Source organism: Silene latifolia, chromosome 9 (assembly GCF_048544455.1).
Source record: "Silene latifolia isolate original U9 population chromosome 9, ASM4854445v1, whole genome shotgun sequence".
NCBI lineage: Eukaryota > Viridiplantae > Streptophyta > Magnoliopsida > Caryophyllales > Caryophyllaceae > Silene > Silene latifolia.
Window position 1 is genome coordinate 169,231,183 of NC_133534.1, and position 72,089 is coordinate 169,303,271.

Sequence of the window (72,089 nt, forward strand, 5' to 3'; positions counted from 1 at the left end):
AAGAATTATTTTATCTTTCTAAAATAATTTTTGAATGATATAATGAATAAAATAAATCACACACACATGCATGTAGTGAATGATCAATTTTTAAGCAAAAGACTCTTTGTTCTTTTCAAGGGGAAACCGGGTAGGAGGGTGGAGGAAGGCCAATGCATGAGCTTGGTGCTCTTCCACAAGAGACACTAGGTATGCATGCCTAGTTGTAGAAAAATAATTATATCTTCCACTAACTTAATTAACATTATATGAATTTGTTAATCACACCCAATATTTCGGTCCATTTGAGGATAAAATGGATTCCATTTTATCTTTGTCAATTTGTCAATTTGTCACATGTCACATGTCATGTAAAATTGTTATATATTTTTAACATATTAAAAATCAACGTATTAATAAAAATACGTCACATACAAAATCGACTTGGTAATTCACAATTACTTGTACCAAAATAATTTACCAATTATAAATTACAACATCTTGTATTTATAATAAATTATTCATTCAATTTCAATTGTTTCCTTAAACAATAATTTCATCCAAGTAATAAAACAATTCGATTACTTAGACCGTATCTTATTTAATCAGATTATAATGAGATACGTAAATTTACTTCCAAAATTGTCCGTCAATTATTTTTAATTAACTCGTAACGTTATACGATTAATTAAATGATCAATTAAGAGTATTATCCTTTAGGTATGACCTAGGGGATCAACTGATCACCACCGTCGCACGACGGTAATGTCAAACTCTAGTCAGCCAATTATTACCGATATATGTTGACCAGTTGACGGTAAAAATACTTCCCAATTGTATTCTTTAAAATGAGACTTAAACATGTGATCATCATGATCAACAGTTGTGATCGCATTATTGTCGGAGGACACATATTCCAACAGACCGTAACTGGAGGCTAAGCAGATTTTCACTGGGTCATTTCATATTGTGCTTATATCTGCAGGATTCGAGTTGAAGAAAATATCCAACCTTTATCAGGTTTAGTTATTTCTCAGGGCCACTCGAGGAGTTGTAACTGAAATGCATGACCATGCTCGATTGATGATTCTTTTATCAGTTAAGTTACTCTCTAGTCGGGAAAACCACTCTTGATATTGATCACTTGTAAAATACGACCTTTGTGAATACGGATTTTGCAAATTGTTTTACATTGAGCGGGAGAAATTTTAGGATATGAGAATCGGTTATCGCACATACATTTGTGAGGACAAGTGGGAAATTGTTGGAGTTTGTGTCCTCCACAGTTAGTGTGATAACGTATATAAATCTCTTATAGGTTCTCAAGGGTATACTTAGTATTTTATCAGTTGATTAACGTTTACTTAATAACGGTTAGCTTGCTAAAAGTTTGACGTTATTATCATACTTATGGCGGTGATCAACTGGTCCCTAAAAGTCAAACCTAAATGATGTGTTTGAGAGATGTGATTGTATGAAAATATAATCACATTGATGCCTTATATGACTAAAAGGTTAGTCCATGTATTTGACTAAACAGTTAGTCAATGTGATGATGAGACGATTATTTAATACAATTAAATAATACCAGTTGAGACGAATTAATTGTTAAATTCGTAAATTGAATATAAACTGTTATATTTAATTAATGTATATAATGTTAGCTTAAAAGAATTAAGATGTTAATTCGTAATTAAACGTAACCAGTTATATTTAATTAGCGAATTATAAATATGTTATATTTATAGTTAATGTATATATTATGCGAAATTGTCATAATAAAATATTGACAAACCGGTATTAATAAATCGACTACAAACTGTTGTGTATGGACTTATTAATACATGTCGATATAAATTGACAATTAAGATAATTAATACACATTTATACATTTAGAAAACAAATCTAAAATAAGAAGATATTTTTCTCCTTATTTTTGGTGGTTGGTGGAAAAAACGGAAATAAGAGAAAAAGGGAAGAATAATATCTTCCCCTAATCATCTCATTTACACGGTTTTAAGTAGGGTAAGAGGGAGATTATTTTCTCTCATTCTTTTGACCTAATTCTATCATCACAAAACTAAAAACCCTAAAAATAAATCATCAATTTTTGGGGATCTCATTCTAGCAAATTGAGGGGCATTTCTCATAGTATCTTGGGTGCAACAATTAGGAGAATATCAATTCGATATTTGTTCTTGGGCCATATTTGCTAGAACTAAAGGTTAATTCTAAATCTCTATTCTTTTTGTTTATGCAATTTCATTTATGACTCGTATTTTCATAATTATAATTTCGTTATACTCCAAAAATTTCTAGAGGAAGTATACCGATATTTCCCACAATCTCCATGATACCTCAGAACCAACAAATCTATATATACTCATCAACAAATCTCTATTTAATTGCCCCTTTACAATCACTACATTCCTCAATCTATCAACTCTCAAGATCATAAACTCTCACGACCATAACCTCTCAATTTCTTCCACTCTCAAGAACTCCATCTAATCACATTTAATGAATCAATCCATCCCAAACTATATACCTCAAAAGATGAACACCACGATTCATTATAATCATCGTCAACATGGTCGTTCACTAAGTCAACTCTAGAGAACTTTAACATTAACGTCTTACAAGTCCAGAAATTACTGTTTGTCTATCTCAAACAATCCTTTAAAACATATGATCAGTAACTAACTCCTCAACGGATAAATCATAAATCTTTCATAACTCACTAAAAGTCACTAACAAATCTTACTCCTCAATTATGGTATTCCAATTAAAGACAAGCATAGTTTCCAAAATTCTCAACGTGCTCAATCATAACTCCACGATAACTCTCAATTCATTTTCATTATTCTTCTCTCGATACATAAATAACTCACATAACTTTTCCAATAACACAAGGCAAGGATCCAATAATTCTAACCATTAAGAGCATAAGCCACGATATTCCCAAATAAAACCATATGATAAATCTACTCATTGTGTCTCTCACTTCTTGCGAAACCATGAAACCACAATCATACATTTTATTCCACAAATCATCACCCTCTATTATCAATAAGGATTTTGTCAAGGACATAAAAGAACATAACGCCTATAATCCCAAAGGAAACATCATCATAACAACTTCTATTCCCAAAGTAACCTTCATCACAACAACCTCTAATCCCAAAGTAAACTCCTTCCTTACTAAACCCATAATAATAAACACTCTTTTCTTTCATACTTAAACATCTCAACCTGCAAAATTAATCTTAACTTGTTGCCCCAAAATCCAAACGACAAGGAAATCAACCTCGAAATCACCTCAAACAAAGATAACATCACCAAATAATCCAAAAGGATGAAAGTACGATAAGAGTAAATCTCGGGTTATCAAGGGTTAAAAGTTTTGACCGACATATAACCAAAATGCACGCCACGTAACATCCAAAGGACATTTTTAAAACCGACCAACTTTAAAATCAATAAAGCATGCTCGACAAAGTCATATATGAACAACACATTTAATACAGCTAATGACAAAACAAAACATCAAGTCATAAATAACACAATACATAAACTATACATTTTATATAATTAATAACGATAAACATTAAGACATAAAAAAACAAATACATGAACAAAACATTTAATACAATTAATAACAATACGAAATATTAAAGCACAAACAAGTAACTACATGAACAACACATGTAAGACAATTAATAACGATGCGAAACATTAAGGCATAAATAAACAAGTCTTTAATTGTTTCTACCCCATTTACTCTCACTCATTTACTAAGTCATTCTATTTTAGTCATTAATTACGCGAGAGTTGGGAGCGTGTTCGCTCTGATACCAACTGTAACAACCCGGATTATAAAACAAAGGAAAAACGTACTATAAAGTAAATATCAGAGTATAATACTGATAAAAGGGTCAAGGTGGCGGAAACACCTGACCAATCCGGTTCGCTACTAAATCCAAAAACAAACTAATACATTATTCAAAGGGTTCTTAAAAACTGAAAACAAACTCCTAAACAATTTATTAAGCTCGCTCCACACTTTCCCCAAGCAAGCATTAACCAGAACAGCAAATCATCTGAACAACCTGAGAAGGGGGTCGACAATCAGTCGGGAGTAACTAGATGCTCTCCCAGTCATGTTTACAACAATTGAATATAATCAACAATCAATAACAATTAAAATGTAAAACAATTAAACATGTGAGACCATCTATACTCATGAAAACCCAATACAGCTTACCATGACTTATCAATCATAGACGGATGCAAACATACAAACCTAGACCATATGTAACCACTAGACCATGGATACTTACAGCCAAAGTAACACACGACCCATAATAACTTAAGGCACAATGCTAGCATTAAAGCATAGCGAACATGGAAACACACAATCCACAGTAACAGAAGGCACAAAGCTAGCAATCAAGGGTAGCGAATAGAACGAACGCCCGTTAGTGCGTATAACCACTGCCTCTAACTTGCCAGAGCGTATAACCACTACCTCTAGCTGACGGAGCGTATAACCACTGCTTCCATCGGTGTGGAGCGTATAACCACTGCCTCCATGGTACTATGTATAGCGTATAACCACTGCCTATATGTCTAAGACCTGGCCAGACTCTCGGTAAACCAAACGACACTCGGGACCCAGAGCGTATAACCACTGCCTTTGGCCACCCCCGAACATAGACCAAAATAAATTCCGCATCAACGGGTAGCGTTGGTTCATTCCGATAGTATATAACCGATACTACCGTCATCTATTCAAACTAACAAACAAACCAATGCACAGTATAACTGACTGTACTAACATGCGTGAACAACAGCACGACTCAACTCAAAAGATAGTGTAACTGACCATCCTACTTATCATATGATCAAGAGTAACCAAATATATATGCAAACACAATGTCATATAATAATTGAACACAATAATTCATGTGAGCAAGTATTAATAATTAATGTTATAGTAACCTTAACCATAACATGAACTCAGGATGCGAGGTTATAGTAACCTCGACTATAACTTCAACATATACGACTTGAAGTTATACTTACCTCAACTATAACCTTTACACGAGACTCAAAGTTGTACTAGTTCCAACCATAACCTTGAGCCATAAATCTCAGGGTACATTTGTTCCAGCTATAACCTTAACTCGTACTTCAATGTTATAGTAGCTTCGGCTATAACCTTGAATCATATTTCCAAGGTTATGCCTCAAACAGCCATAACTTGAGTAATAACCCAAAGCTATACTAACTTCAGCTATAACACTTGAATCATCATCATCAAGGTTATACTAGCTTTAGTTATAACTTTAGAGAGCACTCTTGGCCGCCTATCATGCCGCCATTAGGGTTCATTCGTAAACCCTAATTACACTCTTGACACCCATAACTTAATGCATAAGCAACATATGATATATAATTAATGCATAAAACATATAGAAACATACGAAACATATTTAATCATGATAACAAATAATCAAACATGTACCAATCATGCAAAACAATCATTAAATTACATTATTTACATCAATTGGCATAAACACAATTAAAGGAAAACACCTAGTTACCTTTTTAGCAATTAATGAAAACTTCCATAAAGAAAACGACCAACAAAGTCTTGTCTCCAACACGTATCAACGTCCCCAAAACTGACATCAAAGATGCACGAATCCAAATCCTTGAAAACACTATAAAAGACTCTTCTTCTTCTTTACCCATTAAAATAAGAGACCTTAAAGATAGGTCTAAAGGTCCATACAAATAATTCTCATAAAAATATTTGGAGAATAATTAATATGTTGTAGAGGTAAGAGCAAGGATTATGAAAATATAATTTGTGCATGAGTTTGGAAGAAGAAAAGATATTCAACAATGGAGTCAAAGGGAGAAAAGAGAATAAAAGCGAGAAAAAGAGGAATAGGCGTGCGGCAGGAGTACGTGGGTACCAAAACAAGTGAATTGACCTAGTTGCTTGCTAGGTTAATTCTATTTATAACAGATTAACTAATGGGCTTTGGGTCCATTAGCTCACACAATGGATTATCTGATTATAAGATGGATTGGACCATATTAATACGCTTGGAGAGCTTATATAAGAAAAGTATTTATTAAATTAAAATAATAAAATCGTGCACGGACATTTTAACCCAATCAAAAGTAGCCTAAAACGAGAAATTATAAAATATAGAACGGAAGCTATAAATATATATTTTCAAAATATATTATTAAACTTCGAAATAATTAATTTAATAAAATAATTTTGTTATAAAATATTATTATAAAATACGGGGTGTTACAACAACACCTACAAACCGGTTAAAGGTGGCAACCTCCTTGACATAAGCACATTGATTCACAAGATTCATTGGGTAAAGCATATAACTCCGCCCAAAGATATGAATGGATGATCAAGGATGCCAATTCGATTATCTTGCCCGGGAAAATATGCCGAATTTCCACTCGCCGAAGCCACTACCTTATTCCCGTCTCCAAGCATGCCAAGAATATCATCAACCAACAACAAAATCCGATTGAAGAGCCCTCCTCCATTGTTACACCACCTTATCCCTTTGCCTACCAAGAATTCAAAACAAATGATCCTACTGTTGTGGAGGGCAATGATTTTATGACGATGTTAATGAAGCATATCCATAGAGAAGCTTACAAGGATAGGGTGAATGCTTACTACGCCCAATATCCACCCCTCTACCATCTTGCTAGGCAAGGACTCCTTGATCCTATGAGTTCTTTGCCTGATTGGGTGGATAGGAAAGTGTTCTTTCCTCAAGCTTCTAAAGATGAAGAAAGGGATGTCCCGATTACTAGGAGTGAGGAGGACGTTGATGATGAGGATGGGGAAGGTAGTTAATCAAGCCATTATGACAATGAGAAAAGTTCAAGTGAAGATGAAGAAGAAGATGATGATGCCTCCGGTTCTATGGAGGGAGATGATGATGATATGAGTGAGAGTTGATGGTTAAACAAAGCGTGAAGGAGGACGACCAACTAGGCGGTTGATGGCTTATATTAGCATCTCAACCAATCATTGTGTATCCCTCCTTTTGCTTTGATTTTATCTCATGTTTACATAACTTGCATAATTTGTATAGTTTGTAGTTTAGAGCATTTAAAGATTCAATTTGGACTCTTTGATGGCTAAGAGTTTTTGAGCCCTAGCAACACCAAAGGACTCACACCTCGGCAAAATTGAGGTGACTATCTTTTTTGCTCCCACCGTAAAGAATCCAAAATGACAACTTACTTTTCATGCATTGCATTGCACGCCTTGTGAATAAACTTCCCTATTTTTGCACTAGAAATAGTGTTTTGTTTGGTTTAGGGAAGTTCATTCATAGGCAACCCGAGTTAATTTAAATTAGCTCTCCGACCAATCGAAAGCATGCATCATATAGCACAGTTTAGTTTTCATCATATGTAAATACTTATCATTTGTAAATATTTATCATGTAGTATGCATTTAGTGTAGAATTCATGCATTTCATATAATTTCTTTCATTTGCATAATTTTCTATCATCTTGTCCATTGAAGATAATGTCCATACTAGTGTGGGGATGAGAAATTGTAACATCTAACATTCTAACATCTAACACTTTTTTCAAAAATGATAAAAATTTCAAAATTTCAAAAATATGTTCTGTCCTTTGTAGCATAGAATTGTATATATTTGTTTGTTTCTTTGTTACTCTTATCACATTGGCACGACTATGCCATATTCGAGGCATGAAGGATATAGAAGACCGTATGGTATGATCGTTCCAAATATCCTTCACCCTTCTTATATGTTAATGACAATGTGGCTATATTTTGATTGATGTGGTATGAACCTATGTGTTATTAAGAGTTTGAATTTAGTTTACATGGCATATTAGTTGATAGTAGCATTTGCATTAGAGTTATATATATGTTAGTTGCATCATGGCATGTAGTTGCATATTAGAAAATTTTGTGAAAATGCCTATTTGGGAAGCTTGACAAGTGTATATAAGGCCCTTGTAGATAATTCTTCTCCTTCAGACTTTTTTTCCTAGAATTCTCTTAAGACACCCTATAATGTGTAATACTAGTGTCTTTTGTCCCATGGTCTAAGGCCTAGTCAAGAGTTTGCATGTGTGTCACCTATCCAACCTTATGATGTGAGATGGACTTGATCTACTTATCTAGGGGACCTTGATTGACTTGGTGCTTTGGCACCAAAAAAATACTTTTCATTAATAAGTTTGAAGTGCTCATTTTAAAAGTTTTGTGATGTGGAATCATTTTTAATTGCCAAAGAGACCTCAAAATGTTTTGAATTGTTGATATTGCCGAGAAATTTGATGGACGCGTACCACTTCAATGTGCTTTGGTGCGTGATCCATTGAGTTGGGCCCCCACACGGTTGTGAACTCGGCCGCCCAAAGACAAAGTACTTTCACCCCAAGAGTTATTGTCTAGAGATTAACCGGTTGCCTAATAGGCGATTGGCGAAAGCAAAGGACACTAGAAATGAGGGACAAACCCTATCTCAAAAGTTTTGAAATGTGAAATGCGGAAGTTGAAATGAGGCCAAGTTTTGAATGTTAGTCAAATCCACTACCCTTGTTTTGATTGACTTGAGCACTTCATTCCCAAAAATCATTTTTGTTACGCCACCTTGTTGAGCTTGGGACGATCCTTGGCCATTACACTTGTATAGAATCCGAGATTTGTCATGTCGTATGCCACTAACGTTATAAGGATCATCCTTCCACCCCATCCGATCGCCCTTGACAAAAGCATTTAGCAATTGTGGACGAAAGTAGCCTAGTTTAACATAACTTGGAGGTGACTTGTTTGTATCCTGTTGGACTTAGTAACTAGGAGAACTAATATCTATGATGAAGTGTGTGACCTTAAATTGCTTCCCTTATAGATGATTTCCGCCACTTAGATGAGGAAAGGGCTATTCTTTTGTAGATGCATCATTCTACTTGTTTTTATGTGCTTAAATGCTAGGATGCATCGCCATTTTGGCAAGCCCCACCTTGTCTTGCAAGAAGGCATCTTACCTCAAAGATGTCTTGCTCCGAGTTGAAGGGGCGGAGTGAGACCCGCTAATTGTCTCACATCGGCTATGTTATAAATAATGGTCATAATTTTAGTCACCTCTTTACTCGGGACGAGCAAAGGTTCGGTTTGGCGATATTTGATGTGACTCGTATTTACGCATATTTAGTTCCCTAACTAGCCTCGTTCCTGTGCTTTCATGCATGCATTAGGGTCGTTTCTTATCTTTAACTTCCTACTTTGCATATTATATGAGGTTTTGTGTCCTTGGTAGGAGAGGAATGCTAGCCTTGGTTATATGGAGCATAACGGAGCTAAATGGATCGCGTCTAATGACTAAACAAGTATATGGGCAATGATGAAGGACCCCCACTACTCCTCAATGATCCCCACGGATTATGAGGCAGGCAAATGAAGAAGAAGCAAAACTGCCGTTTGAGACGGGCGTCCCAGAAGCAGTCCGGGCGTCTCAAAGAGAAGGACGGGCGTCCCCAAGCTCAACCCGAGCATCCCCAATGCAGGACGGGCATCCTTCGAGGCAGAATGGGCGTCTGACGAGGACAGGTCGTGCATCCCATAGTAGGACTTGCAAGGCCATTAGAGTTTATTTAGGGGGCTTAATCGTCATTTAAGCCCTTAGTTAACCTAATACTTGTACTTAGTATAAATACTCCCTTGTATTAACAAGTGAGGATCAAGTCATCTTAGATTAATTCAAGTTATTTAGTAGATTAATACAATTCAATTACACAATTTAATCTAAATTACATCTTAATCTTTCCTTAATTATTGTTCAAGTATTCTTAGATCTAGTTGGGTAATTTGAAGATTATTTGGGGATTATTGGAGAATTGACAACTCTTCATCATCAATCAAGTTTCTTCTATTACTCTTTGCTTTCTATTTGATCATCCTTAGTTGGTACAATTTCTTTACTCTTTACATAATCCTTGTTTATTGTTTGACTCCTTCATCACGTTTAGACTTGTTAAGATGATTGACACCATTATTAGCATGTTCACCATGATAATGAGTGAGTAGTTCCTTGACTAGGGTTAATGGGCGATTAGGGGAGTAATCATGGGGTAGATCTTTACTTAATAAGTTCATATGAATGCTTGCTTGTTGTAGTTTCAACTTATGCACATGTTATGCTTGATGAAATGCTTGATTGACAACCTAGCATGATTCTCTTATCCTTTAAACAAGACTTGCAAGATATAAACCAACTCAAGGCTTTTTAGACTATGCATATAGTTGAATAGGGAGAATTAAGTCGTTGTGGGTGTTGTAAAGTCTTGACCGACTCAGCTCAGAGACCGAAAACTTCTTAGGAATTATAAGATATAAACTAACTCGATTCCATTACAACAATAAATTGTTTGCATCTATGAAACTTATTTATGTGATCTCATCATGATTCCCCTATGAACTCATGACACCCTAGTATTTTAATCAACTGTTTACAAACCCCATTTACTTATCTTGCTTTGCTTTTCCATTTATTTGCTTTGCACTTGTTAAGTAGTTAGATTGCAAATCTCAACCTCAACCCAAATTGTGACACCAAAGACATAGCTTTATACAACCGATAAGTCAATAAAATACCCGTCCCTTGGGATCCGACCTTTACTTATCGCTCTACTAAGAGTAGCTTGTTGAGAATATAAATAGTGTTTTGATTGGAGAACTTAGACGACAAAGTTTTGACCCGAATCATTACGTCAATAAAATTGGTCCTGCAATATTTCTAGAGTCTTTTGAACTCCAAGATGCCCTCCTAAACCACTGGAATGGACCTCCTTGATTAATAGATCCCTGTAGGGGCCCCTTGGAACACAGAGTTTATTTCCATGGACCAAAAAACCCTTTTGCATTATTAATTTGGTTCCCTGAACCCTAGTTCCCTCAGTTTGAATCTGCCAGTCTTCAAAGAAGTTTGGATCATCCTTGTGCAATTCTTTCATAACCTCAAAGCCAAGTATCCTTTGTTTCATGTCTGATAGGAGGGAGTGTCTCCTAGACAATGCATCAGCAACAATGTTCTGCTTGCCCTCTTTGTATTTGCTTGAAAATGTAAATGACTGGAAGAATTCAACCCACTTAGCATGCATGTGGTTTAGTGTAACACCCGCGAATTTAACTTAATTGGTAATTTATTAAAATCAATAATTTAGTAATACTCGATTTTAATTGGTATATTATTTATTTGGTTTTATTATTTCAAAATCGTGTTTTCGTTTCATAAAAATTAATTTGGTTTTATTTTGACCCGGAATGCCTTAAAATCGTAGTATGAGTTTTTTTTAGTGCAAAACCGAGTCACAAACCAAGTGCCTTTGTTATTGGGCCAAAACAAACCTATGGACCATCTTTATAACAACAAAAACTCCTTCTTTTAGGGTTTCCCTAGCTTCTAATTTTTCAGCAACTTTTCTTCATCTTCTTCCTTAGGAAAAATGATATTTCCACCATTAAACCTTCAAAAACTCAAAGCTTAAGATGGATGTCATGTCTTCGTTTGTCAACGAAATCCTATGATTTTTGTACCAATATTCTCCTCTCCTTCTCTTCCTTCTTTCTATTAAGAAAAATCTTACCTTTTGAACCTTTTAGAAAATCCATCTTTTTGTAAAATGAGTTTTCTAACCCCTTTTGTCTTAAACATGTTTCTAGGTAAAAGCTTTAGTATTCCGGGGTAGTATTAAGTCGGAATCCTGTTATTTGAAGTGCTAAAAGGTAACGGTGATAGGTTACTCGATATTTATGTCAAAATTGTGTGTCTTAATTGTTATAGATTAGTCTATTGGTTGTGAAAGTTGGAAACTTTACATGTTGTTTCACATGTTTCTTGTTTGGTAGTTTGATGTGTGAAGTTGTCTTAAGTTGGTTTGAAGAATTTGGAGTATGTTATTATATTTACTTTTGATTGGGTGAAATTGGTTGTTTACATATGTTAATTGGTGAAATCCGTCTCAAATATGACTTGTTAACATGTTTAATTATGTCATGAAATTGATAGTTTGGAAATGTTTGATTAGGAAACAATTGGGTAAAGTTAGTTGCTTGGATATGTAAACTATTTATTTCCGTCTCAATTATACATATGAAATTCCTTATTAATTACATGATTCTTATTCAATTGGATTGTAATAATAAGATAAGATTGATTTAAGGATCAAGATTTAGTTCGTATGTGTCGTGGGAAGCAGGCCGTTGCCGCAGGCTCCGACGACTACCACAGGCTCCGGCCACCACCGCAGGCTCCAGCCACCACCGCAGGCTCCAGCCACCACCGCAGGCTCCGGCCACTACCGCAGGCTGCGGTTTCAGCCTGACTAGTTTTCGTAAAATGGCCATAACTCCTTCGTCACTTGTTCTTTTTGAGCTTATGACCTACCGTTAGAACCGTAAGAGGATAAGATATCACCTCTAATTGGTTCCACCTCATTCTCATGTCTAGCACTTAAGTTATGACCGTTTGAAATTTACTCTCGATGTAGTCGAGTACTAAACTTGTTATAAATTGGGTCTTATGTTTCTTGTTGGGTATGCATCTTTCTCATGATTTGTAAGTGCTGAATTTATGACTTGTTTACATTATGATTATGCAAATTATTATTTCTCTTATTTGTGACTCGAGTGGGATGTTTTACATAGTGTGACGACTTGACATTCCTTATTTACCACTTTCAGACCTTTGGTTACGGTTATGTGTGCCATGTTTCCGGATTGGGTTATCCTTCCGCCTTTCTTCTGACCTTTGGTTATGGTTATGTGTGCCATGTTTCCGATTAGAGGTTACTCGACCTTTGGTTACGGCTATGTGTGCCATGTTTCGAGTCTTGGATGCCATTGGTATATCGCTTGTCGAATCGGGTGACGTCCATCCCGAGAGTCTGGATCGAGGTTTAGATTAGGACAGTATTATTATCGACCTCCTACCAGGAGGTTGGAGTCTAGGTTTTTGTCTTGTGAGTCCGTGCTTAGTATATGTCTTACACTTTCAGTCAAGTCAATATGAGATTGGTTGACCTAGTTGTTGTACCTTCGTGAATGCATACTTACTCTTAATTTATCCTGCTTATCTCACTATTATTATCATTCATAATCCCTTGTTCATTATTATTCAAAGTAAGGTGTGTTGTGTCTTGGACATTCTTTAAAGGTAGCCTCTGAGCCGGTGGTCGGTCCGCTTTTTGAGCTTAGATTTCGGTTACTTGTCGTTAGGAGCACCTAGACCAAAACAATATTTATAACTTCACAAACAACTCTACTACTAGTAAAGAGGCAAGTAAAGGTCGGATCCCAAGGAACGGGTATTGATGTAGGATTTTCGATTGCAAGTAGTGGTGTCTAGGGATGTCACAATTTGGGTTGAGATAAGAAGATCACTAAACTAAATAACAATAAAGTAAAAAAGCAAGATGACTAAAATGAGATGTAAACAATTGATTAAAAGCACTAGAGTGTCATGGGTTCATAGGGGATTCATGGGAATTGATCACACAAACATATTCTCAAATTATAAGCAAGCAATTATTGTTGTGATAGGATCAAGTTGGTTTATATCTTACAATCCTAGGAAGGTTTGGGTCCCGGAGCCGAATCGATTAGATTGTACAACACCTACAAGTCGACTTTATCCTCCCTACTCAACTATATGCATGGTCTAATGAGACTCGAGTTGGTTTATGTCTTACAAGTCTCATTGAAAAGGTAAGTGATGGGTAAAAAATGCAAGGATTCATAGGCTTGCATTTTATCAAACATACCATGTGCATAAGTTGAGATCACAACAAGCAAGCAAATAAATTATGTGAACATATTAAATTAAGCATGAATCATCCCCCGTGTTGGTTTCCCCTAATTCCCCATTAACCCTAGTTAAGGAAACTACTCACTCATTATCAAGTTTAACATGTTAACAAGGTTGTCAATCATATTAACAAAGCAAAACATGATGAATAAATGAAGATGATTAACAATAATTAAAAAGGGATTAAGAGAATTATACGTAATGATGATTCCAAAATAATAATGCAAAGAATAATAGAAGTACTTGATGATTGATGGAAGGTTGTCAATCTCCCAATAAACCCTAATAATCTTTAATTACCCAAAATAAAAGATGAATAATAGAGAAATTAAGGAAATGAGATTTATATTAATACTTGATTAGGAGTTGATTACAAGAGTAAAGAGAGATTAGAATAATATAAACCACACTAAAGATTGATAAGAAGAACATGATAATCTAATTAGACTAATGGGGTATTTATAGTGGGGATTAGGTGCACAAATTAGGGTTACTAAGGGCTTAAATGACGATTAAGTCCTTGAGGAATCGCTCCTCTCAGGAAAAGATGCGGGTCTCCTTTTAGCTAATCTTTCAAAAATATGTGCATCTCGAATGAAGAAGGAAGAGGACGTGTTGCTCTGGAGGACAATCTGAGCGTCCAAAAGGTCGGGATGAGCGGATTGTATAACTTCTGGACGAGCGGCCTGGCAGCTTGGACGAGCGGCCTGTGGGGCTTCTGGACGAGCGTCTATGATAGGTGAGACGCTCGGACCTTGGTTCAGCTTGCCATTTCTTCTTTTTTTCTTTTCTTCTTCCAACAATCCTCTGGGATTTTGCCGGGGATGCAAGGATCTTCTTCATCATTACTCATCTACGACATTGTGTACAAAGGCCTTCTAGTCTTGTCTTCTCTTTGATGCTTGGTCATTAGATTCGATCAATTTAGCTCTATTTTGCCATGAAAATGCAAGGTTTGCACTCATATCCTACCAAGGAAACAAAACCTCAAAGAATATGCAAAACAAAGGACTAAAGATAGTAAATGACCCAAATATGCACTAAAAAGCATAGGAACGAGGCTAATTCAGGGACTAAATATGCTCAAATATTGATCACATCAAATATCCCCAAACCGAACCTTTGCTCGTCTCGAGTAAAGAGGTGACAAAACTAGGACCCTTATTTAAAATATCCTACTAATATAGCCGATATGAGACAATTAACGGGTCTCACTCCGCCCCTTCAACTCACAACAAGACAACCATGAGGTAGGATGCCTTCTTGCAAGGCATGGTGGGTCTTGCCAAAATGGTGACACATCCAATCATTAAAGTACACATAATCAAGTAATGGATGCATCTACAAAAAGAATAGCCACTTTCCCATCTAAGTGGCGGAAATTATCTAAAGGGGAAGCAATTCAAGGGTACACACTCATTCATAGATATGGTTTCTTCAAACTACTAAGCCTAGAAGGATACCAATAAATCACCTCCAAGTTGTGTCAAGCTAGGGTACCTTTGTCCTCAATCGTTAAATGCTTTTGTCAAGAATAGACTCCCTATGGTGTTAGAAACACTGGAGGATCGCGGAATTCCCCTTCTTGCCTAGACAAGAAGAAGGGTCGTCCCCTCTCTACCATGCACAAAAATGGATATGATGGATAAAGGGATCAATAGTATTTGAGTTTCATGTGGGAGTTTGCTTTTGTTGTTGTTTTTCCCCCCAATTTCTTGTGGAATTTGACATTTTGAGAACACTTTCTTTTTGCCATTTCTTTTGATGTTTGGCAGTTCAATACTTGACAACTTTCAACTTTTTGCATTTTCTTTTGAACATTTTCAAAGTCACCCTAATTAGTAACGAGGGTGCCTTATATTTGAAGCATAGGAGTTTATTTTTTCATTTTTGTTACTCCTCTTTTCTTTTGATGCATTTTGCAAACTTTTTGGCTTTTCATTTCATTTCTCAAATTTGAACAATTTTTGTGCCCATTCCCTTTGATGACAAAATGTATGGTAGAACATGGATGAATGATGGTTGCATGGTTTCAAGGGTCACCTTGGAATAAACGGTAGCCAAGGAGATATCACACCACAAGGTACTCTTGACTAGGCCTTAATCCATGGGTCAAAGGATACTAGCATGACACATCCTAGGGTGTTTTACAAGTATTCTAACTGTTGGAATATGTGTCCTCCGACAATAATGCGATCACAACTGTTGATCATGATGATCACATGTTTAAATCTCATTTTAAGAATACATGTGGGAAGTAATATTTTACGGTCAACTGGTCCACACATATCGGTAATGGTTGGCTGACTAGAGTTTGACATTATTATCGTGCGACGGTGGTGATCAGTTGATCCCCTTAGGTCATACCTAAAGGGTAACACTCTTAATTGATTATTTAATTGATCGTATAACGATACGGGTTAATTAAATTATTTAAAATTGACATACAATTTTGGAAGTAATATTTACGTATCTCATTATAATTTGATTAAAGTAGATACGGTCTAAGTAATCGAATTGTTTTATTACTCGGATGAAATTGTTGTTTACAGAAACAAATGGAATCGTAATGAATAAATTATTATAAATACAGAATGTTGTAGTTTATAATTTGGAAACGCTTTTTGGTACTAGTAATTATGAATTACTATGTTAATTTTTATAAGTGACATATTTTATTAATATATTGATTTTTAATTGTTAAAAATACATTTTATACACATAATGTCTTGGAACATGTTACATGTGACAAATTGACAAAATAGTGTGTAAAATAGGCTTTCTATTTTACACTATATGTGCCGAAAATAAGGAGGAAGTATTAAGCTTAATTATGTTAAATATGTTTAGTGGAAAGCATAATCATAAGACCTAAATACATAGCCTTGAATGCCTAATTTCTTGGGGAGAATTGAAGCTCATACATTGGCCCCTTTTCTCACTTCCTACCCGGTTTCCCAACCATGCAAGCAAAGGGTTTTTAGCCTTTTATAATCTCTATTATGAAATAGATAATAACTAGTGTGTTATGCACATTATTCATTCATTCATAAAAATAACTTAAAGAAGTTTAGAAAGAGAAATAAATACTCCAAAATTCCTCTTCTCTTGGCCGAAAAATTCAAGAGGACAAAACAATTTTTGGGTCAATTTTATTAAGATTAGTATTGTTCTAGTAATAATAATATTAGTCTTTTAAGAGGTTATCTTGGGTATAAATCCTTGGGAGGGATTTTAAGCTTGAATCCTTGTTCATCCAATATTAGGAAGCTCAAGAACAAGTGAGTAGGAGAACTCATTTGTGCCCATATATCCGAAATTTTCATAGTAAGGAAAACGATTTCTTCCCTTTTTCTAATTATGTTTGCATGCATAAGATCACAATTTATTTTATGACTAAATAGATTATCACATATATGAATATGTTTAAATATGAAATTAATAATTTCCATCAAGTGGTATCAGAGCCTTAGGTTGTTTGCATGCAAATCGGTTATTGTTTTTCCGAGTTATACGATTAACAAATAAAACTTATAAATTTGTGTTTATTATGATATATCCTGAAATTTATTATGCATGTTAAAGTTTCTGGTCCTAAAATGTTTTTAGGATATTTTGGTTTATTTATGGATTTTATTGTTCATTTTTATTAATAATGGCATTAAGAATGTGATTTTTATGATTAAAATGTCATTTTTGGACTAAAAATAGCTAAACTTCGTTTTTTCCAGTGGTTTTTGGATATGTTTTCATATATATTATATAATGATGGCCTGTAAATTCATAATAATATGAGTTGTTATGCTCGAAATATGGATTTTTCAAGATAAAATCGTATTTTAATGAGAAAATAGGTTAATATGAGTTATATTTCGAATCTGGTCATAGAAATTTAGTATGTTGTCACATGCAATTTTACAAGATGTGTGTAAAATTTTTTGCTATAATGAAGTCTTTATTCATGATTTATGAATTTTTGATGAAAAATCACATAAATAGTGATTTTAATTAGAAAAATTGTTAAAACATACTTCATGACTAAGGAAAAACGTCACATATTTCAGTTCTAAAAGTGAAAAGTTAATAAAAATAAATTTTCTCATATTTTTATGGTAATAATTGATTAATCCAATAAACCGCAATATTGTTTTTCTCGGTAAATTTTCGAAATTTTTAACCTAAGTTTTGAACATTATGAGTGTCATGGTATTTTTTCAGAATGTTCATGAGTTTAAATTTCAAATTTCAAATTTATTTGAAATTTTTATGATTTATTTGAAGTTTATGACATAATATTGTAATTTTGAGTCCATTTATGAACAATTTTAAGATATATAAGTTAATTATTGTTAATATATTAGTGAAGACTAATTTTGAGTCCTAAGTTGGTTAGGTTAATTAACTTGTACATAAATATGAATTTATGTAATTATTGTGATTATAAAAGGTTAAATCATGCAAATTCGTAAAAACCGATTAGTATACGATATTGGCTCCTTAAAGGCGATTTAGCATAAAATTGGGCATGCTCATACATATTATAATGCTGCATTTTATTTATGATTGTCATAATTTTATTTTTATGTAATTTTGAATTATGTAATTTTACTTAGTATGGCCTTAGTTTTAATTGATATTACCCGAAACAGCAACTCTCCTATAGGACCGTCCTATAGCATAGGACGGGCCCATTAAGAGAGAGCCAAGCCTTAAATCAGTAAAAAAAAAGTGTACATAATTGGCAGTTAATGAATATAAGGTGAAGTTCGTTGTGTGCTACTGCAATTTCAATCAATCTATGATTTACAAAATTTATCATTAAAATAATATTAAATAGTTTTAGGTAAAACTTACTCGAAAATGTTAAACTTCAAAACAAGATATTTAAAACAAAAAATCCAGTAGTTAAAAACATCTTGTCAATTTATTTCTTTAATTATAACTTTATATAATATGATGTTTACTACTCCCATACTTATTAATTAAATCTTATGTTCAAAACTAGTATTTTTAATTACAAAACTTAAATTTCATTGTATGATGTTTCTATGTAAGTCATGGGGTTTTCACCCTAAAACAAAATTTAGTTAAACTAATTATCAGACATGTAAGCTAAGTTTAAAACTAGTATTTTTAACCACAAAACTTTCTTCATTATATGTTGTTCCATGTAAGAACATGGAGTTTTCAACATCAAACGTTACTTCTCATGTTGTTAAACAAGAAATACAGGCTACCACAAAACACAATAAATATTTCTTCATCATCAACATAAGTTAGTTGTAAACATAAGAATATATAATATCAACTCGTAACTTTATGTTTAAAACCAACAATTACAACTTAAATATTACGAGTTTGACTACATTGAGTTCTTCGCATAAAAATGCAAGTTTTTAAATTAAACCACTAGGATATAAATTATGGTAAGTCTTATTAATTATATAGCCAATATGGGATTCGAACGCATACCTTGTGCAATGCACATACTCTTCCATTTGAGCTAATCGGCTATCAACAAATTATGGTCGCTACCACGACAAGTGTGATAAGTTTATTAAAGTTAACACATAATGGTTCAAACTAGAAATACGAGATTACAACTTTAGCATATTGTAAACTAAACACAATCGATAACACATTGAGTTACTATTAAATATGGCAATTTCATACTGAGTTTATATCTTAACACAAAAAGAGAGTGTTTTTGGTCTTTTGAATTCATAACTTTTATAGTTGGGTAAGTTTGCAAAGTAAAAAGGTTAGTTCACAACTTAGAACGATCACTTTTCAATTAGATCAATAACAAAGAGAGATGAGGATACAACTTGTTAGAAGATATTACGGTATATTACAATATACCGTAATTAGAATAATATAATATTAGGAATAAAGTTATTATATGTTGCCTATAATAGTTGATACGATTTAGATCTCGGGAGTACTATAAATGTCGAGACAATGTAATCATTCGAGACATGAATTATCAACAATACGAGCGACTCATTTATGCTTTCCCCTCTCAACGATTCTATGAGATTATAATCCCTTGAGTATTTTATTATCAAAACATCAGAATATATACAGAGAGGTCTTCCTAAGTTAGCTTTGGTCAATCCCATAATCCTTGCCTAAGATTATGGAGGATGATTGCTAATATACCTATAATAAAATATTAATCACCTAAATTAGCTAAAACCTAGTAACGTAAAGATGCAGGCAATCATACAAAATATACAAGGAATATTTTAAATTCTAATACACCCCCTTAGTCGAAGCTGGAGGAGGTCGAATGCTGAGACTAGACCGAAAGTCGTTGAACAAAAATTTGGGCAGGCCTTTAGTAAAGACGTCCGCAAACTGGTAGCGTGAAGGGACATGGCGGACTTGAACCTGTCCGAGAGCAACCTTTTCCCGTACAAAATGTATGTCAAGCTCAATATGTTTAGTGCGCTGATGATTGACGTGATTCTCGGATAAATAAATGGCGGAGACGTTGTCACAGTAGACAAGAGTTGTTTTTTGAAGGGGGCAGTGAAGCTCAAGCAGTAAGTTACGTACCCAACATGATTCCGCGACGGCGTTAGCTACACCTCTGTACTCGGCCTCCGCGCTGGATTTAGACAGAGTGGCCTGACGTTTGGAGGACCATGAGATGTGGTTGTCGCCTAGATATACACAGTAGCCGGAGGTTGACCGTCTGGTGTCGGGGCACCCTCCCCCATCGGCATCGCTATACACTGTTAATTTTGAGGCAGAGGAGTGAAATAAATGTAACTCATAATTAGAAGTGCCCTTTAAATACCGTATGATGCGTTTTAGAGCGCTAAAATGGGCTTCGCGTGGGTCATGCATAAAGAGACAAATCTGCTGCACTGCGTAGGATATGACGGGACGAGTGAACGTCAAATATTGGAGGGCACCAGCTAAGCTTCGGTATAAAGTCGGGTCTGAAACAGGGGCACCCGAGGAAGCACTGAGTTTGGATTTGGTATCGATCGGAGTTTGGGCAGGCTTGCAAGAGTTCATTTTAGCACGTGAAATAATGTTCTCTGCATATTTTTGTTGGTGTAAGAACATGCTCTTGGAGTGACGAATTGCAGAAACCCCGAGGAAGAAATTCAAGGGACCGAGGTCGGTCATTGCGAACTCGGAACGAAGATGTGCCATAATTTTAACCTGGAGAGCATCAGTAGAGGTAGCTAAAATGATGTCATCCACGTATAAAAGGAGATAGGCAATGTGAGTACCGTCATGATAAATAAATAAAGAATTGTCAGACTTGCTATTTCGAAATCCGATGCCGGAAACATATGTGGCAAAGCGTTGGTACCAGGCACGCGGAGCTTGCTTGAGACCGTATAGAGATTTCTTTAGCAGACAAACATGATTGGGCTTAGTACGGTCACGGAATCCGGGTGGCTGATACATGTAGACCGTCTCCGCAAGATGACCATGTAAAAAAGCATTTTTCACATCAAGTTGTCGGATAGACCATTTTTTAGAAACTGCAATGCTAAGCACAGTTCGTATTGTTACCGGTTTCACCATGGGACTAAAAGTTTTCTCACAGTCGACGCCCACCTGTTGCGACCTGCCATTGACAACCAAACGACCTTTGTATCGCTCCAAATCACCATTAGCCTTAAACTTATTCTTAAACAAGTATAGAAACGAGTTATATTAACATCGAGAGGTCGAGGCACAAGAATCCATGTCTTATTCTTAATGAGAGCATCATATTCGTCGTTTATGGCATGATTCCAATGTGGGTCATTAAGTGCATCAATGGGATTTTTAGGTATGGGGGATACGGTGGTTGTAGCACATAAGTCAAATGGAGTCTTGGGTTTAAAAATGCCGTGCTTTGCGCGGGTCATCATTTGGGGATAATGAGTGGGGGCTTGGGTGGAATGTGTCGATGTCGTCGGGGATGGTTGTGTCGATGGCACGGTAGAGGAGGGTATAGTGGTGGCGGGTGTAGGCGAGGGAGGAGTAGTGATTTGTGGTGAGGTAACAGGGGTTGGTTTGTCAGTATCCGGGGTAGAGTTTATAAGAGAGGGTGGGTTGTGAATATGTGTGGCCATGTAGGGAGTTGGGTCATGGGACAGGAAGTCGTAAGAGGAAGGTTGAGTAGTAGAACTGTTGGCAAATGGGAAGATGGTTTCATCGAATGTGACATGTCGAGCAATAAAAATTTTTCGAGTGGTCAAATCCAAGCATTTGTAGCAGCGGTGATTTGACGGGTAGCCAAGGAAGACACAAGGGGTGGCACGTGGGGCTAGCTTGTGGATAGTGGAGGGAGGTACGTGAGGGTAGCAAAGACACCCGAAGGTCCGGAGATGTGTGTAGGCAGGTACCCGACAATAGAGGCTTGAAGTGGGTGAGTCATAAAGGTTTGCTTTACTAGGTAGGATGTTATGAATGTAGGTAGCCATATCTAAGGCGTGGTGCTATAAAGAGGGTGGCATGTGAGCATGGATAAGGAGAGTACGAATAATATTGTTTATGGTACGAATTTTGCGCTCGGCCTTACCGTTTTGTGGGGATGTATGGGGGCAAGAGAACCTAAAAAGCATACCTTGATTAGCAAAGAATTTGTGAAATGACGAGTTGTCATATTCGCGGCCATTATCGCATTGTAGAGTTTTTATGGAACGATGAAATTGTGTTTTTATCATATTATAAAAAGTGGTGAACACATTATATACATTTGATTTATTAGTAATTGGGAAGGTCTACAAAAAATTAGTAAAATCATCAAGGAATAAAATGTAATAACGATGACCCAAAGTGCTTGGAACGGGAGAGGACCACAAATCAGAATGTAAAATATCAAACGGGGAAATAGTGTTCGACAAAGACGATTGAAACAGACGTTTAATATGCTTCCCTAAAGCACACGAGTGACAAACAGAGAAGTGTTTCATGGGACTACAAGGAATGTCTTTATTCTTGCAAAGATAATTAAAAATGTCGGGGCCAGGATGACCTAGACGACCGTGCCAAATGTGGGACGGAAAGGCAGCAAAGGCATGAGGGGCAGTGGGTTCGGCATGTGTAGATGGGAGAAGAGGATAGAGATCGCCCGTGCTATGGCTTCTCATAATCGGCATCCCCGTCTTGAGATCCTTCACAGTGAAACAAACCGGGTCAAATTTTACAGAAACACGATTGTCGTTGGTGAATTTTCTAACAGAGACTAAATTTTTAATAATATGGGGAACATATAGAACATTTTTTAAGACAAGAGAGTTATTAGGAGGAGGCAGAGTCATAGCACCACGACCAACAATCGGAATCAAATTGCCATTACCGACTACAATATGACGATTATTACTCAAAGAAGAATAAGAAGAGAGAGTACCATTATTGGATGTCATATGCGATGACGTCCCGATGTCCATATAAAAGGTATCATCAAGCTGTTGAAGCGTTAAGGTCTGCATTGCAGCCGCGATATCTGTTGGAACAAGAGTCCCTGACAGTCCGGGAAGAGTTGGCTACGCTAGAAAAGCCTGCTGGGGTCGACGGCCAAGAATCCCCGGCGAGCGAGAGCTGCTTGGCGTCCAACCAGTAGTGGGATAAGAACAGGGTGGGACAGCCCATCCTTGTTGCTGCGGAACCTGCCACGGGGATAGAGGGACCCAAGTCCATGAGAAGGGACCCGAATTACCTTGCTGCTGCTGCTGGTTTCCAGAACGCCCACTGTTCCTGTTATAATTATTATTGTGAGAACCTCCACCGCCGTTACCCTTCCCGTTGGAATGCCCACGGTAATGGCGACCGCCTTTGCCCTTATTGTTATTGTGAGAGCGAGAGTGGCTGCCAATGTTAGAGGGAGAGGATTGGGTACGGTTGGGTTCAGTGGAGGCGTCGGCCTGAGAGGTGATGAGGGCAGAGTCAGGAGCTTTGGCGCGGCGAGTTTCTTCAAGTGTGAGCATAGAGCGGGCTTTGTAGAATGGTGGAAGGGGATCGCTCTGTTGAATTATGGTAGCAATCCCGTCATAACCATCAGACAGGTGAGTAACAAGTTGAAGAACGAGTCTCGATTCAGAGACAGGCGCGCCAACATTAGCCAATTGATCGGCTATCATCTTTAAAGCTTGACAATACGACGACACATTCGGGTAGTTATCCATGTGGATATTGGTGAATTGCTGTTCCAACATAACAGCGCGGGAATTCTTGTTGTCATTGAATATGTCGTTGAGATGGTCCCAAGCCTTTTGAGCCGAGGCTCCGGGCTCAAGAATAGTATGGAGAAGATCGAGAGAAATAATGCTGTAGATCCATTATTTTACAATGGCATCAAGGCGATCCCATTGGGCATCTTTGTTAAGGACTGCATTTTTGGGAGGCGCAATGTGATCCAGAATGTCAAAGGCACGAGCGGTATTGAGAAAAAGTTCAGCCCATGACGCATAATGAACGTTTTCGTTCTCAAGGATGATCGGGACAAAGTTCTTGATGTTGGAGACAGAGTATGCAGGATGAAAGGAGGGAGATTTTGGGGTGTCGTTTGTCATGGTGAGGGAAGAAAGAGGTTTCGGAGGACAGTAAGAAAAAGGCGGAAGAGAGAAAGGGGATCGTATGAAGAAACTGATACCATATGAGATTATAATCCCTTGAGTATTTTATTATCAAAACATCAGACTATATACAGAGAGGTCTTCCTAAGTTAGCTTTGGTCAATCCCATAATCCTTGCCTAAGATTATGGAGGATGATTGCTAATATACCTATAATAAAATATTAATCACCTAAATTAGCTAAAACCTAGTAACGTAAAGATACAGGCAATCATACAAAATATACAAGGAATATTTTATATTCTAATAGATTCTAATACAACTTAAAACATGTTGTCCAAAATAAACTAGATAAACGCTTTTCGAAAAAAAGACTCACAAGTCACAACTATCTCTCCATCAACTATGTACTCCGTTCTAGGTTATTCTTTAGGTAAATTGTGCTACCATGGAAAAACGCCAACCAAACATGAATATGTCATTAGTTTCATAGCAAAAGCTCAGTTAGTGACTTTTTTGCACCAATGTTTTACCTAGTTAAATTCATACTTCGTACAAGGTATTAATATAAGAGGGAAAAAATGAAAACAAACCTCTATCATTGAGATGATCATCTTTCGGCAGTATTTTCTGGGGAAATCATTGAATATCAGCAGGAAAAAAAATCTGGTATTGAAGAAGAGAGTGACGCACTGATGCTCAACATCTAGATTAGAACGAAGTTGAAGAAATGGATTATCGAGCTCCTCTTAATTGCTCTTGTAGACATGAGGTAAACTACACAACAATGGAAGGTAACTGACGGTTTCAAAGTTGCTATGAATTACCAGTTACCAGTTAGGCAGTTGCCACTCATTGGGTATTAATGGTTTTTTTTAAAAAAAAAATGTATTTAATTGCTTTGGGCTTTTAGTAATGGGTCGGTCTTATAGTAAAAGACCGCCCTACTCAACAATTAGTGTACCCGAAATGTATGGGAATATTGATTCGGTTGTAATTTATTGTGATCTCGTATCACCGTTTTGTAATTTAATAGATTTATTTTATTTACAAATGTATAATAGGAAATTATGTAATTCATTTATAATTTTATTTATTACTTTGTAATTTCCCGGAGTTTCCATGAAGACGGTGTTACCTCGAGATGTGTGCCAAGACCGAAGTTCAAGGGACCAAAGGAGTTGGTTTCCGAATTTGTAATAGTTTATTAGATTTACTATTTTAGGAAGGCCATACTAGGATTTTTTTTTATGCTTTGCATTTTATTTATATGTTGCATGCATCGCTAAATCGCCATAACTAAAACATGCATTGTCATTTTAATCGAGTTTATCGACCGTGTCAATTACAATTATCGTAGTTCACCGCTTTAGTTCACTTAAAACGTGATAGATAATATATTGACATGACCTCTCGCTAAAAATAAACAATTGAGACTTAGCCTTACCAGAAAGTAGAAACCATGAAAACCTATTTCGTGAGAGAGTGCACTCGGCCACACCGGGGTACAAACCTTGTGACGTAGGGGAAGTGGGTGATAAATGTCTATCCACCGAATTTATGTTAATAAAGGGTATTTCGGCACACCGTGCCCTAAGTTAATATAAATTTGGATCATGGACACATTTATTCGAAATTTGGGTTGAACTCAACGAAAGTATTCACGACGATTTCCGGATGTGTTTCGGGCTAGAGATAAATATTAATGTAATTTTATCGACCAAGAGTTCTAAAAGTAGAATCGATTAAAAGGTTAATCCACCAAGTTATGTTAATAAAGGGTATTTCGGCACACCGTGCCCTAAGTTGATATGAATTTGGGTCTTGGAATCATTTATCAAGTTTGGTAGAGGTCACTAGATAAATGCAATAAAACTTGTTTAATTTTTATTTACAAGTATGATATTAAAAACGACAAATGTTTTATTCCTTTTATTTTTGTTTTGTAGACCACTTTAATTTCTCATAACAAATGGCCGCACCAAACACCAACGCCACACCTCTCACTAATGCTTCATGGCTCCGATCCTTCACGGATCGTTGTAAACTTGAAAAGAATGGGTCAAATTTCTCCGATTGGGATGCCCAACTCAAATTAGCCGCCCAAGGTGACGACAAGCTTCGTTACCTCACCGAGGCCTCTCCACCTGAACCTAATGCTAGGTCGAGTGCCGCCACTAGGGAAGCATATGAGGCTTACCACAAAGAGTCCGCCGCAATGAAAAATGTGTTGATTTTTGCGGTGGAGGCGGATCTCCAAAGGAGAGCCTTTAAAATGGGCACCGCTAATGAAATATATTCCAAGCTTGTGACAATGTTTTCACAAACTCCGAGGATCGTCCAATATGAGGCGGCCTCGGCATTCTTTGATCTCGATTTCAAGGAGGGCCAAAAGGTTATCCCTCACGTGCTCAAATTGTTGGAGCTAGTCGAGACTTTGAAGATTCAAAAAGTTGAAATCCCCAAAGAACTCATTGTATATAGGAATCTACTATCCTTATCCAATGTCAAGGCATATGTTCAATTCCAGGTGAATTTTAACATGCAAGACAAGGACGTGTCTCTTGAAGAGTTGCACAAGTTACTTGTGCAAGCCGAAAGAGACATGGGGTTAAATGTTAACCCACCTAAGGATGTGCTTAACATAAGCACCAAGAGTAATGGGAAGTTCAAGAAGAATGGGAAAAAGGGTAAGAGGCAAGCTCCCATGTCCACCAAGGCTAAGACTTTTGAAGCTAGCACTTCCAAGACCAGGAAGGGTCCTCTTGACAAATGACATTATTGTAATGGTGTTGGACATTGGAAGAGGAATTGTTGCAAGTATCTTGGTGACATCAAAGCTGGAAAAATCACTCCAGTAGGTAAATGACTATCCTTTCTTTTATGTTTCTAATTCAACTATGGTATTTTGATACAAAGTTGTGATAATGTATCCCCTTTTTATTGTAAATAAGGCCTCCTCCAAGCAAAGACAAGGGAAAGGAAAAGCAAGCTTGGGAAATCATCAAGGAGCTAGGAGTAGCTTCCAATGAAGCTTGGCTTTTTTATTATTGTCTTATTTAAGTTATGTTTCGGATTTTTTGAACTATTTTGATTTCCGTGTTCGACATGGAAATGGTTGATCCTTTCTAAACAATTGTTGTCTTTTGGATTTTGGTGACTTGGTTTGCAACCCAAGTCACCCCTTTTATCGTATTTCCTTGTTCTAAAAATTCGTCTTTATATGCTTGCACATAGAAACATAAGATCATCCACTTAAAGTGATCTAATAGACAACTATAATGATGGGATTCATTATATGTCCACAAGCTTAAGGGTTGTGTATGATCAATTATAAAGTGATGTTGAGTTGATGAACTCTCCTAAAGGAATGTCAATCACCAAGTACACTCATCAAATCTAAAACTATTAGTCAATCCATGAGATACTCCTCCTTGTACTTCAAAATCATTATTTGTGTCTCATAAGCTATCTTTGAATATCTACTGTATTTATTCTAAAGATAAAGTGGGAGAAAAATGAAGACACAAAGAATACAAAGATAATTTGTATACTTGAGTAAATGAGATCTACGAAAGAAAGAATGATTTGTATACCTAAATAAAAGTATACACGAATAGATGAGATCTATGGTCTAGAATAGATGAGATCTACATGACAAAAGAGACCAAGTGAAGTAATCAAATAAATATGTTCCCAAGATAACTACACGAGGAGACCAAAAGAAAGTTTTGGAAGAAAATGACTAAAGAAAAGACTTAACAAGAGATTTGGCTAGTTTATGAACAACATTTGACCAAAAGTTTCAACGTTGATATTTACTTAAGAGCCTAAATAAAACAAAGTTGCATCCTTGAAAATAAATGAGATTTATAACTAAAAGTTGCAAAGAAAGATATGCCGATATCTAAAAGAGCTAAGTTAATTGTTAACCACGCTAGTGTCATTACTTAACCTCATTATGAAAATGAAATGGTTAAACCTCCTTCCGGAAAAGGGTATTTTGAGAAGGAGGTGTATTAAATGAAATTCACATTTAAATAATGACATTGCTAAGCATCATTATAAAATGAATGAGTTAGAGATCAAAATCTCTTTCCATAAGTTTAAGACTGAAATCTTTTCAAAATAGGTATTTTGAAAAGATATGCTGGGAACATATATGGTTTTTATCTTAATAACTTGGCAAAGCAAAATGTATTTCAATTCTTGAAATGTTTCGATTGAGTAGTCAATTGCTAAACATGTGGAATTGAGTGGGAGTTTGAAATTATCATGTGAAGACATGGAATTTAGTGGGAGCAATCATCCTGTAAAATTTATAACTCACTACTCATTGAGAATGACGAGCTAGCACTTTTTTCACAAAGAAGTGTTTGAGTTTTCAATTCTGGATGAAAATGAACTATGATGAATCCAATCACATCATGGGATGTTGGATAAGTATTGAGATATACACATCAAATCAACGAGAAACGTAGGTTATTCATATCGATGAAAATGGAATTACCATAAGCAGTCATGGTCATTCATTGAACCTAAGAATGGTTGATCCCATGATTAAAAATTACTAATGTTTCCGCCATTAGAATAATCATTATCATGTTCATTAATGAATCATATGCTTAAGAGCATGATGGGTCATTGGCAAGCCATAGAAGAATCGTCATGAATTCTCAAGGAGAACTAATGAGCTATTCCAGTGATTGGACAGAACGCTCTATTATGTGACAAGAAGTAGCACATATTGAAGTTTGAACACACGTAAGGATTTATGAAAATCCTAAGCTATTCAAGCTAAAAGGAGAAATAAGAAGTTGGAAAGATACTTAGTTATAGTAAGAAGTTACTCAAAACTAATATTTTCTAATATGCTAGGACTTATGAGAAGTGCTAGGCTAATCATCTTGACAATTGTTGCAAGACCCTACAAAACGTATACCTAGTGCATTGCGAGTTGGTAGAACACTTGACCAGTGCAAGTTATATCATCCACCACAATTCGTTGGTTATGTGATAAACAACAAGAAAGTTCTTTCAAGATAAAGAACCTAAACCTAGGTTGGGAACCTAGATGTGTACTTGGTAAGGTTCATGCTATGTGAGACAAACATGAAAATGAAGGAAAAAGCAATACAAGAAGTATGAACATATGGACACATGGTATGTTAAACTTCTATTGCAAATCGACTAGTGTTTACACACTTATGATATACATCACAAGGTTGTAATATGGTATTGACTACCCGAATATGATGTCGACATTCGTCGTTTGAGTTGTTAATAACTCACCTTATACTTTGTTACATCCAAACGGGTTGTAGAGACAATTGAACCCCGTTAATGTGAACACGGATTAGCATTGTATTCGCCCATAGTCACTTACATGAGGTGACGTCTCGAAGTGACTAGAGTGTGATGCGATTGATGGCAAGTTCAAGTGCCATGGAGTCATGTGTGATGACTAGTCGATCACATAGGCAGACTGTTAGGAACACTTTGTCTGGCCTTATGACCGCTTATAGAGTTCTGGCAAATTTATAGCCTGGTCGTGGCGAGAGCTACTATAGTATTCTAATGAGTCGATTATTTTGACTAAATACTATTCGCCTAAGGTGGCACAGTTTCAGATTAACTTTGATTTATGTTACTACGACCTTCGTAAATGGGGTCAAATGGGCATATTTTGGGTTATGATGGCTGTGGCTAGTCGAAGGGAATAAGTGCGATAGGAATTGTCCAGCCCTTGTCAGGGTTATAACAATATCTCAGGGCCACTCGAGGAGTAATGAACTGGAAATGCGTGACCACGCTCGGAAGGCATCCATGGTGGATAATTCCGGTCAATCAGTTATTCTCCAGATCGAGGAAACCACTCTAGATATGATCACTTGCAAGTACGACCCGAAAGACACCTTGCATTGAATGGGAGATAGTAATAGAACAAGAGAATTGGTGACGCACACTTGTCGAGGACAAGTGGGAGATTGTTGGAATATGTGTCTTCCGACAATAATGCGATCACAACTGTTGATCATGATGATCACATGTTTAAATCTCATTTTAAGAATACATGTGGGAAGTAATATTTTACTGTCAACTGGTCCACACATATCGGTAATGGTTGGCTGACTAGAGTTTGACATTACTGTCGTGCGACGGTGGTGATCAGTTGATCCCCTTAGGTCATACCTAAAGGGTAACACTCTTAATTGATTATTTAATTGATCGTATAGCGATACGGGTTAATTTAATTACTTAAAATTGACGGACAATTTTGGAAGTAATATTTACGTATCTCATTATAATTTGATTAAATTAGATACGGTCTAAGTAATCGAATTGTTTTATTACTCGGATAAAATTGTTGTTTACAGAAACAAATTGAATCGGAATGAATAAATTATTATCAATACAGAATGTTGTAGTTTATAATTTGGAAACGCTTTTTGGTACTAGTAATTATGAATTACTATGTTAATTTTTATAAGTGACATATTTTATTAATATGTTGATTTTTAATTGTTAAAAATACATTTTATACACATAATGTCTTGGAACATGTTACATGTGACAAATTGACAAAATAATGTGTAAAATGGACTTTCCATTTTACACTATATGTGCCGAAAATAAGGAGTAAGTATTAAGCTTAATTATGTTAAATATGTTTAGTGGAAAGCATAATCATAAGACCTAAATACATAGCCTTGCATGCCTAATTTCTTGGGAAGAATTGAAGCTCATGCACTGGCCCCTTTTCTCACCTCCTACCCGGTTTCCCAACCATGCAAGCAAAGGGTTTTTACCCTTTTATAATCTCTATTATGAAATAGATAATAACTAGTGTGTTGTGCACATTATTCATTCATTCATAAAAATAACTTAAAGAAGTTTAGAAAGAGAAATAAATACTCCAAAATTCCTCTTCTCTTGGCCGAAAAATTCAAGAGGACAAAACAATTTTTGGGTTAATTTTATTAAGATTAGTATTGTTCTAGTAATAATAATATTAGTCTTTTAAGAGCTTATCTTGGGTATAAATCCTTGGGAGGGATTCTAAGCTTGAATCCTTGTTCATCCAATATTAGGAAGCTCAAGAACAAGTGAGTAGGAGAACTCATTTGTGCCCATATATCCGAAATTTTCATAGTAAGAAAAACGATTTCTTCCCTTTTTCTAATTATGTTTGCATGCATAAGATCACAATTTATTTTATGACTAAATAGATTATCGCATATATGAATATGTTGAAATATGAAATTAATAATTTCCATCACAAACAAGCAAAGTCTTTGGAAGAAAAAGCATCTACTAGGGCCTATATACACTTGTCAAGTTTCCCAAATAGACGGTTTCACAAAATTTTTCCTAAATGCAACTAACATTTATACAACCTAATGCATATGCTTCTACCAACTAGTATGCCAAATAATCTAAATGCAATCCTAAATTCACATTGTTTTTACCGCATCAATCAAAATAAAGCCACATAGTCATTAACATAAAGAGGAAAAAGGAGATTGGAAAGATCATATCACGCGGTCTTCAATATCCTCATGTCTCGAATGTGGCGTAGTCAATCAATGTGAACAAGGATGAACAAACACAATATATACAAAACAATATATAAAAGACTATACTACAAAGGAAATGAACTTGTTTTTGGATTTTCAATTTTTCAATTTTTTTGGATTTTTCGAAATTTTTGATTTTTTTTTGGATTTTGAATAAAAGTCAAGTTAGAATTTCCCATCCCCACACTAGTATGGGCATTGTCCTCAATGGCCAATACGATAGGAAATTATGCAATGAATATGCATGATTTCTAAAGTAAATGTAAACTATACTAAACTACACTACATGATGCATGCGTTTTTGTTATGGCAGAGAGCATAATTTAAATTAGCTCCCAATACATATGCATGGACTTCCCCAAACCAAAATAGACATTATTTCTAATGTCATGAATTTCGGGGGAGTTTATGCACATGGAATGCAATGCATGAACCTAAAGATTATCATTTTGGATTTTACAAGTCGGGAACAATAATAATGAACACCTTAATGAAGCCAAGGTGTTAGTCCTCCAATGTTGCTAGGACTCCAATAAAATGATCAAGATAAAATAAAAAATAAAAGAAGTAGACAAACCATAAGGGAGGTGTAAGAATGTAGCAGCCTCCAAAGTTTTCTAATCCTCACCCATCGTATCATCATCATCATCATCTCTTGAGGCATCATCAACCTCCATCGATGTGGAATCATGTCCACTCTCACTTTCACTTGCTTGTTCTTCCTCACTTTCCTCTTCCTCTTCTTGGACTTCTTCTTGAACCTCTTCTTCTTCTTCTCCTTCTTGGTCACCACCCTCTTCAACAACTATCTCCTCTCCACCCGGTCTACCACCACTTGGAATGCTAGGAAAGAATACTCCCCTATCCACCCAACTAGGCAAAGGACAAGATGGATCAAGAAGTCCTTGCCTAGCTAGATGTAGGATGGGCGGATATTGGGCCTTGTAAGCATCCACTCTATCATTGTAAGCTTGCTTATTCATTTCCCTCATAAGTAGAGTCAAATAAACATTTTCTACTTCGACGTCTTTGGGTTTGAACTCGTGGTATTCAAATGGGTAAGGTGGGGTGATAATGGAGGAGGAGGGCTCGGCAATTTCGCCCCTTTATTGTTGAATGATATACTCGGTCTCTTCGGAGAGTGGGAGAAGGTAGTTTGGTCGGTGAACATTCAATCAGCAAATTTTGGAAGGTAAGGTGAAAGATCTAGCTTCATTAGTTAACCACCCATATTTGTTATCAAGAGTGTCGTGCTTGACCCACTTAAACTTGTGAATCATGGTGTTCATATTAATAAGATGGCCTCCTTTAACCGGCACATAAGTGTTGTTTTTGTTGAAATCCCGGTTAAAATGCTTAGCCAATTGGGTAACTAGTCCTCCATTGACAATAAAGGCAGTGCCTTCTTTGCCACAATCGACATTAAGCCATCGTTCAACCAGAAGTCTTAAAGCATTGTATGGCTTGGTAAATTCCCTCCCAATGTTCAAGGCCGACTCAAGAAGAATACAATCGAGCTTGGTAAGATGATTTGTGCCATTTCTAGCTATAAAAGTATTCCCAATGACCTTATGCCATACTCTAATGCCCGGATGGTGGACTAAGAGAGCACGACAATCATGAAAGCGTATGAATTTCTTTCCGGAAATTGCCATCCAAAGAGGAGCGGGGTCATACTTGATAGGAGTCTTTGTATATTTCGGGTTGTCACTAAGGCCTAATATCTTACCCAATTTGCCATAAGTTATGCGTCTATCAACATTTTCAAGACGAAACTCGATGTTAGTTCGAGTCTCCACCCTTGTGACTTTCAAAGAACTTAAAAATTCTAAGGTGAGGGAGGGGTATGTCAATTCTTTCATTGTAAACAATTTACCCAACCCTATAGACTCAAAGAAGGTTTTGGTTTGTTCGAGAACACCCAATTTTGTCAATGCATCTTCACAAATAAACTTAGTAGGCATGATGGTTTTCTTAGCAAAGAGAATGAATTTACCCTATGAGAGTCGGAAGTGAAAATTACCTCCGGATAATTGGATAATTGTTCAATGACCGGATTTGTTGATGTTGTAGCTTCCATAGGGGGATCTTATTGTTGAACCTCCAACCTTGCTTCATGGACTACCAAAGCCTTTGACAATTGTTTTGTTTGAAGAGCTAGTTGTCTTTTGGAAAGTGTCTTCTTTTGGGGTGCCATGTTGCCTCCTTTAGTTCTTGCCATTCTCCTTTGCTTGATTACACCAATGAAAGATTGAAATCTTCAATTTTTAATAATGCCCAAATCGATTTAGGATGAATGAATGTTGCTTTGTATCCTAAAAATCGACTCAAAACCTGAAGATTTTGGTGTTTGAATCACTTGTTGTTGCAAAAAGAGTGATTAATTTTTGTTGTGAGGAAGTTTGGATTTGATTTGGTTGAGTTTGGTTGAGGAAATTTGATTTTGTTGATGGAGAGGATGAGGGTTTTTGGGTTTTTGGGTAGTGTTTGTATGTTGAAGAAATGAGAATGAATGGGACAAGAGGGTTTAAAAAGACCCGTTATATTTGAAACTGCAGGGGAAGACGAGCGGACCAGGTGCCGGGACGCTCGGATTCTTCAAAATTTGGCTCAAGAAAAGACGCCACAGGACGAGCGTCTTTCTGGAAAGACGAGCGGATTCTTTGTGGAGGGATGAGCGTCTTTCTGGCTGGACGCTCGGATTCCTTTATAGAGAAAATCCCAGAATGTGTGTAGCAAAAAGACGAGCGTCTTTCTTGAAGGACGACCGTCCAGAATGAGACGAGCGGATTCTCAGCTGAGACGCTCGGATTCATTGTCAGACTAGGTTTTTTGTTTTCTGCAGCTCTACCAGACGAGCATCTGGTAACTTGGATGCTCGGGTTTCTTCAGGACGAACGGATTGTCCATTTGGCCGCTCGGATTCTTCCTTGACCACACGGATTCAGGTCCATCCTTGAGTACTTCGTAACCCGTGTTATTTTCATTCTTCAATTCTCGTGTTCTTCATTGTAGGGGCACTACAAAGGCATGAATAGCCTAGGCAATTGTTATCCCCACATTAAGATAAAGCACTACACATCAATAAAATCATAAGTCCCTGCCTCACTTCTCTCAAAATGATGAATATCTTGATCAAGGCACAAAAATATAAATCTAAAAATGACAAAAAATGCAATGTAATAATTGAAATGCAAGTTAGGGAGTTAGTATATTTACAAATGGTGGTTTAGGGAGGACTCCACCAAACTCTCATCCAATGTGAAATGTCAAGGGGGCATGTTCAAGGTGTTGTTGATGTTACTCAACACCTTGAAGAAGTAGTCGAAAGCTTGCTCATTATCGTGATAAAGGTCCTCAATAGATTTTTGCACTTGTTTTTCTCCATGATGGTCTTGGTTCATAGCATTAACAATACATGGATTGAATATCCCTTCATACTCATCATCCCAAAGACCGCAAACTTCGTCTACTTGATCATTAAAAATTTCTTGAGTTTATATAGACAACTCTCCTTCTTTCTTGTCTTGGCCAATGAGGGCATCTTCTTCACTTGTCATGGGCGAGCTTTTCAAGCTCTCATTGTTGCTATTTCCTTGTTCTTTTGATGAAGTATCATCCACTTTCTTTTTCCATTGAAATTCCAACTTCTTCCTATCATCCTTCCGGCTATAGTGATCAAACATAAAACATGGCTCATGCAATCGGGGAGCTCTCATGGTCTTGTCAAGATTGAAAGTGATGGTTTCATCTCCTACTTCAAGGGCGAGTTCTCCATGCTTCACATCGATCACCGCTCCGGCGGTGTACAAGAAAGGTCTCCCTAAGATAATAGGAATGTTGGAGTCTTCTTCCATGTCAACAATAACGAAATCCACCCGGATGAAGAATTTTCCAATTCTCACGGGAACATCTTCCCATACCCCTAAAGGTGTCTTTGTCGATCTATCCACCATTTAAAGCGTGATGTTGGTACATTTGAGTTCTCCCATTCCTAGCCTCTTGCTAACCGAATATGGCATGACACTAACACTTGCCCCAAGCTCACATAAAGCTTTGTTGATTGTAGTGTCACCAATAGTGCATGGAATGGAGATACTTCCCGGATCCTTGAGTTTTGGAGGTGAATTCCCTTAAAGGATGGCACTACCCACCTTAGTGAAGGTAAAAGTCTCAAGCTTCCGGATTGATTTCTTCTTCGTAAGGATGTATTTCATGTACTTTGCATAGGCTAGAACGTGATTGATCAATTCCGTGAAAAGAATCGAGACTTCTAAATTCTTTACAATTTCCATGAATTTTCCCAGTTGGTCATCAAACTTAGGCTTAGCTTGACGACTCGGGAATGGAAGTCTAATCACAATGGGCTCCTTCTCTTTGGCCTTTTCTTCACTTTTCTTCGAAACTTCTTGATTGGTGGGTTCTTCTACCTTAGAGTTTTGCACAACTCTTTCCTTGTCACTAGCTTCCACAACTTCATCCTCAACTTGCTTCTTTGGCCCGTCATATCACGTACCACTCCTCAAGTGGATGGCACTAACCGTTTCATGTCTTGGGGGATTACTTTGAGGTGGTAATTGCCCTTTTTGTCTTTGAGAGCTTGAAGATGCTAGTTGGGTCATTTGAGTTTCCAACATTTTTGTGTGGGCTAGGATGTTGTTGATGGTGATGTCTTTTGCTTGGCTATATTTTTGCATTTGAGTGAAAAATTCTTGTTGATTCTTTTGCATTTGGAGGACCGCTTTTTGAACATCAAAACCTTGGTCATTTTGTTGATTGTATGGAGTTTGATTTTGATAACCTTGGTTTTGGTTGAAAAAGGGTCTTTGATTTTGGTTTCTCATGGGAGGTGGGGTGTATGTTGGTTGAGGGTTTTGAACATTTTGGCTTTTGTATGAGAGATTTGGGTGGAATTTGGTGTTTTCATTGTAATAGTTGGAATAAGGGGTACCACTTTTGTATGCTTGAAAAGCATTCACTTGCTCATTTGTTCCCCTACATTCACTTTGGTCATGTCCCAAAGTTTTAAATTTCTCACATATTCCACTTGGGATTGATGAAGATGCCACCATGGCATTAACATGATGCTTTGGTGATTTTGAGGCTTCTTCAAGCTTAGCCATAACTTTTTCAAACTTCAAGTTGATGGTATCAATATAAGCACTAAGTTGAGTGCCCAATTGAGTAATGGAGTCCACTTCATGCTTTCCTCCTCTAGTAGCCTTGCGAGGTCTACTATATTGTGAATTATGGACCGCCATTTCCTCAATCTTGTTCCAAGTTTGATTATCGTCAACTTCGGTGAACATACCATTTGATCCCATGTTGAGAATGTTTCTTGAGTCTTCATAAAGACCATTCCAAAATTGTTGTACCAAGAACCACTCGCTAAGTCCATGATGAGGACATGAGCGACAATTTCCTTTGAATCGCTCCCAAGCTTCATACAAAGATTCTTCGTCCCATTGCTTAAAACCCGTAATTTTAGCTCTTAGCATGTTAGTCTTTTCCAAAGGGTAGAATTTTTTTTTGTAGAAAGCTAGAGCCAACTTCTTCCAAGAGTCAATTCCAAGAGTAGCCTTATCAAGGCTCTTCAACCATTGTTTCGCGGTACCAATTAGAGAAAAAAGAAATAAGACCCATCGAATTTGGTGTTGAGTCACTCCGGTTTGTGAAATCGCATCACAATAGTCACAAAAAGTCTCCATGTGGGAATTAGGGTCTTCACTAGGCATCCCCCCAAATTGTCTTCTTTCGACTAATTGGATAAATGCGGATTTTGCAATAAAATTTCCAGTTAAGTGTTGTGGTGTGGGAGTACCATTGGGTAGGTTCTCCTCGGTTGGTACGGAATGTGATGAAAACTTAGGCATTGTGGGTTGATTGTGTGGTTGATTTTGTGTTGGGTTCTCCTCACCTTCTCTTGCAAAAGGGTTGATGAACTCAATAGTATTTGGTTGAATATCTACAACCTCACCAATACCTCTCAAATTATTTCTAGGAAGTCTTCTATTGGTTGTCAAAGTCCTTTCAATTTCGTGATCAATGGGTAACAAGTTACCTTGTGATCTTCTAGACATGCAAAATATCAAACAACTCGAAAACAATTAGAACAAACCTTGAGGAGTTTTACTTCCCCAAGGCAAAGAAAGACACAACTAATAACAATCAAAGAAAATCAAATCAAGTTAACACCGTCCCCGGCAACGACGCCATTTTTGGTTGGTCCGCTTTTTGAGCTTAGATTTCGGTTACTTGTCGTTAGGAGCACCTAGACCAAAACAATATTTATAACTTCACAAACAACTCTACTACTAGTAAAGAGGCAAGCAAAGGTCGGATCCCAAGGGACGGGTATTGATGTAGGATTTTCGATTGCAAGTAGTGGTGTCTAGGGGTGTCACAATTTGGGTTGAGATAAGAAGATCACTAAACTAAATAACAATAAAGTAAACAATCAAGATGATTAAAATGAGATGTAAATAATTGATTAAAAGCACTAGGGTGTCATGGGTTCATAGGGGATTCATGGGAATTGATCACACAAACATATTCTCAAATTATAAGCAAGCAATTATTGTTGTGATAGGATCGAGTTGGTTTATATCTTACAATCCTATGAAGGTTTGGGTCCCGGAGCTGAATCGATTAGATTGTACAACACCTACAAGTCGACTTAATCCTCCCTACTCAACTATATGTATGGTCTAATGAGACTCGAGTTGGTTTATGTCTTACAAGTCTCATTGAAAAGGTAAGTGATGAGTAACAAATGCAAGGATTCATAGGCTCGCATTTCATCAAACATAACATGTGCATTAGTTGAGATCACAACAAGCAAGCAAATAAATTATGTGAACATATTAAATTAAGCATGAATCATCCCCCATGTTGATTTCCCTTAATTACCCATTAACCCTAGTTAAGGAAACTACTCACTCATTATCAAGTTTAACATGTTAACAGGGTTGTCAATCATATTAACAAAGCAAACATGATGAATAAATGAAGATGATTAACAATAATTAAAAAGGGATTAAGAGAATTATACCTAATGATGATTCCAAAATAATAATGTAAAGAATAATAGAAGTACTTGATGATTGATGGAAGGTTGTCAATCTCCCAATAAACCCAAATAATTTTCAATTACCCAAAATAAAAGATGAACAACAGAGAGATTAAGGAAATGAGATTTGTATTAATATTTTATTAGAAGTTGATTACAAGGTTAAAGAGAGATTAGAATAATATAAACTACACTAAAGATTGATAAGAAGAACATGATAATCTAATTAGACTAATTGGGTATTTATAGTGGGGATTAGGTGCACAATTTAGGGTTACTAAGGACTTAATTGACGATTAAGTCCTTGAGGAATCGCTCCTCTCAAGAAAAGATGCGGGTCACCTTTTAGCTAGTCTTTCAAAAATATGCGCATCTCGAATGAAGAAGGAAGAGGACGTGTTGCTCTGGAGGACAATCCGAGCGTCCAAAAGGTCGGGACGAGCGGATTTTATAGCTTCTGGACGAGCGGCTTGGCAGCTTGGACGAGCGGCATGTGGGTCTTCTGGACGAGCGTCCCGATATGTGAGACGCTCGGACCTTGGTTCAGCTTGCCATTTCTTCTTTTCTTCTTTTCTTCTTCCAACAATCCTCCGGGATTTTGTCGGGGATGCAAGGATCTTCTTCATCATTGCCCATCTACTACATTATGTACAAAGGCCTTCTAGTCTTGTCTTCTCTTTAATGCTTGGTCATTAGATTCGATCAATTTAGCTCTATTTTGCCATGAAAATGCAAGGTTTGCACTCCTCTCCTACCAAGGAAACAAAACCTCAAAGAATATGCAAAACAAAGAACTAAAGATAGTAAATGACCCAAATATGCACTAAAAAGCATAGGAACGAGGCTAATTCGGGGACTAAATATGCTCAAATATTGATCACATCAGCCGGATACTTGGTTGTTGTGTCTTGTACATGCTTTAACGGTAGCCTCTGAGCCGCATACTTGTGTGTTGTGTCTTGGACATGCTTTAAAGGTAGCCTCTGAGCCGGATACTTATGTTGTCTTGGACATGTTTTAAAGGTAGCCTCTGAGCCAGATAGTTGTGTTTTGTGTCTTGGACATGCTTTAAAGGTAGCCTCTGAGCCGGATACTTGTGTGTTATGTCTTGGACATGCTTTAAAGGTAGCCTCTGAGCCGGATACTTGTGTGTTGTGTCTTGGACATGCTTTAAAGGTAGCCTCTGAGCCGGATACTTGTGTTGTGCCATATAAGTATAATTATTATTCACTTTAGCCTTCTTGTATCATACCACTCATATGGCCATGCGTGTTTATAGTTGTATTATCATTTATGACGGTTTCGTCGGATTGCCTCATATGTATATATCATATGCCTTATCTATGGTTGAGTACACATGTTTTGAATGTAATTCTTATGTCTCAGTGCTTACATCAAATAGTTATATTTATTATGTTCTAATATGTTCCTGCTTATCTGTGTTTTGACATATTGTGGCTAGGAGAACTTTGAGGTACTCCCCACTGACTGTGGCGTTCATGTTTACATGAATGATAGGTATTAGTTGGTGTATTTATGGGGTGAAGACATGTGTGAGCTAGCGAGTACCTTGACCGTTGGATTTTTGTCTATCGTTACGCTTAGACTCACCTCTTAGACTTGTTATTCGTGGGATATCTTTTTCCCCTTTATTTTGCTAGACTTGGTTTGTAATAACCTAAGTTTGCTTATCGTTTCTCTCGTTTCATTTTGTTAGTGACTCCCACATGTTAGACTTTAACTAATAATAAGAAGTTTTTAAAATTTCATAATTTCCGCTTAAATTTATTAGTTATATTTTCCGCATTATCGCGGGGTGTCACATTCAGTTTGTGCTGGCCACTTATATATTTCAAGGCCTCATGATCAGAGTGCAATACAAATGGCTTGGGTTTAAGGTAATGACTCCAATGCATAAGGGCCCCGACAAGAGCATAAAACTCCTTGTCATAGGTAGAATAGCTCAGCTTGGCTCCATTTAATTTCTCAGTTTCTCACTGAAATATGCCACAAGTTTCCTTTCTTGAATTAAAACAGCTCCAATTCCAACACACTGGAATCACATTCAACTTTAAACAGATAGTTGAAATCATGCAATCTTAGGACATGTGCTTCACACAGCAACTTCTTGATATTTCTGAAAGCCTGTTGAGCACTTTCACTCCACTTAAACTCTCTCTTCTTCATGTATTCAGTAATTGGAGCAGAAATAGCACTGAAATTCTTGATAAATCTTCTGTAAAATGAAGAAAGGCCATGGAAGCCTCTCACTTATGTGATGCTCTTGGGGACTGGCCAATATTTAACTACTTCAATTTTATCTTGGTCCATAGAAATCCCTCTCCCAGAGATAATATACCCCAAGAATTTCAATTTAGTTGTCGAGAATGTACACTTCTCCAATTTGCCAAATAGTTTACTATCCCTCAGAATTTTGAATACAGCTTCAAGGTGATTTGGATGCTCCTTTGTGGTCTTGATGTAGATTAGGATATCATCAAAGTACACCATAGCAAACCTCCCCAAACAAGGCCTCAACACCTCTGTCATGAGCCTCATAAAGGTGCTTGGGGCATTTGATAACCCAAATGGCATGACCAACTATTCATAGAGTCCTTGTTTAGTTTTGAAGGCAGTCTTCCATTAATCACCTTCCCTGATACTCACTTGAAGATAGCCTAGTCTATGATCAATCTTGGAAAAGATCCTGGCACCACTTAGCTCATCCAACATGTTATCCAACCTAGGTAAGGGGAACCTGTATTTGACTGTGAGTTGTTGATGGCCCTACTGTCAATACACATCCTCCAGGTGCCATCTTTCTTAGGAACCAACAATGCTAGCACATCATAAGGACTTAAGGATTCCCTCACAAATCCTTTATCCATCAGCTCCTCAATTTGCTTTTGCAATTCTTTGGTAGCAGCAGGATCACACCTGTATACAGGTCTGGTAGGGAGTAAAGATCCTGCCACAAGGTCAATCTGATGCTCAATGCCCGTCAGTGGTGGCAACCCACTTGGTAGTTCAGCAGAGAACAAATCCTGGTATTGTTCTATCAATGTCCTCACTCCTGTAGTAACCTGATGTCCCTCCTCTTTCGCTTCTTCTTTTCATAGCAAAATGAGAACAGACTGTTCTTGCTGTATTTCTTTAACTATTTCTGCCTCAGAGAGGAATAAGACCCCATTTAGCTCATCAGTCACACTAGGACTCCCATAGTTCCTCTGATTAGGTGGTAGAGGAGTTAGAGTAATCTTCCTAGTACCTTGCTTGAAAGAGCAGGTGTTGCTCCTTCCCTGATGCATTGAGTTCTTTTCAAATTCCAAGGGCCTGCCTAGCAACGGGTGACATGCATCCATAGGTACCACATCACACAAGACTTCATCCTTATACACCTTCTCAATTGAAAATGGAACCAGGCACTGTTTGTCACCTTTGCCTTCTGCTCCCTTGCTTAACCATCTCAACTTGTATAGATTTGGGTATTTCTGAGTGCCGAGGTAAAGCTTGTCAACCATGGTAACCGAATGCTACATTAGCGCAGCTTCCCCATCAACGATTAAATTACAAACCCTCCCCTGAATGGTGCATATGCTCCTTAAAATGAGGGACCTTTGGTCCTCTTCCAATGGTGCCTGTTGAGAGTGGATCACTCTCCATAAAACGAGCCTGTGACCTGTATCAGGGTGAGCCATGATCACATCCTAGCTTGGCCCCTCCTTAGAAACCGCCTCTTCCACAATAGGCTTCTCTTTCTCATACTTAACTATTCCTTCCCTTTCCCATTCTTCCACTTTCATTGTTGTCATACTCCTTTTAGAAGGACAATCTTTTCTAAAATGACGATAGCCCTGACACTAGAAGCATTTGATCCTGTTCTCAGTGGGGCTTAGGTTAGGCTTTTGGTTCAGGACTCCCTTTCCTTTATTAGAGGTGCGTTGGGTTATGGATTTAGGTGCTTCACCAATCCTGACACCGGAATAAGGCTTGTACACAGGCTTAGCAGCAGGTTTAGATACTGTGGGTTTGGTCTTCCCCATTTTCTCAAATCTTAGTGACAGCTTAACCACATCATCATAAGACCATAAGAGTAGCATTCTAACCTTAGTGGAAATGTTTTAATTAAAGCCCTCAAGAAGCCTCGTGTTGGGCCTGGAATTTCGCACTATTTTCAGGATAGGTTTGTACCCTGCCTTAATGATCAGGGCAGGTCCTACCGGATAGTTAAAGTTTGGCACCAGTTGCTAAGCCTAGACTCCCGCATCATCTTCGGGATCAAGTTCAACCCTAGCCTGACAATCAGGGCCGGATTGTCAGAGTAGCTCGAGCTTGGCACCAGGCAGGAGAGGATAACGGTCAAATATAAGGTCAACATTTGACCAAGTTAAGGATAATTATATAAGATTATTACCACTTAAATAGGGTAATTAAGTGTATAATAATGATGGAGATTTGATCATAAAGAGGGAGCATTTATAAGCATTAATGCACAATTATTGAGCAATTAAGACCGCATTCAAGAGGGCAACTAATGCGCAATTAAGAGAGAATCTTTGCTCTTAATGGTGAAGATTACTATACCGTTTGGAGGAAGCCATATAAGAAGGATCAAACATCATTTGAAGACACATCATCTCACACAATCATACACAATACTTAGAGAATATTACAAGCATTATCATTATCATACTTATACTCTCCCAATTACATAGTGAAATCTTCTCTTGGCTTGTGATGAGTCATAATTATATACATATTTATACCTCACCTTAATTGTTTTTGATACGGTTTTCGTGCTAGATTATATCATTTACATGCCTTTTATGTTAGAATGTCGATACTTCCGCTGTTTGATGTTTAATGCAGGAATGATTGAGGAGCAAAGGAATGAAATGGGCATCGCGGAGTAGGCATGGAGGAATACACGGAGTATGGCACGGGAATCCATAAGAATGAAGGAAGAGAAGTTAAGAAGAAAACACGAAGAAAAGAGCAGAAACAAGTGATGCCTCGATCAACTGGAGCTGGGCTCGATCGAGGAAGCATGTACTCGATCGAGTGCATTGGGTCTCGATTGAGGAACCACTCGATTCTACATTTTCCGCAATTTTCCTTAAGTCGGTTATGTTTTATTATAAATACCCAAAATCGTACCCTGGTTTATTTACGCTTTATTTTACCTAGTTTCGTATAGCTACTCTAAAAAAACTCTCAAATACTTAGTTTAATTTAATTGTTGTACTTACTTCCGAATCTAAGCTATTTTACGATATTGTTCTAATCTTTCTTCAATAGTTATTATTCAATCTTTATTCATCTTTTATTATTGTTTATCATATTTCTTCTTCTTCTTATTATTGTTGTTCTTCCCTTTAATATGAGTAGCTAATTCTCTTATCTAGGGTGAACAGGGATCTAGGTTGTTAGAAGGGGGAATTAATTAATGAATTGATAGTTAAAATTGTTTATTCGTTGTTGTTCAGTTTATTGTTCCATCTAGTTAGTTAATTACTGTCCAGAGTTAATTGACTAATATAGCAAATTGAGACTTTCATCGACTAGGTTAGAATCAATATAGGTTGCGATAACTGAATAGAGATAATTTAATGATAGAGATTGCATGTTAAATTAGATCTAAAGGAATATTGAATCGACCGATCATATAACCTTAAACAACAAAATTAGCTCTATCAATAAGTTAAGACTCACCCCCCGAATAACTACCTAGTGAACCTAAACCCTAAACTTCTTAATATTATTGTTGTTCATCTTTTATTACACTTGCTATTAGTTATTAGAAATCAAACATTCAAAACCCCAAAAAATTGGTTACTTTAAGACAGACTTAAATATTAACAAACTAGAATAATTACCTCGCCTCTCTGTGGATTCGACCCTTCTTACCACTAGATATTAGTTAGTAGTAATTTAGGTTTACTTTGATTAAGGCCAAACGACTAAAAATAACCTTATTAAAATTGGCGCCGTTGCCGGGGAGGCAACAATTTTCTTGTTTGTTTTTGTTTATTTTTGTCTTTTGTCTCAGGGAGCATCAGTTCCTTGAGACAGTTTTATCTTTTCTTGTTGTTTTCGTGTATTCCCAAGTCTAACAGGTTAGAGATTATACCTTTTGATCCTGAGCTAGAGAAGACTTTTCGCTACAGACGAGAATTTCAAAGAGAAGCAAGTCAGGTGGAAGACTTGAGTACACTTGACTACGAGCAGTATACTTTCGCAGAAGATTCGCCCTTTGAAGAGGACACACTTATTTCTGCACCAGTTACTCCTACAACACTACAGATGCCGATATTAGCCGGTCACTCCGAACCCACGGTTGCTTCTATTCCTAAAGGTTTTAAGCTCCCTACCAGTGATAAAGGGATTTTTGAGATCAAGCCTTCCTATATAAGCTTAGTAGAGAGAAATATGTTTGGAGGAAAAGCTGGAGAAGACCCCACAAAGCATATGGAGAAGTTTGTTACTTATTGCTGTTCTATTCCTTTAACAGCTGGGGTGCCTTAAGATCAAGTGAAACATACTTTTTCTCTTTGAGAGATAATACAGCTGAGTGGCTTCGTGACTTGGATATGGAGACCAACGCAATTACTAACTGGACTTCTCTAGCTATTGCCTTCTACAAGAGGTATTTTCCGCCACAGAAAACTAATGCCCTTAGAAATTAGATTACAAGTTTTAAGCAAGGTCCCACCGAAGACTTTAATGAAGCTTGGATTCATTTCAAATGGCTAGTTCGGTCCGTCCCCCCACCATGGCTTCAAAATTTGGTTCCTTTGCAACCAGTTTTACAAGGGGTTGTATGATGATCATAGAGCCTTGCTTGATTCAGCTGCTAATGGGAGATTCCACGATAATACTAATGATGGTAATGCTTGGAAATTGATTGATCAGAGAGCTACTCACACTGCTGAATATGGTAACCTCAGAGAAAGTAAAAGAGGAAGTGGGTCAGATAATGTTATTGCAGCACAGCTGGAGGCTCTAACGGCTCAAATAGCCAAGTTGAAGACTACTCAGTCTTTGAGTAATAAGAAAGAGACGGTTCACATGGTTCAATAAGAGGTGTCCTGCAAGAGATGTGGGATAGATGGCCACACTGCGGCCAAGTGTATGAGTACCATTGAGCAAGTTCATGCCTTCCAGTCTTTCAAGCAACGTACTCCATATTCTAACTTCTTCCCTGAAAGGATTCGGAATGCTTATGCTTAAGCTCCACAACAAATTGATTATATTATTCCTCTAAATCTTGGTAACTAACCACAAGGAAACTTTGTTCGGCAAAATCAAGGAGGTTTTCAACAAATGCAACCTCCTCCTCAAGCTAATAATGAGATGGCCGAATTGAGATCTTTTTTACAACAAACTTTGTCAATGCAAGAAAAGCAAATGGCTCAGATTTCCGAACTCATGGCTCACAACAAGATGTTGGATACTCAAGTTAATCAAATTTGCGACTCAAAATTGTTCAAAACAGTCCGGTCTTCCTCCTCAAGGTAAACAAGCGCATGAGCAAGTGAATGCTATTTCTTTGAGGAGTGGTACTTCTTATCACGGTCCGGACATGACCATTAATAATGATGAAGTTCCCTACATACATCCTAAGGGATTGGGAAATTTGGAGCTAAGTGACGATGAAAAAGAAATTGACGAAACTAAAACACGGGTTTTGAAGAAAAGCGAGAAAAGCAAAAAAGACGGATCTGCAGAGGATCCTAGATCGAGTAGCACAAGGCTCGATTGAGGAACCAAGCTACTCGATCGAGTTCACCTCGAGCTTGATCGAGGAACCCCCATGATGATGATTTTTCGCGTGTTTCAGCTACGGCATTGGAAAAAAATAGGTTCCTCGATCGACTGACTACTGGACTCGATCGAGGCACCTCTGTAACTGACGATAATGCTTCCCAAGTTACTTCTAAAGCTAAAGAAGCCGAGCCAATCAAAATTAAACTAACTTTTCCCCAACGATTGCAGAAATCAAAGCTTGAGCAACAGTTTGGAAGGTTCATGGAGGTAGTGAAGAATCTTCAAGTGACAGTGCCATTTACTAAATTGGTAACTCAAGTGCCGGCCTACGCTGAGTTTTTGAGAGAAATTTTGTCGAAGAAGCGGTCTTTTGATGAAGTGGAGAATGTCGCGTTCACTCATGAATGCTGCGCCGCATTACAAGCCAATTCTCCACCTAAGCTTAAGGATCCAGGGAGTTTTTCTATCCCTTGTACTATAGGCCCTTTAACTATTGACAATGCTTTATGTGATTTAGGAGCGAGCGTCAGTGTCATGCCGTATAAAATTTGCAATCAATTAAATATGACTAAGCTTAAATGTACTAACATGACTATTCGATTGACTGACATTTCTATTAAGCACCATATGGGTATCTTAGAGGATGTGCCAGTTAAGATAGGGAAATTTTTCATTCCAGTCGACTTTTTCGTGATAGATATAGCTGAGGATTCTCGTGTTCCTATTATTCTAGGACGACCATTCTTGTTATAGATATTAGGTATTGAAGTCTTACGTTCAACATTGGAGATGCTACTATCACTTTTGGTCTTAACAAAGCATCACGCCCTCCTAATTTAAAAGCTTCTTGTCATATGATTAATGCTCTTGATCCTAATTTTAATGATTCCCTTGCTTAATGTTTTGACAGGAATCCACCTGACGCCCCTGCTGTTGCGTCATATCCATGGAGCAAGAAGGTAGCTAGATGAGATAGAGAAGCTGATTTGTGGGGATGAACCCCCTCCTGAGCCAATTTATAACTGTGATTAGACTGTTGATATAGAAGCCGAGTTGGATGCTTTGGAAGCTAAGATTTTCAGAGAGGAGCCAGTCATAATTTTTGATGAAGCTCCTATGACAGATGAAGTGCCTTATCTCCTACCAAGTGATGATGACTTGAAGAATGATGAACATTGCTCATATTTTATATTAGATTTTGAGTTTGATGAGCTAGGACTTTATTCATCATTTCTTTTATTCTTTGCTTGGACTATTTATTGGTGCTACATATGCTTGTGTGTAGCACATGCGCTACTTTTTAAGTTACTGTTACGCGCTTTAAGTTGTATTGATTGTGATTTGTGTGCGCATTTATTTTAAATGCAGATATGTGCTCGCCAGTTGGTTACTCGATCGAGCGCTGGCAGGCTTCAAAGTAATAGACCGCTAATTAGATTCCTCTAATTAGTTACCAAATTACTTGTTAATTTAGTTTATGAGGATCTAGTTACATGCATGCTTATAAAATGGACCAAAAATATAAAAGAAACAATTTTCTTACATTGATTATGGTATAAAATGGGCACAACAAGAAGGACTCCTTCCTCTTGTTCATCTTGAGCTAAATACTAAAGGATGATCCTCCAATCTTCAATCACCAAAGTAGGTGATCTCCTCTTGATGGCACCCAAGATATCACCCATAAACCAACTAAATTACTAACTAGATAATTTAGATGATAACCTTGAAATAGTATTACAAATTATTATTAATATAATAATAATTTATGTATAATATTTAAGTGAGTTTTGGGTGTGTTTTGTATGAAGATAAGAAGGAAAAATGAAGAACAACAATTGTTCATCAAGGCCTAAAAAACCGGCCACTACAATGAGATAGAATAATTTTTCCTTCTAATTTTTCTAACCCTTAAATGATTAAGTTGGGGGGGTATATATAGAAGGTGAAATGTATGCAAATGAAGAACATTTGTTAGTGGGACTTGCCAAACCACATGTGATGACTATCATCATCAAAAATGGTGGCACATGTGTAATTATCGGGTCCATTCCGACTTCCGACATTTGTCCCACAAATGCTTATAAGTCGTATATTTAATTATCTTATATAATTAAATATTAATTTAATTATTTAATACTTAAATAATATAAATTAACAAATGATGTTCACCCAACTTTCAAGTATTATTAGACCATTTTGTCAATATAAAATGTGTCTCATAAAACTCTATTAACTAAATTTACAACCTCTTGTAAATTTAATTAGCTAATTACCTCCGCCTCAAACTTAATAAACTCACCGTATTAAAACTAATACTTTATCATTAAATAATACTAATTTATTCAATTAACTATTAATTATTAAATTTTTATCTCATTTAATCACATTAATAAGATATAATATTTATTACTCAATTTTCACATAATATGATAATAAATATACTTTAAAACTCACTTGACTAACCATTAGTAAATATATATATTTCAAGGAACTAATTATCCAAATAATAAGATTTCCATTTGGGCTCGATCCTATAGGTGTGACCTCGAGGGATCAACTGATCACCGCCGTCATACGACAGTAACGTCAAACTCTAGTCAGCCGAGCGTTACCGATTTATTTTAATCAGTTGACAAATAAAATATTATTTCCCTGATATTCCTTTTACGAGATTTATTATGTAGACGCACTATTGAGGAGGACACTACTCCAACAATCTCCCACTTGTCCGACACAAGTGTGCGCTACCAATTCTCTTGTCCATTAAATCTCCCACTCAATGCAAGATGTCTTTCAGGTCGTTCTTGCTCGTGATCGTATCATATAGTGGTTTCCTCAATCTGGAGAATAACTGTTGATACGTGCTTTTCATATAGTCTTTTTGATCCTTTATTGCACGTATTTCTATATAATTTACGTAGTGTTATACTACGAATGTCCCCCGAATCGTATACTTTGGTTTGCTTTGTCTTATTGGCAGGAATGAACCTTAGAGTAGTAGAATTATTCCTTTTATCGTCCCTTAGCTTGCATTTATGGAGATGGAAGAATTGGAGCGGAATTACTATGCCTCGGGAAGCGTGAAGTGGTCTCGAAAGCTAACCAACGAAGTAAGGAGCTGGTCCAGCAGTAAAGGACTCGATCGAAGGCTTTTGTTAGCCAATCCCTTCGATCGAGTGCTTATGGAAGCAGAGAGGTACTCGATCGAGTAGAAATTGCCCTCGATCGAGAGTTGCTGTTTTGAGGTTCCTCGATCGAGAGGTTATGTCCTCGATCGAGAGGTTATGTCCTCGATCTAGAGGTTTGGATGGAAGAAGTGTTCGATCGAGTAGTCTTATTGTACTCGATCGAGAACTTTCGTTATTAGAAGTAGGATTTAATATCTTAATTATGTTTTAGGTTAATAAAATATCTTCGTTATATAAAGAGAAGACGAGATTAGGTTAAATCATCATTCATTCAGCATACTTTACTCCTAATTACTCAGTAGACAATTTTCCTCTTTCGACGTTGCTTTTGTTCTCTCTTGTCGGATCTAAAAGTTTGTAATCCTCTTTACTCTTTCTAATCAATTTAATTCTTGTTCTGCATAATTGTTTCCTCTCTATAATTTCTAATTTTATTAGTTTTGTTAATTAATGCGATTCATCCTTATTAATCTTTATATCATGTCTTTTGTTATTTCATTAATCGTTGTTATTGTTTTATTCATCGCCATGAGTATCTAATTCCTTTTGTGCTAGGATTACGGGAGCCATGGTAGTGAAACAATGATGTTGTAATTAGTTTAGACGGTTTTGATTGTGAGAACTGACTCATAGCAATTTAATTGTAATCGTTTAGTTTAGTGCATGCTTCTAAACTAGTTAATCCGGATAAATTCAGACCTAGATCGAAAGATTGGAATGAACATACCTGTGATGAACAGTAGACTACACTGATGAGAGTGAAAGCTAAGTTAGTAGGATTTTAGGGCGGATAGCGCACCGAGAGGACCTTCCCTTTACCCTTCTCACATCAGACCGCCTGATCTCATTATGACAGAATTGGTTAATTATCATGGTGAACCAACTTCCTAGCATTTCTCTCTTTAATTGATCACATCTTATTTCCTTTTTACTGTTTTCATTGTTTTCTCTCTTACTTTTACATTTCAGTTATTAGTTTAGAAAACAAATTAAACACCCCCAATCTGTTACCATGACGGACTAGAATAACAAGTAGATATAATAGCCTCCCCGCGGAGTACGTTACCCGACTTACCTCTACTATATTAGTTGAGTCGGTTTTTTATTTTTGATAGGGTTGGGACAGCTGTGTCAAATTTTGGCGCCGTTGCCGCAGACCGGTAGAAAGCCTATTTACTTGTCTATTTTCGTTTGTCTCAGTCTCAAGGTATTTCTAATTCCTTGAGACAGTTCTTAATATTTTTCTTTCTTAGTTTTGTTTATGCCCAGGTCTAACAGGCCAGAATTAGTACCAGCTGATCCTGAACCGGAGCGGACTTTTTGCCGTAGACAGAACTTGTTGAGAAATAATCTTCAAAAGGAAGCCTCGAGTACTTTTTAACCTGATCTTAAAAACTTTAGTTTTGCAGAAGACCAGTCTTTAGAGGAAGACACTTTTATTTCTGCAACCAAATCTGCGAAGATACCCAATATGGCTAGTCATTCCGAACCTACAGCTGACTCCATTCCTAAGGGTTTTAACCTTGCAACAGAAGTTGGAAATACTTTTGATATTCGGCCATCCTACATTTATCTGGTTGAGAGAAAGCTATATCGTGGAGTAGCTGGTCAGGACCCGAGGAAGCATATGGAGGTCTTTACAGATTACTGCTCTACCATTCCCGCTACTAAGGGAGTGACATAAGACAACATAAAGGAATTCCTTCTTCATTTATCTCTTACTGATGGAGCCCAAGAGTGGCTAACTAATCTGGATAGGACTGCAGGTGGAATTACAAATTGGGAGACCTTGGCCCTTACATTTTATAAAAGATATTTTCCTCCATAAAGAACTAATGCATTGAGAGGGAAGATTACGAGTTTTAAACAAACTCCAGATGAGAATTTGTATGAAGCATGGGGTCGGTTTAAGAAGCTTGTTCGGTCAGTCCCACATCACGGTTTTAACCAGTGGTTTTTATGCAACCAGTGCTATAATGGGTTATATGATGACCACCATGCTATTTTGGATGTTGCAGCCAACGGTCGGTTTCAAAAGAACATTCATGATGATAAGGGCTGGGGAATTATAGAAGAGATGGCTACCCATTGTGCTGAATATGGGAATCTAAGAAGTGGTACACGAACGGTGTCTACTGATAACAGTGCACTTATGGCTCAGCTGGAAGCCATGAATGCCAGATTTGATAAGTTCGAGTTGCAGGCTGTGGGGAATCAACAAACAGTTCACTTGTTGTCTAAACAAGAGACCGTTTCATGTGAGAGATGTGGTGGTAATGATGGTCATATTGCCGTGGATTGTTTAGCTGAAAACCAGCAAGTCTATGCCTTTCAACAATTTAGGTAAGGAGGCTCCTATTACAATAACAAAGGTGGAGTTCATCCCAATTTGAGATGGACTAGTCAAAATGTTTTGAATCCTACACCTCCACTACAGAAACAAGCCTAAGTACTGCCTCATAAAGCTCAACAACAAGGCTGTCAAAAGCCTCCATCTTTCCCACCACCGCAACAAGGTGCCTCTTCTAGTGGCATAAGTGATATAGCCGTGTTGAAGTCGATGGTGCAATCATTGACCATCCAATTGCAGAAAAGTGACCAAACGACAGATGCCTCCATTAAGTCACTTGAATCTCAAATAGCTCAACTGACTACCAATCAAGCTTTGAGACAACCGGGTCATTTACCGTCACAACCCGACAAGAAACATCATGAGATGGTAAATCCGATTAATCTGAGGAGCGGTCTTTCTTATGAGGGACCCAAAATGCCAAAGAAAGATGCTGAACTTTCTGACCCGGAAGTTGAAGTTGTTGTACATGAACAATCGTCTTTTGACGAGAAATTGCTGAATCTAAGAGATGTCCTCGATCGACTGATTTCTGGTGGTCGATTCAGAGATTATGCTGAAAAGGTTCTCGATCGAGAGAATGAAAGTGCTCGGTCGAGCACTGCTGAAAACACTGTTCTCGATCGAGTAGATCAAAGTGCTCGATCGAGCACTCTTGCTGAGAAAAGTACTCGATCGAGAGATACTGTTCCTTGATCGAGTGAATCTGATGCTGAATGTGAAAATTCTTTGGCGAAGAAAAATGAAGTACTAGCTATTCCAATTACGGTCCCATTTCTGAGAAGATTGCAGAGCAAGAAGATTGAGCAACAATTCGGTAAGTTTGCCAAAATTTTGAAAAGTCTTCACGTTTCTGTACCATTTGCTGAGTTACTAACCCAGATACCCTCCTATATGAAATTTATGAAAGATATTTTAACACGTAGGAGTCATATTAATGACCATGAGACGGTGGCTTTAACCGAAGCGGGCACTGCCCTAATTCAAAATAAGACCCCACCTAAATTGTCTGACCCAGGTAGTTTCTCTGTACCATGTCATATTGGGACCCATTTTATTGATAATGTGTTGTGTGATTTGGGAGCTAGTGTGAGTGTCTTACCGTTGTCTCTCACTAAGAGGCTTGGTTTGACCAAATTTCATTGTACTATTATGACCGTACAGATGGTCGACCGTACATTATCACGGCCTTTAGGAGTCTTAGAGGACATACCTCTTAAGATAGGGAAGTTCTTTATTCCCGTTGACTTTGTAGTCTTGGATATCCCCGAAGATTCTTATACTCCTATCATTTTAGGACAACCATCTCTATTTACCACTCGCGCAGTAATAGATGTCGGGGGAAGACTTTAACTTTTGAGGTAGGCGATGAGGAGTTGACCTTCTATCAGTCTAGCGTTCACATGGGTCCTATGCAAGTCCAGCCTTGTAACGCATTACCCTCTACAAACCCTGACACGGAACCTCCAATTGATAATATTGAATCATGTGCTGTGATATTAACACCTCCGCCCCAGATTGGGAGCAATATGGAGGACCATTATGTCATTTATGTTGTTACAGGTACAGGCGAATTGGACATAGGATATCCCGGTGACAAAAGTAGAGTAAAATTTGAGCTCAATCCTGATGACGATACCAAGGACAAAGGCCACGAAAGGAAAAAGCAGTCCAAAGAAAAGACGAGAGTAAAGGCATATGTGGATGCAGACTACTCTTATTTGATCAATTCAAGTTCATGGAAGCCAAAAAGGATGGCCCGCGATGCTGAAGGGACCTCCTCCAGTCAGAAGCCCTCTTTTGGGCTATTTAAGTGTTTCGGAAAATAAAACGGAATGCCATCCCGTTTGTATAAACAATTTGTAATTTGAATTTTTTAGACATTTTAATTGCTTTTAGACAATAGTATTAGTTTAGTTAGTTTAATTAGCTTAAGACCGAATATAGACTGTTGCTGCTATTTTGGTATTTTTACGGGAAGTATATATCCGTAAATTGCAGGTTTTGGGAGATCTATGACCATTGGGAAGCGTGCCAAGAGGAAACCACTCGATCGAGCACTTTTTGTGTTCGATCGAGCAACTGTTCAAGAAGAAGCCCTCGATCGAGTAATATGAAGCTCTCGATCAAGGAGGTGAAATTTAGGGGTCTTCGATCGAGTAACAGAAGTCTTCGATCGAGTAAGTGCGAGGAAAAGCTCTCGATCAAGTGGTTTCAAATCACTCGATTGAGAACATTCAGCTGATATGAGCACGAGGGAGTCTTCTTTCCCTTATTCTATTTCAATTGCTTAAGTTTATTCCTCCCCATTTTCTTCGATAAATCCCAATTAATCACACCAAATCCCTAATTTTCTTCCCCAAATTACCAAGTTAATTACCCAAATACTCTTTAAATCATCAACTAAATCTTTTCCCCTTGTTTACTCCATTAATTTTTGACTGATTTGAGGTTTTTGCGAGCTAGGGTTTTAGAAAAATTGAATTCATTTCGATTAATTTGTGCTTATTGGTGATTTTAATTGATCTTGTGTGTTGAGTAATCGTCACAAGTAAGTTCTTTCCCCTCTTATTTCATGTTTAATTGCATTTTCTTGCTTTAATTTCGAAATTAGGGTTAGAAAATTTGATTTGGGGAAAAATCCGATTATATTGATTGCATTTTGATTAGAACTTGCTTATGATCTTAGGATGGATAGTAGTGCTACCGTTTCCGCCTCTACTTCTGCTACCATTTCGTCTGTTTCTGAGACGGTGGTCCCTGCTGTTACCACCGTCACCACCACCGTTACTACTGCCGCACCTGTCACTGTACCTGCCACCACTGTTAAGGTGATTACTCCTGCTACCACAGGTCCCATGGTGTCGACCCCTGCTTTGTCGACACCCACACCTATTACTACTGCCCTTGTCACTACTGGCCCCGCTGTTATAGTTCCTACTGTTGTTACTGGTGTCGCAGGTGTTACTGTTTCTATAGCTGCTACTGCTTTGGGTCCTCGTTCTGGAGCGACTACAGGGTCTCGCGCTGTTGCCTTACTGGCTACTGTCCTACGCGAGGTCGACACTTCCACGGAGACTCTACCTGAGTTTCCGCAGGTACGTTTCATTTCCCCGTCCCACAGAACTCAGTTTTTAATTTTAATGGAATATGGCATGTCGTCGACCCGTTTCTTGTGTCGACCATCCTTAGAAAAGTTGGGGATTTTTGAGCCCATTGCTGAGCTGCTCAACGGGACTGGGATATCGGGGTTGGCCATCATGAAAGAGCTCACATATCGACAAGTGACCTTAGAATTTTTTAGCTCTTTCACCTTTTCACCTGCGGCCCATGCGACTGACCCGGGGAGCAAGTGTATTACTTTTCGACTGTTTAACAGGACCTACACCTGGACCTTAGCTGAGTTTGGGGGGCGGTTATGTTTAGTTAGTGACAGTCTTCGGGAGCCTCCTAGGAAGCTCCTGGCTCTACTTTGGCCTACACTTGCACAAACTCCCTTTGGTCTGAGACGTGTTGCTCACGTCCGCCTTCCCCCAGCCCGTTTCTTTCTCTGTCTACAAGTAGAGACCATTTGTCGTCACGAGCCCAACAATGTTAACAATGTTGAGTTGTCTATTTTAGCGGGTTACCTGAACATTGATTGCGGTGACCCCTTTGTTCTTAACATTCCCTTCTTGACTGCTCAACATTTTAACATTGTCGGGCAGAAAGCGACGGGCACGATTGCTTGTGGCGGGTTGGTGACCCGCATTGCCTGCAGCCTTTTTCCCAACTTTTCCCGTGGCCTTAGATTTTTAGATAAGGATAATATCATTGATATTCCTGCTATGATTATTATGCGTTGGTTAGCAAAAGACTAACGGGCGTGGAAGATTGGCAGTTCCACGTCTGTGACTTTACCTTCACCTAACCTACCCCGTCTTTTACCCTTGACTACTATGTCGGGTAGGTTACTACCACCTCTTCCTTCCTACCTCCTAGACCTTACCCCGCTTCTAAGAAGCGGAACAGGCCTCCCACTGCTGTTAGGGAGGCCGGTGAGGGGTCCACACAGACACAGTCTAGGCAGACATCCATGCCCACGTCCACGCCCACGCCTATCCCTACCCCTACACCTACACCCTCTGTCCCTCAGCCGGCTTTACCGGCTATTTTTGTTGCTCCTCCTGTTTTTTAGGCGCCTGAGGTCATGGACTAAGGGCATCATGATGCGCTTTTATTGGAGATGTGCAGGAGAGTGGCTCGTATAGAGCGGGATCAGGCACTTGCCTTATTCCCTCTTTACGAGTACCACATGATAAGAGGACATCATGTCCCTGCTGACTGGCCACACCCTTCTTTCTACCGATTCCCGGCGGAGGGGTACCCAAAGCCAGCGAGCGAGGAGGACACAGGTGAGAGGGAGGAGAGGTACCGAGCTGACCTTGCTGTTGGAGGTCGTCAGAGGAGGAGAGGAGAGGAGGAGGGGAACCCCACCTACGAGGTGGTTGACGAGGAGGCTGACGAGTAGTTATTGGTCTAATCACTTCCCCAGTTTGCTGACTGGTTTGGGAAAGTTCGTATATATTGTGAGTATTTCTTGCTTTTTATTCTTTTTCATCTCCATTTTATTTATTTTATTTGTTTATATATTGGTTATATTTTTCCCGTTCCCCATTCATTCTGCTGGTGTATGCTGGTAGACAACGAGGGCGTTGTCCGTTTTGGTTTGGGGAGGGTAATGCATCCTTGGAGTCTGCATTTGCATTTGTTTTGCATTCACGTTTTTTTATTTCTGCTTGCATTGTATTTTAATTTCAAAAAATTATGAAAAATAAAAAAAAATCAAAAAATTCGAAAAATCAAAAAAATATATCACGTTTATTTTTGCATATAGGTCGAGTCGGAACGGTCGATTTCAATGATGAAATTGCACTACATTTAGTCATTTCACTTAAGCCTTACAACAATTGATATCTTATTAGGTTTGTCATTTGCATAATCTGCGAGTTAATGTTAAAAATTTAGCTGAACAAATAGACTTGACCTGATAATTTTGGCAAACTACTTATAAATTATAAGTTTTAGAGCCTTAATAACAGGTGTCATTTATGACCAGTTCATGTATGATTGTGAGCAGTATACTCCTTACATAACATGTATCATTAATTTGCACGTATATGAAATTCAATTGCTTTTTGCCTACATACATTCGGGTTAGTGGTTGGTGTCACATGTAGGGAGGTGCTTACATTCCCTTTTTCTTTCATTTTTAACCATTTAACTTCACTTTTAGCCAAACTTACCTATTGACCCTTAACTACATCCAAATTTAGCCTGCCTTGTCAAGCTAGTTTAGTGTACGTTTTCGCGGTATATAATTTATTGTTCCAAGTTTGGTTTGTATTGCTTTATCATGAGTTGGTAATTTATGGAGGAAGGAAGATGAAATGAAGAGAAAAAAAAGAAGAAAAAAAAACAGAAAAACCGTGGAGAAGAAAAAAAAGAGAGAGAAAAAAAAAAAAAGAGTTTGATTGTTGGTGGTTTTCTTCCTATGCATTATTTTTATCCTATGCGGAGTATTTATTTGGTTAGTGAGTTTGTGCACTAAAATAAGGGGCACTTGTGCTTATTCGTAATGATTAAGAATCGGATATTGTTTAGTTTGGTTTTGATTAGGTTGCTAGCTTGACTATTAACCTCACCTTTCCAAAAATGTTTTGCCTTTTCTTACCCATTGCCTCACTTTCCCATGAATTTTGTAAGCTCTCGGCTGTGACAGACCTTGATTGGTTGGAATGTATGTACGGTAGTTAGAATTGTCTATCATATTAGTTGCATGCATGTCTATGTGAGTCGTAGCTTAGGTGAGCGACTATTTTTCTTCCTCTCTTATATTCATATGCTTTCCCTTTGCTTCATGAGAGAGGAGTGACCCGTGAGAGTCCATTTTTAAAGGTATTGTAAGGTCAACAGTTCAGCTCTATTATAAACACCTTACAACTCGTTTGCACTTAACTGTTTCGCTATACGTGTCAGTTTTTTCTGCAATAAACAGGTTTAAGTGGACAATTTGTAGCTAGCTCTGAATTTTCTATTTCGTTCCATTAGTTTTGCATATAGTTTGCTTGGGATTAAGAAAATGTTTGGTTTGGGGAGGTTTGATACGTGCTTTTCATATAGTCTTTTTGAGCCTTTATTGCACAAATTTCTATGTAATTTATGTAGTGTTATGCTACAAATGTCCCCCGAATCGTGTACTTTGGTTTGCTTTGTCTTATTAGAAGGAATGGACCTTAGAGTAGTAGAATCATGCCTTTTATCGACCCTTAGCTTGCATTTATGGAGATGGAAGAATTGGAGCGGAATTACTATGCCTCGGGAAGGGTGAAGTGGTCTCGGAAGCTAACCAATGAAATAAGGAGCTGTTTCAGCAGTAAAGGACTCGATCGAAGGCTTTTGTTAGCCAATCTCTTCGATCGAGTGCTATTGGAAGCAGAGCGGTCCTCGATCGAGTAGCATGATTTATGAATTTTTAGTGTAAAAATGACATAAATAGTGACTATTTTAGCAAAAATAGCTAAAACGAATTACATGGCATGAGAAAATTATTGTAAGTTGCATTTTTATCCCACATATCAGATATAAAGTTGGAACATTGATTAGATTAATTTTCATATGCTTCAGATGTTTTATTTTATAAAACCGATAAATAGCAACTATAGTTTTTCTCAAAATAAATTCAAAAATTTTAACCTTGATTTTTGACATTATGAGTGTCATGGAATTATTCCAGAATGTTCAAAATTTAAAATTCAAATTTTGAAATTATTGTAATTTAATTTGGATTTATTTCATAAAAGGTTATGATTTTAAGGTCTATTATGAGCATGAATGTTAAATCAAGTTGAATTATCGTCAAAAATTGAGTAATGACTAATTTTTGAGTCCTAAGATGTTAGGGTGATTAACTTAGACTAAAATTAGATTTTAGTATTATTTTTTAATTTTAATAAGTTGAAAATCGCAAATTTCCATAAAACCGGATTATATACGATATAAGATTTAAGTAGGGCGATTTGGCACATTAATTTGGCATGTTATATGCATATTATAATGCTGCATATTTCATTGATGAATATCATATTTTATTTATGTAATTTTGAATTATGTAATTTTATCTTAGTATGGCCTTAGTTTTTTAATTGGTATTACCCGTAATGAAAGGGAATATCGATTCGGTTGTAATTTTAATGTGAACTCGCATCACCGTCTTGTAATTTAATAGGTTTAAATTTTTATTACAAATGTATAATAGGAATAGCTATATATTTTTATTATTATTTTGTAATTCCGGAGTTTCCTAAATACGGAGCCATTTGGAAAGAAGTTCCGATCAAGACGCTGTTTCCTTGGGATGCGTGTCACTTGAAGTTCAAGGGACCAATGAAGTTGGTTTCCGAATTTGTTATAGAATATTAGATTTTCTATTTTAGGAAGGTCATACTAGGAAAGTTATTTATTGCTTTGCTCTTTATTTATATGCTACATGCATTGCCAAATCGCCATTAACATCATATACATTTATATATATATATATATATATATATCGTTTTTCGACCGTGTCGATTATAAATATCGTAGTTCACTAATATAGTTCACATAAAAGGTGATAGATGATAAATCGACAAGACCTTTCACATATTTAAAATTGAGATTAGCCTTTCCAAATAGTAGGACCCATGAATCCCTTTGACATTTGGGGTAGATTCGTTTTCCCGTGGTACTTTCATTTTTCATCGGGTAAGTGGGCTGATAACAAGTTATTACACGCGAAATTTGGTTGGTCTCAACGGGACATGAAGAGTAGTCTTATGTTTCGAGGCTAGAGATGAACTTAACGTAATTTCATCCACCAAGAGTTCTAATTGTAGAATCGGTTAAGGAGTTAACCCACCGAGTTATATTAGTGAGGGATGTATCGGTTTCCCGTGCCCGATTTAATATGGATTTGGATCTCGGAATCATTTATATAATTGGGTGGAGGTCATTATATAAATGCTAAAACATGTTAAAATGTTTTCATAGATTAACGATGAATGTTTATTTTTCCACTATTTTGTTGTTTTATGTTGTTCTTTATCATTTCTTCTATTAATATACGATATCAATTCGATTGTAACACGAGTCTTCATTAAACCACTATTACTACCGACAAATAGAATCTCTTTCTAAATCCTCAAATAAACCGTATCATAGGTAATGGACTAGCACCATAGGAATCGTTCTATTCCATAGAACTCGATAGGAATCGTCCTATGCAAATATAAGATTAGCATCTTAAAATTCCTTACATACCTATAATCCCTTGTGAAGGTGTAGATACCCAGTATCTGCTGAGACTCCAACAAACACCCGATGATTATCGGACTACAACATGCTTTGGAATCACGGCGTTTGATCGACAGTTTGTGTACAACTTTACGTCGGAAAACTTAAAACGATTTCGAAAATAAAACATTTCAAAAATTTTGAAAAGTACCTGGAGTGTTTAATGCATGATGACGGGGTCGCAATGACACTAACTAGAGTCAAAACCGACACCGGACAAAAAACCGACTCAAAATTCAAATCCCGACTCCAACAACGAGTCAAACCGAGTCAAACACAAAAAACAAACCATTCAAATGCTTCCATGTTAAGATTTCCCGGGATCATGAATGGTCAAGTACCAAACATGTGCATATAAATTCTAGGATGGAACAAAACATGATTGCATTTGTGTGAAAGCGACAAGACACCTCGAAGATGTGCGACGTGGCTCGCGCCTCTTTGAGCAGCCCAGGTGGCCACGTCGCTCAAAACTCACACAACCACTAATTCTCCTATAAATACCCCTCAAATGCCACCATTTGAGAACTTATGCGAGTGTCCGCCCCCTCTTTTCTCCCTTAAAATTCTCGACACGACTTCTTAAGTCACAATCCGACACGTGTTTATGACCTACCGATTGTAAACACGAGCCTTACACATTTTTTGGTACCATCATCGTACATTAAATCACTTGACCGACCATTTCGACCACTACACCATCACTAAACTCGACAAAACACTCTTTTTACTTACTAAAACGATTTTAAATCGAGTCTTTTCCGACCAAACGAGTTGATACACTTACGTCGGTTTCTCGCCATAAGCCAAGCATGTAAGTATGAGGGTGTAAAAATCTTATTTTATCATGTTTTCACTTGTTTCATGACTATAACATGCTAAATCATGCATAACATGGTCCAAAACATGGGAAGAATGAGCCAAAACCGGACTTTTTGGTTGAGGCAGAGGCTACTTACGTAGCACATAGGCTCGCGCCTAAAGGACCCTGCCCAGCCTTAAGTCAAATCCGTGTTTGGTCTCTTCTTTTCCTCTATTTTCATTTTCATATTTGTAATCGGTTTTTACCATTTCAAGTATTTTCGAACCATTCTCTACCAGTTTTAACCATAAAACATTTTTCACCCTTGGTCCTTAATACCATGACGGTTTAATCCGTGTTTCGGTGATAATATTTGGTTAATTACATTTAAAAGGTATTTTAAAGCTTTTTATTTCATTTCTTTACATTTTGGAAGGTATTTTAAAGCCTTTCATCATTTCTCTACATTTTCTAAAATAAATGTATTAGTCACCAATACAAAGTCAACCTTGGTTCTACATATCATGTTGGATTTTAACCCGAGTACGATGATGAATATTGACTAATTATATTCAAATGAACTTAAAACAATTAGTTCATAATCATTTTAAAAATTATTCATGTCAAGCTTACAAACTCGAACCAGACATCGAATATCGTCAAAACAATGACGATTATTCAAGTCTCGTTTTTCAATGGTCAGAACACGTCATATACCGTTGACTGACCCGCGCCTAAACAGGCCACTTCTATTCCTATTTTCAAACCAAGGGAGACCCCTTACATCGCCAATAGGCTCGCGCCTATTCTGGTTGCCTGATGCATGGTCTGTTCCCCTTCCAGTATTGGTTTAGGACAATCTCGACTCTGGCTAACCCGGATATAGAACGGATCAGACGACTAATTCGCTCATTCAAATATCGTATTTGCAAAATGTCTTACTAAGATAAATGGATCACGTTATGCACCATAAACCTAATTTGGTAAGTGGATGTTTAATTTTCGTCTTGCATGCAAATCAACCATAAATCCAACTCGACATATTATACTTGATATTTGGATTAAATCAACCGACTTAGAAAGCTCTCACATGTTAGGTTTAAACTTTTGGATGCGCATTCATGCTTTTAAACCGTTTTATCAACTTTTGCATTCAACCAACCAAGATCGATCAGCAGAGGCCGCTACCGCGGGCGGGATTGGGTGTCTAATTAAAGGGCTTCCGAATACGTACCTTCACCTCTTTGTCAGAAACTTTGGATAGTGGACGACCTTATCCAGGGCGTACGAGAGTCATTCTAGAGATAAGATGCAAAAGAGGGACGATTCCTTATCTTTAGTACCTATGTCAAACACTGCTTTGTGCTTCGTTAAACCGAGGTATAAAGTGGATTCGAACGGGTTCCAAGCATCCCACAAATGCTTGGTGGCTACTCTGAACATCTCTAATCGTTTCGAGACCCTTGTTGAGACGAAACCGACCGATCTAAAACGATACAGTCGAAAGCATATTTTTATGCCGCCGAGCGTGGCTTTCAAAAGACCGCTGCATGTCCACAGATTGGCTTGGCGTGCAGGTGGCCCGTGACCGCAGATCGGTAGGTGGCCCAAATCCACAGACTGGCTTGTGGCCCATGTCCACAGAAGGATATAAATAGAAGTATTACTTGGTCAAAATTCATTTTGATAATATCTTTTATGCATCCAAGGTTTAAACATCTTATTGCTCAAAACTAAACACTTGTCATCTAGCACTTAAGTCATTAAAAACATGACAATGTGAAATTGGTAAATTGATTTGTCAGAAATTTTGATTGACCAAATACCACAATAAAGTTCATCCTTGTGAAGGATTAATTAGGAATTTATATGAAGATAAGTCTTCATCAAGTAGAAATTATTGAAGTGAGTGGGAGCAATAACAAGTAAGTACCTATCTTAATTGTTAAGGATAGTGTAATACCCGCCCTTTTTAGAGACCCTTTGACCAGCGTTGACTGACCTTGGGAGCGGGATTAGTCTTAGAATTGCGTGCCGAAACCATCTTGGGTTACGTGTCATGAGTGGTACTCGATAGAATAGAGGCTACTCGATCGAGTAGCTAGGATACTCGATCGAGTAGGGGGTCACTCGATCGAGTATGTTGGGTACTCGATCGAGTATCGAGTTTTCAGCGAGGGTTTTATATCGCGTTTTGTTAAATCCGCAAATCACTTCCGCCACTTTCCTCCTATCCTTCAGTCGCCTCTTCCCCTTCCCTTCACCTCAAAACCTCCATGGAAGCCTTTTGAAGATCCTTGTGCCTTAGGAGAGCGTCACTTGTGTCGGGTAGCGGTCTTTTGCTGAGTTTTCTCCCTATAGGTATGTCATAATCATCATCCGTGTCCTTGTTCTTTGAAAATAGGGTTTGCTTGGTAGTAATAGATGATTGTGTTGTGCTTATAGGCGTTGCTTGATTGCTGGATATGTCATGTGTTGGCATGGATTGGTTGCAGTTGCTTAAAGGTAGGTTCGCCTACTCAGTTTCTGTAGATGGTCTAGTGTGTCGGTCGTTGTGGTTATATTGTGATTGCTTAGTATCGTAATTGTATTGTGACGGCTGTGGTTGTAATTGTGGTTGTTGTCTCTGGTTCTCGAGATGCGTCTCGGCTGAGTGGGGTCACTTGCGGGAGTGACTTCACGCCCTAGTTTCGCCCTCCGTGGAACCCGCCACGGGAGGGGATGTGCATATTAATGGACAGGGTTATCGCTCATTATGAGGAGCGGGGATTTGGTGGGAACGGCTGCGGTCCCCCACTGGCAGGGCTGGTCCAGTGGACAGTCAGTGACAGAGTTGGTTGGGTTATCGTGATTGCGTTTGGGACTGATAGCATTGTTTGTATTGATAATTGTAGTTGCCGTTGTCGTATCTTGTCTCAGTACTGACCTTGTGTGGTTGTTTGTTTGTTATGTGTCTGCCGTGATCCCTTATGGTGAGCAGTCGGTCTTAGCAGGTGTTGATGTTGTTGATAGCTGGAGTACGGGCATGGATGAGTCTTCACCAGATTCGATAGTCGTAGCTAGTGGTCTTTGAGTTGTACCTTTCATATCGTTTGTTGGTTTAAACCGCTTGTAATACAATATAATAGTTCATTTATCGACGTTTGATTATTACTATCCTCGGGCAACCGAGATGGTAACGCCCTTATATGCTAAGGAAGGCCTAGTTAAGGTTCCTCTGAATATGGGGGTGTTACAAAGTGGTATCAGAGCGACGATTTTGGAACCTGTAACAAATGAATTTAATGAACGTAGCGAGTCTAATAAAATGAACCTGGTGTATGTATAATGGGAGCCCCAGCTCATGCTAGGTTTTGGGTGAGTTGGCGCCCTCATTTCAAAACCTTGGCCCCATGGCACTTAAGCCAGTCACATGGTATGGGAATGTGGAGTCCGTGTGTCTATGTGTAATATGTATGTTAATTGTGTCGGAGTTATCTCCGGTTAAGTCTTTGTTAGAAGTTAATAGGGGTGTGATAGTGGTATTTGGGCCGCGTATAGTAATCGTTGGTGAAATTAGTGGAGTTTTTGGAATGATTAGTGAGTTTACACGATGGTTATGAGATATGTGACGAAAGTTTCTGTAATAGAGATGCATGAAAATGTGGAATTGAATGTCGCGACATGAAGAGTGAACATGTAGGTGTTTGCTATAAGTTAATGATGACGGAAGTCATATACGAGTTTATAAAACCTACCGTAATTACTATGATGATAGTTATAGTATAGTTGAGTTATGATTCGAGACATAGCATATAGTAATGCGTTTATGCCTTACTTGTTGGTTGAAATTTTTATGCTGCGTAATATTTGATTTGTGCAAAATGAATTGCTTATGATAGAATGTAAGACATGATTGAATAATTTGTTTGAAAAGTATGTATTTATGTGATAAGGGAAAGAAAGAATTGATGTTAATTATATGCTTCAAATTGAAGTGAACACGAGTTTAGTAGTAACAAGTAAAGTAAGTTTAAGTGTAATGTGATGGCGTGATTACATTTATAGAAGATTCGGTAGCAGGTAAACCGAGTTGGGTAACTTGTATAGCGTAATGTGACGTACACCTTATTTATTGAAGAATTACGTTTTGCGTGAGTAATGGTTGTAATCCGTGATGGAGTGTGATAATTCGTGCCGAATTCCGACCTTAGTTTGGAATCGACATGCAATGTTGTTTTGCAGGAATTTTCAAGTTACTTAGTATTTCTGACCGAGTACTTAACTATACTTGACCGAGTGCGAGTCCTTACTAGACCGAGTAGACCTCACTCGATCTAGTTAGGAAGCTATGATGTCGGGATGTGGGAAAAAATTCCTGCAGATACTCGACGAATTAGCTCCTACTCGATCGAGTACGCTAGGCACTCGATCGAGTAGGTTACTGTACAGTGAATCCTACGGGTTTCTTAAAACCCCTAATCTTTCTATTTTTTCACATTCTTCCTCTAGATTTCGAACCCTAAAGCCTTGTATCCTCTCTAAATCTCTCATTCTCTTGGGTTAGTGGTGATTCTTGGGGTTGATTTCTTTGCTTAATTTCGTTTCTTTACTTTGCTACTCAATCAAGGTATGCTATTCCTCTCAATGTACATGGTTTACTGATTTGAATGTGTTAGAGAAGTGAAACAATCTGAAATTTTCTATTATTATGATCAATTTGGTGCTTTTAATTGTTGAAATATGATTCACTTGCCTCCTTTCCATGTTTGCTTGTGATTAATTGCTGTAAATTAGACTAGAAATTGCAAAGATTGAACCCGAAATTTCTAGGGTTTCCAAAATTGAAATCGATTTTTGGTTGTTTTACAATGGTTAGATGATAGAATTGAGCCTTAAGTATTGTTTATATCATGTTGGAGGATAGATTTTGATGATTTTACCTTAGAAAGTTGCCTTAAACTCCGTCTTAAAAGTGCCTCAAATGGAAATTCGTGATTTATAATTGGAATTTGGTGTTGTGAATGACATTATAAGTATAAGTTGAACTTCAAATATGATAAGGGAGATGATAATTGATGAAAATATGCCCAAATTATCATAGCTGTAAAGACCGTCTGAAAATTTTAGTTGAGTTGTTGGTCATAATATGGAAGGTGATGATGATATGTTATAAGTTATTCTTTTTCATAAGTTAGTAAGTATGCCTCTCATGTGAATAGGAGTTTGTATGAAACAACCTCAGGAGCATGCTAGGATATCCGAATTTGTTGAGCATGTACAATCACCATGATAAATTCTTCACAACCATGGCTTATGAGTAGTGGTAAACTGAGCTTGTATGTCAAATTTGGGAAACTGCTGGTGAACGTGTGTACTTAGCTTAGTATTCAAAGTTATTGGCATGAATTGTGTGCTTCACATGTTGAAACTTGTTGGTAAATTGGTGTGCCTAACTGAGTATGTTAAGTTCAAGTTACATAGAGTATATGCTTTACGTGTTTGTGTAAGTTGCTTAAGTCATATGCTGAAACAGATGCCGAGACTGAACATAGGAACTCGTCAAAGTAAACGGGGGAGGGGTAATCCACCTGAGATGGGGGAAGGGAGTGGACCTGTGGTACCCGCAGTTCCAGATTACCCTTCAGTTGTCTTTGTTGACTTCAAGCAGAGAGAGCGTTTTGTAGCCTTACAAAAACGCAAAATGAGACCTACAAGGTGCATAGACACTACCTTGTTGGAGGAATTGGAGATAGAGACGGATGTCCGTCACATATTTGAGACTTTGGGTCCTCTTGGGTTGTATAGGCTGAGGAAACACTCCTATCCTTTTCTTACCCTGGAGTTTATGAGCTCCTTTATCTATGACCCCACTGGCCAGACCGTTGAGTTTCGGTTGATGAACACTAGTTTCTTGCTTTCTATGGACCAGTGTGCTTCTCACCTTGGGTTGGCCAAGCCTCCCAAGGACTCCATCACCGATATCCTTGCTGAGTACGGCGTATGCCGCCTAATGCCTTGCCTGACCGGGAAACCAGCTCCTACCTTAAGTAACATGCTGATTAATGATGTTCAGCATGTCACGTTGAGGATCTTTCTTCGCTCTCTCTTGAACCTCCTTTATGATCGAACGGATATCTGTAAGCTGAACAACCTTGAGGTGTTACTTCTGATGCCTTACTTGAACCCGGAGCGGACCAGGAAAGTGGTCTTCAATGCTCCTTCTATGGTTTGTGCTGCCCTTGCCTTGATGGCTACTGCCTCTTCCCGATACTTGAGTTGTGGCGCCATCGCCACTCGGTTAGCTGAAAAGCTAACCTCTTTCGAGGCTTCTTCGGAGTACGTGCCTCTAGTTACCCCGGTGCCCACCATGGACCGTGACTACTATCTCGACCTAAAATGGTTGAGGACTTTGGCTGACGGCAGCCTAGCTTGGAGGGTGTGGGGCGTGAGTTGGATGAAGATTCCAGCTCCTGAGCACCTCCCACCCACGGAGCCCTTGGAGCCGACGGTAGTGACGGTGGACTCCGATGACGAGGAGGAGGAGGAGGAGGATGATGATAGACCCCGCCATCTGCAGAACTACCTCATCGACGACACCATTCTCGAGGTGATGCCAGAGCCGAAGAAGGGAGAGAATGCGTCGGTCATGGCAGTGGAGAGACCAGGTTGGGGAGAGGACCCCGTCGAGTGAGGGAGAGGACCTCAGAGACTAGGCCACGGCCGGTGGCACCACAGCAGCAGCAGCCTTTTCCGTGCTACCCTTACCTCGACACCTCGGAGACGCGATCCAGCTACTTGGCGGAGAGAGTGTCATCAACCTTGACACTCCGGAACATGCACGAGATGGCGTACGCTCAGGGGATAGGGACCGAGGGACGACATCCGGTTTGGTGGAGTGGAGTTGGGGACTACACAAGGGTTTTCCATTCCTACGGGGTGGATCAGTCGACATGGGGGACACCTCAGTCCTTTGCCTACGGTGGCTTGACCCCATGGTACGTAGGCCCAGGAGCAGGAGCAGGAGTGGATGCGGGGATTGGGTCATCGAGAGCAGGTACTTCTGGCGGTGGTGGTGATGATGAGGTGATGTTTGAGCAGCAGCAGCAGCAGGAGTGATACTCCTTGTATTCATCTTTGTTGATGGTAGTTGGTTTTAGATGTTGGTAGTGTTGTTAGACTTTAGTAGTTGTTTTCGTTGAGACTTAGTTGGACTTGTGTTGTTGGCCATAAGGCCGGATTTGATATTTTGACTTGTTGCAGGATGTTAGAAGTCGGGGAGTCGTCCCGACTCGATTTATATGACAAATATGTGCATGAATGTTGCCTTATGACAGGTTGTATAGGGGAACTTGGCCTGTAGGTACTCGATAGAGTACCCCGTACTCTATCGAGTCGCTGCAAGAAGGTGGGATAAAAAGCATTCTGACCTGTAGGCTACTCGATCGAGTAGCCAAGACACTCGATCGAGTAGCATGGCACTCGATCGAGTACCGCTACATACTCGATCGAGTAGCACTGTTACAGGAGATTTTCGAAAATTAAAAATGTTCAATTGTTTTATAATTGCAAGTTTGATGTTTAATGTGGTTATTAGTGCGTAGTAACACCTTTGAACCGTTAATTTCATATGTTGGAAGTCGTTTTTGAAGTTTTATAAGCGTATTTGTCACAATTAGTGAAGCGGTAATAGTTTCTTGTTACTTTAACGTTGCATACGCCCTATTACATGATCTATTTATCGGAGTTGTAACTTCTTGTACACTTGTGCATACCATATTAACATGTGTTGTCGACGGTGACTAGATATTCCGGAGGTTTGTGTATGATTTCTAATTTAACGAGTATATAGTTAGTGAGTAATGTCCATAACAAATAATATGGTTTTATTTAATGTTATGATGCAAATAATAAGTAATATGTGTTGTAATTTTGGTGGTGAACTTCGGGGACGAAGTTCCTTTTTAGAGGGGAAGAGTAATGTCGCGAAAATTATCACGAAATAAAAGGTTGATTTCGAAATTAGGTTTTGTTTGCCTATAAGGTTTTGTTGTTTAATTGCAAAATTTTCTAGTACCTTGGTTACTTTACTTGTATGAAGTGTAATTGGTTACCTCGGTTTGTGGAGTAATTCATGCGTTGAAGTGAAAATGATAGAATGAATTGTAAAGGACCGTCATAAAGAGTTTTATCTCGGCACGCTGCGTCGTAATAGAATGAATTGAGTAACACAGTGGTGTTAATTGTGCAGTATGAGGTTGATATGAGATACGTTTCGGGTTGATAAATTGTTGTCACATGATGAGCGATGGTTGTTGTGTTGGCTCATATGGCAAAGTCGATGTTTGATACATAATCATTAGTAAGAATCGATGCATACATGTAGAGTGACAATTAACGGTGATAATGCTTGCATGATAGTGGTAAGAGTCGATAGGTATAAAGTATAGACGGCGATGATGATGACATGGGGGGGGGGGGGATTGTATTTCCAAGGAGTAATGGTTTGAGCGGGAAGATTGGTGAGGTCGTGTTATTTCCGAGCCTTGAGCGGGAGATAGGTGAGTTGAATTTCGGGGACGAAGTTCTTTTTAAGGGGGGGAAGACTGTAATACCAGCCCTTTTTAGAGACCCTTTGACCAGCGTTGACTGACCTTGGGAGCGGGATTAGTCTTAGAATTGCGTGCCGAAGCCATCTTGGGTTGCGTGTCATGAGTGGTACTCGATAGAGTAGAGGCTACTCGATCGAGTAGCTAGGTTACTCGATCGAGTAGGGGGTCACTCGATCGAGTATATTGGGTACTCGATCGAGTACCGAGTTTTCAGCGAGGGTTTTATATCGCGTTTTGTTAAATCCGCAAATCACTTCCGCCACTTTCTTCCTATCCTTCAGTCGCCTCTTCCCCTTCCATTCACCTCAATACCTCCATGGAAGCCTTTTGAAGATCCTTGTGCCTTAGGAGAGCGTCACTTGTGTCGGGTAGCGGTCTTTTGCTGAGTTTTCTCCCTATAGGTATGTCATAATCATCATCCGTGTCCTTGTTCTTTGCAAATAGGGTTTGCTTGGTAGTAATAGATGATTGTGTTGTGCTTATAGGCGTTGCTTGATTGCTGGATATGTCATGTGTTGGCATGGATTGGTTGCAGTTGCTTAAAGGTAGGTTCGCCTACAAAGTTTCTGTAGATGGTCTAGTGTGTCGGTCGTTGTGGTTATATTGTGATTGCTTAGTATCGTAATTGTATTGTGACGGCTGTGGTTGTAATTGTGGTTGTTGTCTCTTGTTCTCGAGATGCGTCTCGGCTGAGTGGGGTCACTTGCGGGAGTGACTTCACGCTCTAGTTTCGCCCTCCGTGGAACCCGCCACGGGAGGGGATGTGCACATTAATGGACAGGGTTATCGCTCATTATGAGGAGCGGGGATTTGGTGGGAACGGCTGCGGTCCCCCACTGGCAGGGCTGGTCTAGTGGACAGTCAGTGACAGAGGTGGTTGAGTTATCGTGATTGCGTTTGGGACTGATAGCATTGTTTGTATTGATAATTGTAGTTGCCGTTGTCGTATCTTGTCTCAGTACTGACCTTGTGTGGTTGTTTGTTTGTTATGTGTCTGCCGTGATCCCTTATGGTGAGCAGTCGGTCTTAGCAGGTGTTGATGTTGTTGATAGCTGGAGTCCGGGCATGGATGAGTCTTCACGAGATTCGATAGTTGTAGCTTGTGGTCTTTGAGTTGTACCTTTCATATCGTTTGTTGGTTTAAACCGCTTGTAATACAATATAATAGTTCATTTATCGACGTTTGATTATTACTATCCTCGGGCAACCGAGATGGTAACGCCCTTATATGCTAAGGAAGGCCTAGTTAAGGTTCCTCTGAATATGGGGGTGTTAGAGATAGAACTAGGCTCGAAAGAGAATGTGTTAGACACTAAAATAGATACAAACTCCAAATAAGTAAAGATCAAGAAAGTTGGTCGTGTGACTCCAACATATTCCTTCTTGAATATCAATGACATTGACATTGCATTCTTGCAAATTATCACATCATGAGTATTTGATACAAATCTGTGAATCATATTAGAAATTGCCACATTTCAAAACCATCTTTCTAAATGGGTATTTAGAGGAGGATGTGTTCATAACACAATCCGTGGGTTTTGTAAATCCTTAGAATAATAACATTGAATAATCGTACAACGACTATGTAGATACCCAGTATCTCCACCTTCCAAAAACCACCCGATGATGATCGGACTATAACGTGTTTTTGATATGCATGTGTGGATTGGCTAAACATGAGACGGTTTAATGAACTACTCGAATATGAAAAATGTTTTCATAAATGGTTTTCTAACTTCATTTGCATCAAAATAACACTATTTAGAGTTAAAACCGTCTTCGGACCCAAAACCGACTCAGAAACCCGCAACCCGAGTCAACCTGAGTCAACCTGAGTCAACCCGAATCTCGAATGTCGAAAATAATGCCATGAATGTCTTTATCATGTCATTTCCATTAAAATGACCCTATTTAGAGTCTAATCCGACACCGGGCCAAAAACCGACTCGAAATTC

The 72,089-nt window shown here is 38.0% G+C and overlaps 1 protein-coding gene and 1 non-coding gene across 2 annotated transcripts; one reads left to right on the forward strand and one right to left on the reverse strand.

Moving 5' to 3' along the window:
- Positions 1–10,788: 10,788 nt before the first annotated feature.
- On the reverse strand, positions 10,789–11,178 carry LOC141601870 (uncharacterized). The gene has a single exon (XM_074422176.1). The coding sequence runs from the start codon at positions 11,176–11,178 to the stop codon at positions 10,789–10,791; it is 390 nt and encodes a 129-aa protein (XP_074278277.1).
- Positions 11,179–37,382: 26,204 nt separating this feature from the next.
- Positions 37,383–37,489, forward strand: LOC141602748 (small nucleolar RNA R71). Its single transcript, XR_012524660.1, has one exon. It is a non-coding gene; the product is annotated as a small nucleolar RNA R71 (small nucleolar RNA).
- The last annotated feature ends 34,600 nt before the right edge of the window (positions 37,490–72,089 follow it).

Excerpts from the sequence above, each read along its gene's own strand:
- LOC141601870 (XM_074422176.1), bottom strand. The coding sequence starts at position 11,178 with ATGCATGCTAAGTGGGTTGAATTCTTCCAGTCATTTACATTTTCAAGC.